This window comes from Trachurus trachurus (assembly GCF_905171665.1).
Source record: "Trachurus trachurus genome assembly, chromosome: 10".
Classification (NCBI taxonomy): domain Eukaryota; kingdom Metazoa; phylum Chordata; class Actinopteri; order Carangiformes; family Carangidae; genus Trachurus; species Trachurus trachurus.
The window spans coordinates 4,694,308-4,766,396 of record NC_139894.1 but is presented as its reverse complement, the minus strand read 5'-3'; the positions used below and the strand labels follow the sequence as shown (position 1 = coordinate 4,766,396).

Below are 72,089 nucleotides of genomic sequence, written 5' to 3'. Positions count from 1 at the left end.
CCATGTTGATGGAGCGGCGTAACTAAACGCTTTTTTCCCTAATTCAGTCCGCACTCGAGGAATGTTCAAACAATAAATATCACTGTGCTGACTGCGATCCATGACTGCAATGCATATGATATATATTACATGCTTAGTGACCATCGGTTGTAGGCAACACTACTTTTCACGCTGCACTGTGGGGAAACTATGAGTCCACTATATAGTGCAGTGGTTCTCAAAGTGAGGTCAGGGGACCCCCAGGGGTCCTTGAGAGTGTTCGAGAGGTCCCCAACTGATATCGAAATTTCTTTTTTCCAGAATTATTACTCTACATTTTTTTTCCCAGAAATTTCTCAAAATTTTCCAAAAATTCACACCATTGGCCCTAATTTGAATGCACATTGACTAAGAAAAGTAACGTTGTTCAAACGTGTTGTCCAGTTGGGGTCTGTGGTCTAATCTGTGTCAGTTCAGGGTCCTTGATGTAAAAGAGTTTGAGAACCACTGAATATAGGGAATATTAATACTCACTAAACTGTTCAGACAGCACTACAAAATGGCGTATAGTCACTATATAGCGAGTAGTGAGTGATTTTGGACGCAGCCGAAGTGAAGCTGCAACAGTCGACGCTGAGACGTCCCAGTGTCACTGAACTAAACAGTCCAGGATCTACACTGCAAAATCTCAACATCTTACCAAGAATATTTGTCTTATTTCTAGTCAAAACAAATCTCATTCTACTTAAAATAAGACTAATCACATTAAAAAGCTGCTTGTTTTTAGACACGTTTTACTTCTTTCAAGCAGATTTTCACTTGAAATAAGTAGAAAAATCTGATAGTGGAGCAAGTTTTTCTTTCTTATTACAAGCACAACAAACTTAGCCAGGCTAGCGCCGCCTACTGGTTCCGGCAAATTTCATTTGCCTCAAACATGTAGTCAGGACACTATCAATGCGTTTCGGTTTGCTCCGTCCGCTCTGGGACCAATCAGCGAACAGACGGGTAAGTGAAGGCGATGACGTTGAACTCAAGCGCTCAAGATTAACCTATGAGCTTAACCGGTGTATAGCACACGTGACCACCAAGCAGCAGCGATTAGTTGAAGCAAATGTAAGCAACCGCCTCCCGGAAGCAAACGAATCCCTATGGCTCGTGTTCAGACCGCTATATGAAATGTAATGAAGTAAGCGGCTGATGCATCAGGCTACAACAAACTTGCTTTCACTGGCAGATTTTTCTACTTGTCTCAGGTGAAAATTAGTTTGAAACAAATGAAAATGATCTAAAAACAAGTTCATTTTTAGATGATGAGTCTTATTTTAAGAGAAAAGAGATTAGTTTGACTAGAAATGAGACATTTTGACAAGAAATACGACAAATATTCTTGGAAAGTGGAAAGAGAGTTTTTTGCAGTGTGGTCTGAGATCAGGGGGAAGGATGTGATGCCACCGAGCTGTCGCCCCACTCCCACTACTTTTCTGCTCCATTTGCTTCTTTTACAGCCCCCCCCCCACCGCGACCACGACCCAGAAGCCCCGGGGTGAGCTGAGCGGAGTGGAGGTGGAAATGGATGGAAAGATGGAAACTCCTGGAAACTCGTCAAACCTGAGACTCGGTAGACGAATCACTGTAGCCAGGTTCAACTGTCAAAACCAGATTAAACCGGTTTAAGTCCTGCTGCAACAAACTGGTTTTAAAAGAAGAAAGAATGAATTCAAACCTCTTTAAAGGGACAGTTCAACATTCTGTCAAATTGGCCCATTTCCATAATCCCTATAGTCATAGCAGTAGGTTCGTTAGCTACCTTTAATTGTCGGTGCAAGCTAAAATGTTGAACTATCCCTTTAAACTCAGTTCATAACAAACGCATCTGAGACTCCACACCACACACCCTCACTTCTATTGATCATCAATCAGTTCCTTTATGATGAAGTGATTTATTATTGTTGTTAAACTTCAGAATAAATGTGCAAAGGTTCATTTCACTGACAAGCAGCCAATCAGAGAGCTGCAACGGTTGGTCACATGATCACAGGTGATGTTAAAGATCTGATTCTGGATCAGTTCAGACTCTTCAAAGTTTCAACTCTCCAGCTGCAGCCAATAAAAGGTTTCAGAGCAGTGAAAATCCTCTGCATGAGAAGATGCTCCCCAACCTGCAACCAAATAAAGATTTTATTGAAGTGGAGACGTTTATTTTGTTTTTAATTTTAAAACCATTTTTCATGTGTCGACAATAATAAAGTTTTAACCAAACTAATTGTTCGCTGAATAATTCATTACTGTTTGTCTAAAACAAAACAACAAAAAACCGACTCAGCTGCTGCAGAATAAAACACCACCAGCTTCTACTTCACTGCAAAAACTCAACATCTTTCCAAGAATGTTTGTCTTATTTCTTGTCAAAATGTCTCATTTCTAGTCAAAACTAATCTCTTTCCACTTAAAATAAGACTCATCACCTAAAAATCAACTTGTTTTTAGATAATTTTCACTTGTTTCAAACTAATTTTCACTTGAAATAAGACGAAAAATCTGCCAGTGAAAGCAAGTTTGTTGTGCTTGTAATAAGAAAGAAAAACTTGCTCCACCTTCAGATTTTTCTACTTATTTCAAGCGAAAATTTGCTTGAAAGAAGTAAAAAGTGTCTAAAAACAAGCTGCTTTTTAATGTGATGAGTCTTATTTTAAGTAGAATGAGATTAGTTTTGACTAGAAATAAGACAAATATTCTTGGTAAGAGTTTGAGTTTTTGCAGTGTTCCTGTAATTAAAATCCAAACTCCTCATTTCCTACGGTCCGGGTGCCACAGTGAACGCCTCGTGTCTTTCAACTCTTGTTGTTTGTCGACATTAAATCTGTCGTCGGCCGTTTGGCAGCAGCAGCAGCAGCAGCAGCAGCGTCTCTCCAGATGGATTTTTTGACTCTGTGATCCGTGGCGTCGCTCCGTCGTCGTGCCGCCGCCTGCTGTGTGGTCTGGTCGGTGGGTCCGGGGGGGAGGGGGGTTTGAGGGGGGGTCGGTCGCCTCCACAGGCCCTTTATGTTAATGGCATCATAATGTTATTTAGATCAATCGATGGAGACGCTCGGCGGGCGCTGCCAGGCTGAGGTCAGGAGCCGCGGGGGTGACCGCTTACATTTGCACAACACAGCGGCGTTGTGGCGTCCCGTCGGACCGCTGAGCCGCTGAGCCTCAGAGCAGAGTGGCCTTTCCCCCCCCCCCCCCCGCCCCAGCAGCACCGCCAGACTGACAGCGAGTCCCAGAGCTCGGACCGACCGACCGACCGACCGCCGTCAGACAGCAGCTCGTCTGCCGCCGCCGCCGCTGTCACACACTCATACACATCACTCACACTAATTCTCCCTCAGTCAGTCAGAGGAGGAAGCAGCATGAGACTCACTCCCCTCACGCCAAAGGTCAACCGCTCCGAGGCCTTCGGGGTTTTTCACTTTCCACAGATCAGATCAAACTCTGATCCCCAATTTCCACCGGATCTGACTCCGATACCTTTTTTAGCTCCGTTTGACGTATCGAACCTTCGTCCACTGGATCTGTCGCGTCTCCGTCTCCAGAGCCCAGAGGGACAACTACAAACTATGGTGATAAAGCCAGATTAAATGTAAACAACAGGGGCCTCATTTATCATAGTGGATACACGCTTTTTTACACGCTCTTTCCCCCGTTTTGTGCGTACGCACTTTTCTCCGCCTAATTTGGGATCTATCAAACCAAAACCTGTCGGGAGAAAGTGCAGAAATTTACGACCATTCTGACCATGGCGTACCGGCATTTACACGCTTTTTGAAGAACAGGAGGAATTGGCGACGCCGCTGCTGAGTCAGAAAACTGCAGTATGCGAGGGAGAGAGGAGCGCGGAGTAGCCTACACAGTGTTTGAAGTAGTGGTGGTGATGATGACCCCCCCCCCATATCTTTTGATATCATATTGATATTTTTCACTTGCATGTAGGCTACACCTCTTCCACAACCAGTCTGGAAAATAATTTCTGCGACGTGCGTGTGTGAAGTAGCCAGACTGGACACACACAAGCAAGCAGCAAGCACAATAATGTCGGCGCAAATAAAAGCAAATGAGAAAACATGATTGATATTTTTTGTGTGAATAATATTTATTGTATTTAACTAAAGGGGGTGCCGCCCAACATCATTTTAGGAAAAGTCACAGACTGGTGGACTTCAATGTTTTTATTTTATTTTATATATAGCTATGCACAAATGAAAATCAAAGTCGTCCAGTGAACGGCAGTTGGCGGTTAGTGGAAAGGGGTGCAAAGTAATAGTAACTGGCAGTGGAAACCCTGCTTTAAATTATTATGACATAATCTAAAACAAAGGGGCAGATTAAATATGATTATTCTTCTTCCTGCTCTGTTTCATTTAGATTTGGGAGTTTTTTGTTGTTATTGTAGCCTATTTCAATGCAAGATGATGTTCCTGACTGATATTGCCGTGTTACCGTGTATCTCGCTTTCAGAGAAATTCCGCTTCTTTCTCCACTCTCCGTCCGTCCGTTGTCTTCACCGTCTACCACTGACATCATTCCACACGTTTCCAGAGTGCACATGGCTACTTAATATGCATGTGCTGATTTGCATTGACCATATATGGTTGTGTGGGGCCGTTTAGCAGGCGGGATATGAGGCGTGTTCACATCCGCACTTTTCTTGGGTCCGGTGTGATTTATCAATGGAAATTGCGGGCAGTTGTGCGTACGCACAGTTTGATAGATCTGAAAAGGGTGTAAATATTTTGGGTGTACGCCATTTTTGGCTTTTCGTCGTACGTCAAAATTTAGTAGCACTTTTACACCCTGTTTGATAAATGAGGCCCCTGGTCACTTTGTCTTTCTGGGGTTGATTTTGAATGAATGAATAGGTACTGTATTGTCATTCAAGTACACAGTGTGCATAGAACGAAATTTCGTTTCACTGACTCTTGACACAAAACAAAAAAAAAAGTGTATATATCTATATCTATATAGAAATAAATTAAAAACAAGACAAGTGAGGTCGGTCAGTCAATAAAGTGCTCTGTGTGCATATGAAAGTGTCTCATGTGCATGTGTGCAAAAAAACCAAACTATTTTTATATTTAAGAAATCACAGTTAAAATGTTCAAAGTGTTTTCTGTCAGGCTACTTTATGGTAAAATATCGCAGTTTTATATATTAATATAAGCACAAAATATTGCAGTTTTCCACCTCCATCATTAATATTTTTTAGCTTGTTTTTAGCCTGTTTAGCTTCAGATTCCTCTGACTGATTGATGACTTGTTGCTTGTGCTGTGAAACTGGCACCGGCACTTTATAGAACTCATCCTGACATGCACTTTATGTATACGTATGAATGTTTATAGTATATGTTATATAACTCTTTGTGTGTTTTTTTATTTAGTCTTAACTCTACTGCTTATTCCTCTGTCTGTTTGTTTATTACCTGCCAAGGGACTGCGGATGTAAATTAGCAGCCTTGCTAACTCCGACACATTTACATTTGTAGGTTACATGCTGCTATTCCGACATGCCGCTATTTCGACATTGACTTCTAATTGTCGGAATAGCGGCATTAACATTATTTTTCAAGCGTCCCACTATTCCGACATTTTTTTTTTTCATTGTCGGAGTAGCGGCACTTTACTATTTTTCAAACATTCCGCTTTTCCGACATTGATTGATTACGTTATAGTCAGACGTGTCCTTCTGATTTTATTTTATTTTTTCATCTGAGACACTTTTTCTCATACACAATTATACAACAAGTAGTTCCGACCAAGCAATCTGATTGGTCAATAAGACATTTAGAACGTGCTCAAATCAGCATTACAGCACGGCTGACTCATCACTGAAAATATTACTTTGCCATGTCATGTTGTTTATACATCTCCATGGCAACATGGATTTTTCCCCCTTTTATTTTCAGAAACGTCATTTATTACTCGTGAAAATAAATCACAAACTACATTGACCTCCTGTAGGGTGTTCCTGTCAGCTGCCAAAGTCACATTTATAGAACAATTATTATTTTTTATTTTTTGTTAATATATTGTAAACCTCCCCGTTACAGCCGAGAGGATTGTCTCCCTCCCATCATGTGTGTAACGTTACAAAGTCGGAGAGACACGAGTTGTGATCGCGGTGAATATGTTTTTTTAAATATGGCCTGGAGCTGAATATTTCATTGGATAAAACGGAGGTGATTACCTGTATGTTTCTCTCTCTCCCTCTCTCTCGCTTGCGCCTTTTGGGCTTTTAAATAATCTGTAGTAATCGTTTGGCTTTCTCTATCAGCTGTGTCGGCGACACGGCGCTATAACTTCATTTACATGCAGAGTTTGCGGTTGTAGAAGCTACATCTGTGAAAGGAAAAAAACGGCATCTTTGTTATAACTTGGGCGATCATTTGTGCAGTGTTGATTTAGTTCGGGAAAGTCCGAGACCACGTTAAAACATGAACGTCAGCTCAGAGTTCACTCATCTGGGACTAGAAAATCATTTCTGTTGCTAGGTCGTTACTAAGGTTCGGACTATTTGCTGTAGAGGTGAACTAGGTTCCATTACACATAGGAGTCTACTGACGTGACTGATTGTGTTTCAGTTATTAGTCAGACCCCATTTATTTCCATGGAAACGGGAAGCACACTCGCAAAAAACTTTAAATTTTGAGAGCAAAACGTCCATCAACATGAATATTTATTTAATTATACGCTTTATTTTGTTGGTAATTGTTGTATAATCGCAATATTACCCTCGAGGGTGTGCTTAAACGGCACTTCGGTGATGCTTGCGGACATCGGCGCAAGCGCCTCAGTCCTGACCGCATCACCGTCGTGCTCAAATGACGTTAAAGCACACCCTCTCGTGTAATATTGCTTAAATACATAGGCCTATTAGAGAAGAAAAAACAAACCCTCCAAGTTTAAAAACACACAGGCAGCTGAGATTTGGGAGGTTTTTGTTTTTATTGTAGCTTATTAAAATGCAAGATCATTTTTCTGACTGATTTATTGCCCGATGCCATGTATCTCGCTTTCTTTCCCCCGCCCTCCGCCCGTTGTCTTCGTTGTCACTTTGTTGCCGCTCCACAGAGCGCACATGGCTAATTAATATGCACGTGCTGACCATATATGGTTGTGTCTAGGCATTCCGGGGCGGAGGTGTGTTCACGTGCGCAACTTTGCACCATTCTTGGATCCAGTTTGATTTATCAAAGAGAAATTGTGGAGAGTTGTGCACGCACAGTTTGATAGATCTGAAAAAGGTTTTTTAGGGTTTTTTTTAATTTAGTAGCAGCAGTTTTACACTGCTTAGCTACTTACAGTTTTGATAAATGAGGCCCCAGGCCCTAAGCCCAGAGCCCAGACGCTCACAGCTGAAGCTTCTCCGCGACTCATCCGCGGCGCTGTCCGTGGTGCTGAAGGTGACAGGTTAACTTGACAAACAAACTGCAGCATAGTTCTGTTTGTTTATCATGTGTCAGTTTTGTTTGCGACTTGATAGTTTAGTTGTTGAGATTAAGAACATCACTCCCTCATAAAACCAGTGATAGGCATGCTGAAAAGAAAAGAGAGAGAGAGAGACGCGCCTGGGTATCGCAGCTGTAAAAAAAAAAAAAAAAGACGACGTGTCGGAATTTGCGTTATCAAAAAGTGTCGGACTACCGGCATGTCTAGATAGAGGGATGTCGGAATAGCGGGCGGACCCCACATTTGTATACTCGTACTGATGTTCAAATTAATGTGTACTGTCCCTTTCAAATAAAACATTATAAACTCATGTCGACAATGTGATGATTTACGATTAGAAAGTTTGTCGTTGTGTTTTATTTTGAGATTTACCAGATGCTCGGTGCGTTTGACTTCCTGTGTGGGGCGATCTAATCCAGATGGATTGATGCAGGAGAAAATCTACTTTGTTCACGACCTGTCTCTGTCTCTACGACACACTCTCGCCAGATTTGGCCACAGATCTCCTAGGCAACGTCAAACAAACGGCCGCGAACTTCCGTGAAAATGATTTAAATTATTTTTGTCATGCTAAATATGACTGTTAGTAGTGTAGATATTTAATGTTATCATAAGAAAATATAAATATCTCACTTTCATCTACCTACAAATTGTATAAATCCACACACACGTTCACAGACGAGGTGGTGACGGTTGGTCACGCCCACTTAGAGAGACAGGAAGTGAAACCAGGTGATGGAGGAGCAGAGCCGAAGCAGGAAGTTCATTGATCCTCCTGTACGGTACGGTGGCCCCGAGGGCTCAACTCACCGCAGCTTCTCAAAACACACAAACACAAAGTTAGAGAACAAGTTGTGCAGACGACTTCTTCCTGTTTGTTCTTTTCTTTGGTCTGTGTCTGTTGTGAATTATATGTTTGTAGCTAAATCTAGTGCAACCGTTAACAGTGAAACACAATAATCAATAGTGTTAACTTTAGCTATTTAAAAAATACTTTGTATGAGTGTTTATTTTGCACAATTAACCTACTGTATGTTATAGACATATTTAATTTGAATGTTTAATTTTGGCCCGCGACCCTCCACCCCGATTCATTTTAGGCGCTTCACTGAGAAGAATTTGGGCACCCCTGCACTAGATAATAGACATTTACGTATTCTATTTTAGATAATATCATATATAATAGTATAAGATTATGAATTTATTCATATCAATATATGAATGTTAGTGTTATTTGTGTCTGTTCTTCATATTCTCTGTCACGTTGATTCATCTCTGTTTCATTCTGCTTTTCATATTTAAAACTGATTTTTAAAGAACTTAATGTAAAAACATTTGGCTCAAACGCAGCTCGACTTGTTTCTGTTTCAATAATTCAGAAGTTCCTGTAGTTTGCGTCCACGTGGAGACAGCGATGGACATTCAGCAGGTAGGACGGCTGGAGGACCTCAGGTGTCCAACCGGGGACTTTAACGGTCCGACTAAGACAATAATGTGTCCAGCGTCCAGCATCGTCTCACTGTGGCTTTAAATGGGTGGTCCAGAAACGTGACACACACACACACACACACACACACACACACACACACACACACACACACACACACACACACACACACACACACACACATACATTCACAGATTCCCTCCATATGTAGAAGGAAAAAAAAATGCACAAACATAAACAGCTTCCTCTCCATCACACACACTCTCTCTCCTCCCCCCTGCACATAAAGACAATACAAACCCCTCACACACACACACTCACTCACACACTCACTCACTCACTCCTCTCCTCTCCTCTCCTCTCACTTGTTTGGCCTCCCCCAGGACCCATAGGCGTTGTCGGGGCCCGGCGCTCTCTCCCCCGGCGCCGCGGTTCACCAGGTGTTGTCTGCAACAGGCAATTAGTAGAATAGGTGTAGCTGTCAATCAGCCGGCTGGAAGATTAGCTGCTTGGCCGTAATTAGCGGGTTAGAGGCTTCTTGGCCCAGAGGATAAAGGCTTTGCCAATAATGGGCCCTGGGGTATTAATTACTGAAGGTCGAAGCTGCCGAAAAGGCCAGGATCTTAGCAGCAGCGCACGTAAGATGATTGTTTAAATTTCAAAAATAATACTGGTCTGACAGTTGTTGGGGTCCCGCGGGGCGGCGGGTACAAGGTAGCCGAGGTAATTAGTTTGAAGAGGGAAAGGGCATGGTTACAGGCGTGTTTGTGAAGAGCGAGGGAAGGGGGGGAGGGAGGGAAAGAGGGGAGAGAGGGAGGAGAGGAAAAATATAAATGTGAGGATGGAGCAGAGAGAGAAGGGAGGAGGAGGAGGAGGAGGAGGAGAGGAAATATGGAGAAATGTGAAAAATAAAAACATAAGAGGAGTGACTGGGGAGGAGGGGAGTAGGGAGGGAGGGAGGGAGGGAGGGAGGGAAGGAGGGGAAGTGGAAAATATAAATGTGAAGAAAGGAGGGAGGGAGGGAAGGAAAGGTAGAAAAAAAAGAAGAATTAAAAGAGGAGGAGGAAAGGTGGAGGGAGGAATTAGAGAAATCTAAGGATGCAAATAACAGGAGTGAAAGGGAAGGGGAGGAAGGGGAGGAGGAAAGGAGGGAGGGAGGAAGGGAGCATGTTTAAAAATGTGAGGATGGAGAGAAAAGAGGGGAGGAGGAGGAGGGAAGAGGAAATGCAGAGAAATGTGAGGAAATAAAAACATAAGAGGAAGAAAAAAGGAGTGATTAGGAGGAGGGAAAGATGGAGAATGGAGGAGATGAGGATGAGGGAAGAGGAAAGAAGGGAGAGAGGGGAGGATGAGATGGAGGGAAAATATTATAAACAAGAGGGAGAAACAGGAAGAGGAAAGGAAGCGTGAGGAAAGATGGAGAGAAACAGGAAGAGAGTAGGAAAAAATAATAATGTGAAGAAGGAAGAGGAGGAGATTTATTATTACTAATATTTTTATCATTATCTCTATTAACATTATTATTATTATTATTATTATGAATGAAAACACACGTGTTCTGTTTGACCTTTGGAAACTTTATGAAAGCATTAAAATAAAGGGGGGAGGGAAGGAGGGGGGGAGGGAAAGAGGGGAAGTGGAAAATATAAATTTGAAGAAAGGATGGAGGGAAAGGTAGAAAAAATAAAAATGAAGAATGAAAAGAGGAGGAGGAAAGATGGAGGGAGGAATTAGAGAAATCTAAGGATGCAAATAACAGGAGTGAAAGGGAAGGGGAGGAAAGGAGGGAGGGAGGGAGGGAGGGAGGGAGGGGAGCATGTTTAAAAATGTGAGGATGGAGAGAAAAGAGGGGAGGAGGAGGGGGGAAGAGGAAATGCAGAGAAATGTGAGGAAATAAAAACATAAGAGCAGGGAAAAAGGAGGGAAAGATGGAGGATGGAGGATGAGGGAAGAAGGGAGAGAGAGAAAATATTATAAACAAGAGGGAGAAACAGGAAGAGTAAAGGAAGCGTGAGGAAAGATGGAGAGAAACAGGAAGAGAGTAGGAAAAGATAATAATGTGAAGAAGGAAGAGGAGGAGATTTATTATTACTAATGTTATTATCATTATCTCTAATATTATTATTATTATTATTATTATTATTATTATTAATATTATTATTCTGAATGAAAACACACATGTTCTGTTTGACTTTTGACCTTTGGAAACTTTATGCAGACATTACGTAAAATAAAGTTGTGTGAGTTTGAACGGACGACATGACAGTGGAGTGTGTGTGTGTGTGTGTGTGTGTGTGGCTCTGTGTGTGTGTGTGTGTGTGTGAGGAGGAGATAACTGTCTGAATAAAAATGATAAACTCTGCAGCTCCTCAGCTCGACGCTCCGCTCCCCTGCTGGTCATTACACACACACACACACACACACACACACGTTACACTGTAATGACCCCTGGCTCCTCCCAGCATGCACTGCTCCTGTGTTTTATGTTTATTTATGGTGGGAGGGGGGAGGGGAGAGGAGGGGGGAGGATGACATGTTTATCGTGGCCCTCGGTCGGTTCAGGAGCCGCCGGGGGCCACAGGTGCAGAGTTTTACATGAGGGGAGATTTACAGTCCGGTCACTGTCAGTCTGACTCTGCTGTTTCTGGTATTTTCTTTATTTTCTACTCGTCAACAAACACTAAAACACACACACACACACACACACACACACACACACACACACACACACACACACACACACACACACACACACACACACACACACACACACACACAGAGTTGACCCTCCTGTGTAAAACTTTACATTTTCACAGATTCAGTAGGAACCAATGCACTGCAAATACTCTTGTCAAAATGTCTCATTTCTAGTCAAAACTAATCTCTTTCCACTTAAAATAAGACTCATCACCTAAAAATTCACTTGTTTTTAGATCATTTTCACTTGTTTCAAACTAATTTCCACTTGAAATAAGTAGAAAAATCTGCCAGTGAAAGCAGGTTTTTTGTGCTTGTAATAAGAAAGAAAAACTTGCTCCACTGTCAGATTTTTCTACTTATTTAAAGTGGAAAATTTGCTTGGAAGAAGTAAAAAGTTTTTAAAAACAAGCTGCTTTTTAATTTGATGAGTCTTATTTTAGGTATAATTAGATTTATTTTGACTAGAAATGACATTTTGACTAGAAATAAGACAAATATTCTTGGTAAGATTTTGAGTTTTTGCAGTGTAATAGTTAGCTCATCATTAGTTCCTCAGTAACTACTACCACTGTTTGTTTTTCTGTGTCCATGTTTCTGTCCAGTTTGTTTTGAGCGACGGACTCGTCCTGGCTCTTCCTGCAGCAGCAGCAGCAGCAGCAGCAGCAGCGTCAGTTCACTGTGATGAAACACACCGAGGCTTTAACACACACACACACACACACACACACACACACACACACACACACACACACACACACACACACACACACACACACACACACACACACACACACACACACACACTCATCAGTTCATGTAATATGGAACAGCTACAGACGAGAAGAGAAGGTGCTCATTAACCTTTGACCTCTGAGCTCCACGACATTAAAAGTGAAACAGGCAGAAAAGGGAAAAGTGAATTAACTCGTCTGCTCATGGAAATTAAATTCAGTGATAGTGTTAGGAGTGTTTAATAATGTCTGATGATCCGCACTCACAGTTCACCCCTTCATCTTCATCCCCCCATCCACTCCTCTTCACCAACTGAGTCGGGTCAGCTGCTTCTATCTATCTATCTATCTATCTATCTATCTATCTATCTATCTATCTATCTATCTATCTATCTATCTATCTATCTATCTATCTATCTATCTATCTATCTATCTGTCCATCCCCCTCTCTCTGTCTTTCTTTCTTTCCTTCATTCTTTCTATCTACCTACCCCGTTTCTCTGTCTTTTTATTTCTTTGTTTGTTTGTTTCTTTCTTTCTTTCTACCTACCCTGTTTCTTTCTTTCTTTCTTTCTTTCTTTCTTTCTTTCTTTCTTTCTTTCTTTCTTTCTTTCTTTCTTTCTTTCTATCTATTTCTATCTGTCCATCCCCATCTCTCTGTCTCTTTCTTTCTTTCTTTCTTTCTTTCTTTCTTTCTTTCTTTCTTTCTTTCTTTCTTTCTACATATCCCAACGACTTTATATCTAATCTGTCATATTTACTTGTTTTTGCTCATTCAGGTGTATTTATTGTTATTGTGAAGTGTTGGTTGTGTTAATAATACACACTATGAAGCAGTAGTTAATTATTATTATAAAACGGAAAGGTGAAATCCGCCCATCTGATTGGTTGTTAGCCGTGGTATATTGAGCATATACCACGGCTACTATTCTAAAACCTTATCACAGCGTAGGCTATCACTCCGCGTCAGGCACGTATGACTGGTATGAATGGAAGTTGTTGTCATGTATCCATGACAACGGACTGTTGCCGTCCGTAGCAAAAGACAGCTGATGTTTTTACGATGTTAAAAAACGGACTAAAGTAGTTGAATTCACATGTTTAAGGTTGACTTTCACCTCCGGGGAGGGTTAACAATGGTAGAGGGGACTGAGCAGTGACTTTCACCTGAAAAAATGCGGAGGAAAAGACGAGCTGCAGAGCTAACTTGGAGCTAACGTCTGGAGAGCTGGGACTATTTTTTCACAGTGAGGCTATTTTATTGGATAATGTATTTCTGGTTGAATAAAACTACATGAAATTGATTGCATATCCCTCTTTTATATTGCCTTTATTCGTAACCGTTTTATAAAAGCAATATATCACTCCAGGCCGTGGTATATGCTCATTATACCACTCCAAGGGGGTTATCGTCCCTCCGCTTCGCGTCGGGCCGAACAACGCCCCTTAGCCGTGGTATAATGAGCATATACCACGGCCTGTCGTGATATATTGCTTAATTAAACACTTGTAATTCATTAACCATTCTTTCTACAATGACATGCATTAGTCTGTAATTTATAAACACAAGTATAAATGTTAAACTCTGGATTAATAAATTGACGTGTTTAATTGTATTTTCATACTTAATCAATAATGATTCATCATTGATAAATCAGTATTATATCAGTTATTGAGGAGACGTCAGTGGATCATCAGATCATCTGAGTCAGCACTGATGCATTCTGGGTAAAACAGGCGAAGCCAGAACATGTCATGTGAACTCGTTTAGACCAGAACCGAGCTGAGACTGATGATGTCATGTGTCAGACCTGTCACACTGCAAAAACTCAAATGTCTTACCAAGAATATTTGTCTTATTTCTAGTCAAAATGTAATTTCTAGTCAAAACAAATCTCATTATACCTAAAATAAGACTCATCACATTAAAAAGTAGCTTGTTTTTAAGACATTTTTTTTTACTTTTTTCAAACATATTTTCACTTGAAATAAGTAGAAAAATCGGATAGTGGAGCAAGTTTTTCTTTCTTATTACAAGCACAAAAAACTTCCTTTCACTGGCAGATTTTTCTACTTATTTCAAGTGGAAATTAGTTTGAAACAAGTGAAAATGATCTAAAAACAAGTGAATTTTTAGGTGATGAGTCTTATTTTAAGTGGAAAGAGATTAATTTTGACTAGAAATGAGACATTTGGACAAGAAATAAGACAAATATTCTTGGAAAGATTTTGAGTTTTTGCCGTGCAATCACTTCACCTGTCACTGAGGAGGTGGAGCCAGGTGTGTGTGTGTGTGTGTGTGACAGTGTGTGTGTTATGATGGGATGGCGGGGTGTGTGTGTGTGTTATGTTGGGGTGGGGGTAAACCTCCAGCTGGCGCGGCGCTCCCTGCAGACGGAGCCTCCGCAGACCTGCTCCTTGTTCAGTGGGAAACAAATGGCAAATGAAAAGACATTAAGTTGCACATGTTACACACAGGTGTCAGAGTAATAACGCGTATCAGAGAAAAAGAAGAAGAAAAAGATGAGACAGGAGGGGGGGGGGGGTGTTTACTGGTGGATAATACAGCTGGTTCTCAGGGGGGGAGGGAGGGAAGGGGGGGGTCTGTGAGCTGCTGTCAGTTCCCACTCGTCCTGAAGAGAAGGATGTTTGATTGGAGACGAAGAGTCAGCAGAGCTCTGAGTCACATCAGCTTCAAGTTTACGTCACATTTGACAAACATTTTAAGAAACAAGTAAAGAAACGAGTAAATAAAACTTTTGTTGTTGTTCTACCTGCGTCACGTCACGTCACATTTACGGTGTCTACGTCACATCTGCATCATGTCTACATCGTCTGCTTCACGTCTGCATTGTCTGCGTCATATCTATGTCACGTTACATCTACATCGTCTGTGTCTTGTCTGCGTCATATCTATGCAGTGATGGGCAAATTACTTTGAAAAAGTAACTAATTACAATTACAAATTACTTCTTAAAAAAGTAATTGAGTTAGTAACTCAATTACTCTATTATAAAAGTAACTAATTACTAGGAAAAGTAATTTTTGCGTTACTAAAACAAAGTAATATGTCAAAGAATTCGGCTTTTTAGAAGCATGTTTCACACGCCAGTTTCATAGAGTAGAACAGCATAGAGAGATAATTAACCTTAAACAAATATCCTTTGCCATGGGGGGGGGGGATATGAACTTCAATAATTCAATTTATTGCTCATCAACATAATATTTATTGAAACTGACACATCAGCAACTGGCATAACAATCCCTTTCAGACCTGATATCAAATGTAGCTACAGTAGAAATGTCTACTAAATCCTGACTGTTTTCTAAACACATACAGTATGGTTCTAAGTCAGTGGTGCTCAATCTTTTCACCTGGCTGTCAAGTTCTTCCCCTTTCTCTCAACGATGGTGAAGTAGTGTTTATATTTCCACTTGCTAAACGCCGACTTTCCCACTTTATCCTCCTCTTCTGTACTCGCCATTTCTTCTCTAGAACTCATGCTGGCTGCAGGCTTTTTTTTTTTTTTTACCATGATCGCGCTGGGGCCCCGATTTTAGTGACGGCAATACAAGTCATGTTAGTAACGGAAACGGCGTTAGTAACGCTGGATAAAGTAATTAATTAGATCACAAATTACAGAGGAATGTAACGGCGTTACGTAATCGCGTTTATTCTAACGGCGTTAGTCTCAACACTGTATCTATGTCACGTTACATCTACATCGTCTGCGTCACATCTGCGTCCCGTCGGCGGTCTTTGTCTTCTGTCTCAGACGAGCCTTTTTTGTGAAACCTTCAGGATTCAGGAGTAAATAGTTGAAAATCAAACTTGTGTTTTTCTCCTTTGGTTGAAAAGTGAAACTTTATTTATTGAGCAGCCTCTGAAAACTTTAGAAACCAGAGTTTAAAAACAAAGAGAAGAACGGAGGTGGAAACATCTTCACTTCTCCAAGTCAGTGTTTTTGAGCTTCGGGTCCAGTTCCATCTTTAGATTCTTTATTTGACTTCATTTCTTTTATCATTTCTTTCTGTACGTTTGTTTCATGTTATGTTTTTTTTCTTTTATGAAAGTCACAGATTTGATCGAATTTGAATCTGAGTTTCTTGGTGGTGTGTGTGTGTTTTTTGTTTTTTTTCATCTCCTCAGCTCGTATGGAGACACAGTCAGATAAACACTGAATAAATAATGGAGCTGATGTGTTGCTGCTAAAACACGTAGAAATGTAGATGGAGGTCTGAACGTGTCACTGAGGACGAAGCCGAGCCGGAGAAAAGAAACAAGTAGGAGCTTCCCCGAGGGCCGGACCGGCCTCAGGTCATACACACACACACAGCGCTGCCTGTGAGCCTCGATCCAGGGATAACACACCCACTCTTGTTCCCTCAGTGAAGAACAAACCTCCAACATCGTCTAAAACACACACACACGCACGCACACACACGCCTCCTCTGTGTGTGTGTTCTTATTCAGATCACTCCTCTTCTCTGGTGTTTTCTCTGCCTCTCTCTGACCTGGAACCAGCTCCGGGGCTCGGACTAATTGTTGGCCGAATAATAAGTTTAAAGGATTTCAAGATGCTCGTCGTCGTCGAACCACAGACTCATAATTGTGTCGTTGTTGTCGGTCGGTCCCTCGTGGCCCCGCCCACACTCATCACAGGAAACACACAGCTTTTATTTTCCTCTCAGTCCATCCATCACATCAGCCCAGAGAAAACCCCGTCATCCATCTCTCCCTCCCTCCCTCTCTCTCTCTCTCTCACTGCAAAAACTCAAAATCTTCCCAAGAATATTTGAATATTTGTCTTATCTATCTATCTATCTATCTATCTATCTATCTATCTATCTATCTATCTATCTATCTATCTATCTATCTATCGTTCTATCTATCGTTCTATCTATCGTTCTATCTATCGTTCTATCGTTCTATCCTTCTATCTATCTGTCGTTCTATCTATCTATCTATCTATCTATCTATCCAGTGACCAGATTTTAACCGCCAGTGGGCTGATTTTGATGGATTTCATCTGGTCACTTCCGGTTTAGACAGCCATTTTGAATTTTGAAAATGTCAGAAATGGATTCAGCATCATCAATAACCCCTAAAACCACTCCAATATTGCCCAGATCAGCCAAGTCAATTTTGTTGAAATATTGACCATATAGGCCATTATGCTAATTTATGCTAATTATGTCAATTATGCTAATTGCCCAATATATATAAGTTAGCATCCGGCAGTTTCTGAATACTGGGGACCCATACTATATATTTCTAACATAAAACTTTGGGGTACTCAACATTTCCGGGTACTCATTGTTGGCAAGTAGACTATTATTTCAAGTGAAAATATGCTTGAAAGAAGTAAAAAGTGTCTAAAAACAAGCTGCTTTTTAATGTGATGAGTCTTATTTTAAGTAGAATGAGATTTGTATTGAATGGAAATAAGACAAATATTCTTGGTAAGATTTTGAGTTTTTGCAGTGTACTTTCTCTGTGTTTCACCTTGAGGACTCGACCTCGGCCGGCGCTCCGGGAAGCTGACTGACACTCTCCTGAACTTCAACTCCCAGCATGCACCGCTGCTTCCTGCCATCTGCTGTCGTTTAACCAAACTCCTCCGTTTAACCCGAAACACAAACGTCCTCTCGACCTTTTTATTTAACGGCTGATTCCTGTTTGAGCTCATCATCATCATCATCATCATGACTCACACTGTTGCTCTGGGCGACGTCCTCCTCCTCCTCCTCCTCCTTCATCATCATCATCATCATCATCATCAGGAACACACTGTGGTCGACTTCATTCAGTCCCACACACAACATCCTGTTGCCTCACTGTCTCATTGTCACTGTGCGTGTGTGTATTTGTGTGTTTGTGCATACGTGTATATATGTGTTATATATTATACATTAATATATGTTATATATAAATGTATATATTACTATTTTATAACTTATTATAGTATATATTGAATTAACATAGGGAGAAGTGATGGAATTTAAAAAGCTTTGGCTCCTTTCGAACATAAATATGTGTATATAAGTAACATCTGTCGTCCTCATGGTGCCGTTTAGACAAACTAACTATAATTATTAGATTTTATTATTTTTCCTTCTAGGATCTGTCAGAAAGTAAAAAAAAAAAAAAGGCAAATAAATATACAAACTGCTGTTTTTTTTACTCTGCATTTTGTGTTTATTGTAAATATGTGACTGTACTCGTTGTTCAATTGTCTTTCATTTATGTTTTCCACTAATGTATGGTTGTCTATAATCAGTGTTACATTAATTAACAATAATAAAAGTGAATTCATCGTTTTAAAGATACATTCAAAAAAAAGTTTAAAGTCAACACTGAATCAGCTGAAAGCTCCAGAACGTCTGAGTAAGAGGACGCTGAGTTCAGACTGATCTGTTTGGAGCAGTGGCGGCTGGTGCTAAAATAAATTGGGGGGGCGTCAGATAAATAAGATAAATAAAGACAGCAGTCAGCAGCGGATCAGCTGATCTCTCCCTCTGTACAAACGCTCCGTTCTGATCCAGCTCCACTGGACTTTCAAAGTAAAGGTGACGCCAGCTGAAATTAGTTAGGCTAAATAGTGAAACAGCGGCGCCTTTGTAGCCGATTTCAGGATGAAACTCTGAACATAACCTGAAACAACTGATTTTTCTTTTGCTGCGGCCGCCATTGTCTCCTGTCTTGTTGTTGTGTGTCTGTCTGCTCCGTGTGCACGCGGGTGTGTCTGTAACTGTTTGAGTGACAGGCAGGTCGCCGCTGCCAGGGGAGTGACTTTGATTGACAGGTCAGGTATCATGAATCAATCCGATTGGATGAAAAAATGACCCAAACGCGCTGATTGGCCACGGGCGCAGAGAGCTGCGCCCGGAGGAGAATCTTGAAGTGACCGATTAGAGACCAGCATGAAGTCACATGGAAGCCAAAAGTTTAAGAGCCCACATACACACTCATTAGGCCGGCGCCCCTCGCTATTGAGATGTATGAAACAACCCAGAATAAACCAATATGGAATGGAAAAGCTTACAAATTTCAAAGTAAAACCCATTGTATGAGTGAACAACCTTTTTCCTGAAATTTTGATGGGGGCGGCGCCCTAGCGCCCCCTATTGACCGGCCGCCACTGGTTTGGAGAGGATGAAGAACACCATCAGTTTAAAGTCTGATACAGGGTTCCTACAGCTTAAGCCAAGTTAAATTTAAGACTTTTTAAGACTTTTTTAAAGCCACTTGAAATGAAATTTAAGACCGACTTCATAATAAACACAAATGCAGAAAAAAGAAGAAAAAAAACACCACATCAATTACATAGGGTTATAGGGACAATTTGACCCACTTTCCTATGTGATCCAAGGTAAAGTGACTGCTACATGAACATTGGATTGTGTCTCTTTCCAGCTGTCCTTTCAAAATAAATGCACAAAAAGTCTGAAAAACAAAAAAAAACACTGACTCTGGAGCTGGTGGCGGTGAGAAATTTAGCGTTGACGGCCGCCACTAACTTCTCTATGTCGGAATGTTACCAATTATTTTGAGATTTGAGACTAATTACAACCATAAAATACCACTTACCAAGTGTTAACATTTTTAAGACCTTTGAAAAATTGATTTAAGACATTTTAAAGCAGAAGTAAGTGATATATTTGTGTTAATATAAGTCTTAAATAGTTATATCTTCCGACAGCAATCACTTACATAGAGTGTTTGGTCTGAAACACGGGTCTGTCAGTCACTCTGCTCTGCTCTGAGCCGAGGAGAAAACATTTATCGTATCCTACAGTTTTTATCCAATGAGGAGAGAGAACGGCATGCAGGGCTGTGTGTGTAGCCAAGGGACGCCGTGAATGTGGTGACGTAGGGACGAGGACTGTTATGGTGCGTTCAAGGCAACTCGTAACTCGTGTTTTTCCGACCTGTGAAGTCGTACCAGTTCGATCTGGTACGAGTTCACGGGTCAGAAGTTACGAGTGGCCGTTATAGTGACTTTCACAGGTAAAACAGGTCGGAGAAACACGAGTGGGTTGCCTGGAACGCTAGAAAGTCGTAAGTCGTGACTTGAAGCTGTAATTTACGGTTTCAAAAGCCTGCCTGGAACGCAGCATTAGCCAAAACGACCGGATCGCTTACTTCTGCTTTAATGCCAATTAAGGCCTTGTTTTTAGACTTTTTAAGAATCCGTGAGAACCCTGTGATAGAAACCAAGTGAAATAAACATAAAGAAGAAGATGATCATGAGGTGAAGGAGGAGGAGGAGGAGGAGGAGGAGGAGGAGGAGGAGGAGGAGGAGGAGGAGGAGGAGGTGGAGGAGGAGGAGGTGGAGGTGAGCGGTTCCTCAGGCCGAGGAGCAGCTCGGGGAGTTTAGATGTTTGGAGTCGTCTACTCGTCAATAATGAAACATAGAAACTGTCAGAAACTAAATCTGCAGCACATGCAGGGCATCCCCCTCCTCCTCCCTCACCTCCTCCCCCTCCTCCTCCCTCACCTCCTCCTCCTCCTCCTCCGTCAGCGCCGAGCCTTGAAGCTGTAATGATTTCCACAAACGTACGAACGTTCCCTCTCCTGCTCTGATCTGACGGTGATCCGCTCACAGGGAGGTGTGTTTTCTCCCGTGGACCCTGAAGGCAGCATGAGACTGGGAGAGGTTTTATTTCTTTTTCTTTTTTTTTTATTAACAAACATCAACATGAGCACAAAGATTTATTTTTCATTTTGACTTTTACACTTTTTCTATAAAGTGGCTACAGTACAGTCAGCAACTTTAAAACTGAGTCCTACACTGCAAAAACTCAATATCTCACCAAGAATATTTCTCTTATTTCTAGTCAAAACAAATCTCATTCTACTTAAAATAAGACTCATCACATTAAAAGTAGCTTGTTTTTAGACACTTTTTACTTCTTTCAAGCAGATTTTCACTTTAAATAAGTAGAAAAATCTGACAGTGGAGCAAGTTTTTCTTTCTTATTACAAGCACAAAAAAACTTACTTTCACTGGCAGATTTTTCTACTTATTTCAAGTGAAAATCTGCTTGAAAAAAGTAAAAAGTGTCTAAAAACAAGTTAATTTTTAGGTGATGAGTCTCATTTTAAGTGGAAAGACATTAGTTTTGACTAGAAATGAGACATTTTGACAAGAAATAATACAAATATTCTTGGAAAGATGTTTAGTTTTTGCAGTGTGGTTCTGATTATTGATCATGAATTACAGATAATGTGCTTTTAAAGAAAAGTCTCGTATGGATATGCAGAGCTACAACTACAGCTGGGACTGTGTGTAATTTATTGTAATTTACAGTTTCACTTTCATTTCCCATTATCATGATCAGGCAGCGAGTGTGAGCCGCGATAAGTGTGAAAACGTGTCAGAATATGCGCGAGGAAATTATCTCCTATAGCGAACTGTAGGTTTCTGTCACACGTCGGAGACGAAGGTGAATCTTTAGACTCCGTTCTGGTCGTGTGTGAATTTAAAAACCAGTTCACACATTAACAGCCTGCTCACTTTTACTCACTTCCACTGCAGCTGAGTGTGTTTCTGAGATGTAACAGCACAGATTCAACATAACACGTCCATTAGTGTAAAACGTAGCATTAGCATGTAGCTAATGGGTTTACTAGTTTAATTTCACCAGGAGGTTCACCAGGCTAAACGCTTGTGTTTTAGTTAATGTTGAGTTAATTAATGTTAAAGGGATAGTAGCATTTTTTTTAAAGTGGGGTTGTATGATCTACAAATAGCCCCTAAGTACTTTAATTGCAGTAACAGACTCTCTGTACTCCTCCCGTTAGCAACGCCAGCCCATAATAGCCCTGCCCAGAGATTTACAACATACAGTGTTGTGAATGGACCCAAAGAAACGGCCTATTTTCACGGCCTAAAAGAGGTTTTACCTGAAAAAAAAATACATAGTTCCATTGTTCGCTATAATATAATTTTTTCCAGCCCTTCAAAGTGCAGGAAAAACACAGTTTTTATTTGGACCTAACCAACTCACATATCCCTCCGCCCAGGGTTAGCGCCCGCCGATCAGCAGTTGGTTGGTCAGTTCAGCAGCTGAAGCTGATAAAAGCCTGAAGCTGCTGTTGGAGGGTTTACAGTAGGGTTTGTTAGTCTGTGTTTTAGTTTCTGTTAAGTTAATTACCTAAAGCTGAAGTTTAGCACATGTGTAGCCTACAGTTTACATTATTATTCAGCATTAACTTCTCTATTAGACGTGTGTGTGGTCTGTTTAACATCTTCCTCTTGTTTCCTGCTGCGTCCGTTCGTGTGACGTCGCCGCTGATGTCACTGAATCTTTCAGCCTGTTTCAGGTCTTTCCCCCGTTCCTCCACCGTGGCTCCGGTCGGGTTTATGGAGCTTTCAGATCAGGAGGATTTAGTGAACATCAGCATAAATGTTTATTAGCAATAAAAAACACAGCTGAAGTGGAGCGGAGGTTTTTCTACCTGCAGCTCGTCTCTGCTGAAACATTTAGCAGAGACACAGGCGGCGAGCGGGGGGCCATAACTTAACACCAAATCACATTATCACAAAATGGATAATATCTGGTGAGCCATTAGAAAGCAGGCAGGTCTAACGCCGTGATGAACAGACTCTAAATTTGGGGTAAATGTTCTTCAGGTGGATGAGACTCCGCAGACAGATGGAGATGAAATCAGAGTTTTATGGTCGATGTGAGTCTGAGAGGAGCTCGTCCATCAGACCGCGATCAGCTGCTGCTGCTGCTGCTGCTGCAGACGATAGACCGAGCCCATCTCTCTCCTCCTCGCTGCAGAGCCAGAGCCACCGCTGTCTGACACCGAGGTGCGTTTAATAAAGATCATCCTCATGTTCCTCCGCCTGCACCTGCAGCACTCACACTGCAAAAACTAAAAATCTTTCCAAGAATATTTGTCCCTTTTCTTGTCAAAATGTCTCATTTCTAGTCAAAACTAATCTCTTTCCACTTTAAATAAGACTCGCCACCTGTTTTAGATCATTTTCACTTGTATCAAACAAATTTTCACTTGAAATAAGTAGAAAAATCAAAGCAAGTTTTTTGTGCTTGTAATAAGAAAGAAAAACTTGCTCCACTATCAGATTTTTCTACTTATTTCAAGTGAAAATCAGCTTGAAAGAAATAAAAACTGTCTAAAAACAAGGTACTTTTTATGTGATGTTTCTTATAATGAGATTTGTTTTGACTAGAAATGACATTTTGACTAGAAATAAGACAAATATTCTTGGTGAGATATTTGAGTTTTTGCAGTGCAGCTCAGCTCAGGCTTCTCTCTGCAGCATCAAGTTAATTCATAGTTTCAGATTCAGGGACAATAACACAGAGTTTTCACACTGCAAAAACTCAAAATCATTCCAAGAATATTTGTCTTATTTCTTGTCAAAATGTCTCATTTCTAGTCAAAACTAATCTCTTTCCACTTAAAATAAGACTCGTCACCTAAAAATTAACTCGTTTTTACATAATTTTTTACTTGTTTCAAACACATTTTCACTTGAAATAAGTTGAAAAATCTGCCAGTGAAAGCAAGTTTTTTGTGCTTGTAATAAGAAAGAAAAACTTGATCCACTGTCAGATTTTTCTACTTATTTCAAGTGAAAATATGCTTGAAAAAAGTAAAAAATGTACTTTTTAATGTGATGAGTCTTATTTTAGGTAGAATGAGATTGGTTTTGACTAGAAATGACATTTTGACTAGAAATAAGACAAATATTCTTGGTAAGATTTTGAGTTTTTGCAGTGTAAGATGTAATGGAGTCAATAACCTGTTAATAATGTAAATATTAAACAACTCTCTCAGTCTCTTCGGCCTCTGTGTCCCTGTAAGTTTCTTTTCTTCTTTGAATAACCATGAATCAGGAATTATTTAGCCGTGTGTTTTTTATATTTTTTTATTATTTACCCAGTTTAAACCTGAGCAATCACAAAAAACATGTTTTTCATTTTAAACTTTTAAACTCCACAGATTAACATAAAAACAAATGAAACAACCAACGGAGCGGAAACATGAATTAAAAAAATATGTAATATGTAAAGTTAATAATGTTTAATGATTTAAATAACATAAATATTACCCTTATATGGCATATTATGTTATTATATTATATATTATGTCAGTTTAACAATTTAACACAATAACACTTTGTAAAGAAAAACTGACTTGTTTAAACTTTAATTAATAATGATCATGTAAATATTATAATAAGGGATAAATCATTTATCCTCTTTTCTTTCTGAAGGTTTGAGTCTGATGTACTGATTGATTGATGTATTGATTGATTATCTATAATAACAAAGCCTTTTCTTCCTTCTCTGCTGAATAAAACATAAAACCATAGTTATATTTAAACGTGTGTTTTCAATAATTAAAGGAAAAGTCCGTGGATTTATCAGATCATTTAAACGCTCAATCTCGTTCTTCTGATTTTTCTTCTAACTTCGGTGCATTAATTCATCCAGAGTGTCAAAATAAAAGCGGTGGAGGTCGCCGCGTCGGGTCCCGCAGGCGGTCGGTCGGTCGGCAGGCGGCGTCCAGAGATCGCCTGTCAGAGCTGCATGAATAAGACACAGAGGTCGGCCTTGGACTGTCAGGCACCACAGAAGAGGAGCGCGGCACGGGTAAATGATGGATGGGCGGCGGGTCAATGACTGGTTACCTCGGTTACCTCGCCCCGTCTCACCTGCCGGCTACATGACACCGGACTAATCAGGAGGATTCCACCTCAAAGTCTCCGTCATTATTCAGCTTCATTTTGATTTTCAGTGGCGCTGCTGGGACTCAGCACCAAGGTTTGTTTGTGTGAGATAAAGCAGCTTTTAAATAAATAAGGGATGGGGGGGGGGGCATTGAAGTTTGTAAAGTGACGACACTTTAGATTCAAACTGAACATTTGAACAAACTGGTTTCTGCACTGCAAAAACTCAAAATCTTACCAAGAATATTCGTCTTATTTCTAGTCAAAAATTTCATTTCTAGTCAAAACAAATCTCATTCTACTTAAAATAAGACTCATCACATAAAAAGCAGCTTGTTTTTAGACACTTTTTCCTTCTTTCAAGCTGATTTTCACTTGAAATAAGTAGAAAAATCTGACAGTGGAGCAAGTTTTTCTTTCTTATTACGAGCACAAAAAACTTGCTTTCACTGGCGGATTTTTCTACTTATTTCAAATGAAAATGATCTAAAAACAAGTTCATTTTTAGGTGATGAGTCTTATTTTAAGTGGAAAGAGATTAGTTTTGACCAGAAATTGGACATTTTGACAAGAAAAGGGACAAATATTCTTGGAAAGTTTTGGAGTTGGAATTCTTGGAAGTTTTTGCAGTGTGTAAAGACCGGATTGCTTACTTCTGCTTTAAAGCAGAAGTAAGCGATCCGGTCGTTTTGGCTAATGCTGCGTTCCAGGCAGGCTTTTGAAACCGTAAATTACAGCTTCAAGTCACGACTTACGACTTTCTAGCGTTCCAGGCAACCCACTCGTGTTTCTCCGACCTGTTTTACCTGTGAAAGTCACTATAACGGCCACTCGTAACTTCTGACCCGTGAACTCGCACCAGATCGAACTGGTACGACTTCACAGGTCGGAAAAACACGAGTTACGAGTTTCCTTGAACGCACCATAACAGTCCTCGTCCCTACGTCACCACATTCAGGGCGTCCCATGGCTGCACACACAGAGAGGACCGCCCCTTTATGCCGTTCTCTCTCCTCATTGGATAAAAACTGTAGGATACGAGAAATGTTTTCTCCTCGGCTCAGAGCAGAGCAGAGTGACTGACAGACCCGTGTTTCAGACCAAACACTCTATGTAAGTGATTGCTGTCGGAAGATATAACTATTTAAGACTTATATTAACACAAAAATATCACTTACTTCTGCTTTAAGTGAATGCAAACGAGCAATTGAGTGTTTAATCGCCTGTTGCTCGAGATGAGAAATGCACGGAGCGTTTTTTTCGGAGCGATACGAGCGACAGCGACAAAAATAAAAAGGTCCAGTGTGAACACAGCTTTAGGAGAAATTTGTTTTGGACATATAATAAGAGAATGTCACATGTTCACATAATATAGCAGATCACAAAACACTCACAAGGGGACAGAGAAGAGGAAGTCTGTTTACATAAAGTGGAGTATAAATTAGACCACGGACCCCCATTGGACAAAATCTCGAAACAAACGCCAGAAATACACAAATATTTGTTCTGAGACTGAATAACGTTACTTGTTTTTAGTCAACGTTCAAATTATGGCCGACAATGTTGTGAATTTTTGGAAAAATTTCAGGAAAAAAAATGAATATTTCTGTAAAAAAATGGTAAAATTTCAAGAAAAAGTTGGGGACCCCCTTGAACCCTCTCAAGGACCCCTGAGGGTCCCCGGACCACACTTTGAGACCCACTGCCATAAAACAACTAAACAGTCGTGATTGTCTACATCTGTTAAACTTTTGTCTTGTGTCAGCTATCTGCTATTAGTGTCGGTTCTGACCTGAGTTTTAAATCAGCTGTAAAACACTAAAAACATTATTTATCATCCCATTTGTTTCTCATCTCTTGGTCACGTTGTTTGGCTCCTGATCCATTAAAATGTTGGTTTAGCACATATGATTTCAGTGTTCTTATCCTCATAACCAGGTCAAAAACCGATCCTAAGAACACAAAAAAAGGGTTAACCCTAACCCTTTTTTCATTTTCTTTAAATAGAGGTAATTTGTGTGGTACTTTTATACAGTAAAAACCTCAAAAGGTTAATTATGTAATTTTTTTAAATTTGTATGTTTCATTTGTAAGTCTGTTTTAATTTGTGTAATCTGCTGGATAAATAAAGTCTTATTTGTTTGAACGTGTTTTGTAAAGTTTTTGATTTTTTTTATATCTAATGTCAGAACATTTCAGTAATGTGTGTGTGTGTGTGTGTGTGTGTCCCTCTCTCTGTCAGGTGGGGGTGGGGCCGTCGTGGCGTTGGTGTGCTGTGTGAACATCGAGGCGTGCCGACCAACCGGTGAGGCCGTCTGTTGTCATGGCGAGCAGCTGATGAGTGAGTGTGTGTGTGTGTGTGTGTGTGTGTGTGACATTAGGAGGGTTAATCCACATAAATGTTGACAGCCATATTGCTGACACAGGGAGTTAATAAGACTAACAGATTATTAGCTTTATAACATTCCTCCGTCATCACGCCGCTGCCTGTCAATCACCGGCACAATTAAATTGTTTAATGAATAAATTTGCATTGATAATGGGGGGGGAGCGGGGGGGAACATCTGGCGGCGGAGGTTTAATGGCGAGCGTTGCATCAGACGCCCATATGGAGGCCGAGTGGCGGGGCTGTTTGATGCTAACTAAATGAAAAGTATCACTCAAATTAATTTGGCTCGTTTGACAGTCAGGAAATCACTTAGTAAGACTGATTCCGTCCAATTACAACCTCCGCCGCTAATTAGTATAGGAGGAGCCGCCGCCGCCGCTACGCTCGATACACGCTCACCTTCGCTCCGTCAGCACCCGACAAAACACACACACACTGCAAAATCCTACCAAGAATATTTGTCTTATTTCTAGTCAAAACTAATCTTAAATATTCTACTTAAAATTAGACTCATCACATTAAAAAGCAGCTTGTTTTTAGACATTTTTTACTTCTTTCAAACACATTTTCACTTGAAATAAGTAGAAAAATCTGCCAGTGAAAACAAGTTTTTTGTGCTTGTAATAAGAAAGAAAAACTTGCTCCACTATCAGAATTTTCTACTTATTTCAAGTGAAAATCTGCTTGAAAGAAGTAAAAAGTGTCTAAAAACAAGCTGCTTTTTAATGTGATGAGTCTTATTTTAAGTAGAATGAGATTTGTTTTGACTAGAAACGACATTTTGACTAGAAATAAGACAAATATTCTTGGTAAGATATTTGAGTTTTTGCAGTGTAGGCTACTACAACAACCTTCAATTTCAAAATAAAAGTCTGATGTTATTTCTAAGGGTTCTTTCTTCTTCCTGATCCCTGTTAGTCCACTTGGTCCTGAGTCCTGGTCCCTGCACTGCAAAAACTCAAAATCTTACCAAGAATATTTGTCTTATTTCTAGTCAAAATGTCATTTCTAGTCAAAACAAATCTCATTCTACTTAAAATAAGACTCATCACATTAAAAAATTAGCTTGTTTTTAGACACAAAAATCTGACAGTGGATCAAGTTTTTCTTTCTTATTACAAGCACAAAAAACTTGCTTTCACTGGCTGATTTTTCTACTTATTTCAAGTGAAAATTTGTTTGAAACAAGTGAAAATGATCTAAAAACAAGTTCATTTTTAGGCGATGAGTCTTATTTTAAGTGGAAAGAGATTAGTTTTGACTAGAAATGAGACATTTTGACAAGAAATAAGACAAATATTCTTGGAAAGATGTAGAGTTTTTGCAGTGCAAGTCAACACAAACAGCGAGCGCTAACAGCTTCCTGCTCGGCGGCGAGGTGGAGGAATCTGTCGACGGCGTTAAAATGAAATGCAAATTGCCCCTCGCTCCCTCGCTCGCCGCCGCCGCCGCCATCACATCTGGCCCAGATTCAGTCTGAGCGGCTTCATGTGCGTTTCCTCACAATTAAAAACACCACAACCAAACGCCAGCGCCAGGACACAGATATACATTTCAAAATAAGACGCAATTATCCTGCAGGAGGAAAAACCGAGACATCAGTGTCGTTATGTGAGAGAGCACGAGACACACACACACACACACACACAGAGAGACACACACAAAAAAGAACAATCAACAATTGGCGTTGAAGTGAATCATTTCCGGGAGGAAACGTGAATATTCATGAGGACGTGAAGCAGGTTCTGCAGTTTGTTTGTTGAGAAGTTAGAGAAGTTGTGCAGTGTGTGTCTGTCTGTGTGTGTGGGTGTGTGTGTGTGTGTGTGTAAAGTTGTGAGTTCAGACCTGCAGCCTCCATCCATCCACCATGTAACCGTCTCATATAGAGGACACACTCGGACGCTGAGGACAGTTGGACAACGTGAAAACATTTTATTATTTCAACAGGAAACAGAAACCTTCAGCCTGTTGTATTTACAAAATAAAAGCATAGAGTTTGTTCTCTTACAAAATAAAAGCGTAAAGTTTGTTCTCTTAACTTCAGGACAGTTAGAGCTGTTGGAAAGAAGCTGGTTCATAAATTGTAATTGTAACAACAACAGCTGCACTTTATTTGTCAAATTTGCTTGCACGTTATATTTCAGTGCACTGCAGCACTGTAGCACTTTATAACTTCTAGGTGATCTTTTGGTCCCCTTACCCACTCTTTTAACCGTCTATGGTCAGTTAACTGGTGGTTTATGTATGTCGTTCATATGTTTTGTGTAAGATGTCAAGGTGTTTTATTGTCCTCGTCCTGCCTCTTGGACTTTTTATGTCATTGTTTTTTTATGTCTAACATCAACCTGCCAATGGGACTGGGGATGGAAATTAGCCACTTGGCTACAATCCCACATGTTTACATGTCAATGTCCATCAATATGTACTGTATAAATAAATCAATCTGAAAATCTGAATGTTGTTTTGTTATTGTTGTCTACCTGTCTTGTTCTTTATGATGTGTGCTGTTGCCTTCTTGGCCAGGTCACTCCTGTGAATGGGTCTTCTATCTGGTTAAATGAAGGTTAAATAAAAAAAATACCTGGAGGAGTGAAACAGCCTCTAGATGGAAATAAAATCACAGACATAAACATTTTACAGATTGATGGAGAGAAGAAAAGATAAAAACTGACGTTCAGAAAAAACTTCAAGAGAGGAACAAATATGAAAATGAGATGTGTGTATAAGTATAGTTTAGTTTATTTTGTTTGATACGGGACAGTGTACAATACCATTGATCAGTTGTCTAGAGCAACAAAAAGATGGTCGCACCAGATTTAGCTTCAGCAGCTCATTTCCATCTTTAGCCCCGGCATAAAATTCACAAATACAGATCACAATAAAATACAGGAGGAGCTTGGAACACAGGATGACATAAGTGAACATTTCACTAACAAGGACCACGCCACAACAATGTGCCATTAGACGATTTAATGGGATGAAATGATGAACATGAATGAATGATATTGTACGAGAGTGGTAAAGGTGCGGGGAGGTTGATGTCGCGTCTCGTCTGGGAAGATAAACCGGAGACCGGCGGAGGGAGACTCAGAGTGGGGGTTCCGTCTCGGCGTTGTTCCGCCCGAGCTGGATTCGTGCCCCCCAGACGATGCTGTGGAGGAGATCTGAAAGGGAATGCGTTGGTTAAGAAGAAAGGGATGGAGGAAGGAAGGGAAGGATGGAGGGATGAGAGTGAGGATGATCCGGGAGGAGGCTGGAGCCGGGAGGCGCCTAGACAAGGGGAAGAAGGGAGGGTGGGTCGAGAAATCGAGGCAACTGAGGAAGGAAGGGGTTGACCCGGGTATTTGTAGGCTTGACCGGTGATTAGAGGTGTGGTTGAGGCGTGGCCCTGCTCCTGAACTTAAGTTAACTCCGTGAACTTTCATATATATATGTGGGTATATGTGTATGTGTGCAGTGTATGTGTATGTGTAAAACAGGTGGATTCCTCCGTCTGTATCTCTTTGTGAGGATCAGACATGAAGCAGAGAAAACTGACTTTAGGGCTCTGACTCTTTTACACACGACAACTGAATGAGTTGTGTAGATGAAGCAGCAGCTCTGACACATGTTCCAGTCAGTATCTGCTCACAACAGCATTTTCTCCTATTCAACACATCTACTCAACACATTAAATAATACATAGTAGTTTTCTCTAAACACAAAAACAAGACGGAGAAAACAGAAGAACATCCCCTCCAGAATAATACACCAAACTAAATGATCAGAAAAAGATAAGCAGCTCAATCAACCACATGGACATCCACCTGGGTTACATATACGTATATAAATACACTATTTATGGGTAATGTATATAACTGCATTGTATAAAGGTATCTAGCTGTGTAAATAGTCAGTAGGTAAAAAGTAAAAAGTTCACAAATGATATCCAAAAAAAAAACGTTGCATGGCGACTTGTTTCAGACCGAGGGATGAAGAGTCAATGTCTGGTCTGCAGTCGATACTTCAACTTGTTTTATGCTACTTTTGTTGTTGTTCTTCTCTTTCTTCTCTGATGGATACAGACTATATGATCTATTTTGTGAAAGGATTTCTTGAAAACAGGTTCAGACAACATCATTTTGCTTCTTTCTGCCTCATTTCATTCAGGAGCTGCATTGTTATTAATTTCTGAGTCGTTCGTTTAGTTTTTTCGATGAATGAAACAAAGAAATAAATAAATAAACTGAACAATGAGAGAGGAAGACGATTCTGTAGAAGAGACGACAAAACTTTGTCAGATGAAACTTAAACTAAGAGACTAAAACATCAGGACCTTTTGTCACATGATGCGTCCACGGCTCCAAACCGCCGTCCTGAAGGACTCGCTGGTCCCTGATTGGCCGATGTGGGTCTGCAGGCAGAGATTAGGCTCCACTCAGAGGAACAGCTTTACTTCACTGCAAAAACTCAAAATCTTACCAAGAATATTTGTCTTATTTCTAGTCAAAACAAATCTCATTCTACTTAAAATAAGACTCATCACATTAAAAAGTAGTTTATTTTTAGACACTTTTTACTTCTTTCAAGCAGATTTTCACTTGAAATAAGTAGAAAAATCTGATAGTGGAGCAAGTTTTTCTTTCTTATTACAAGCACAAAAAACTTGCTTTCACTGGCAGATTTTTCTACTTATTTCAAGTGAAAATTAGTTTGAAACAAGTGAAAATGATCTGAAAACAAGTTAATTTTTAGGTGAAGAGTCTTATTTAAAGTGGAAAGAGATTAGTTTTGACTAGAAATGAGACATTTTGACAAGAAATTAGACAAATATTCTTGGAGAGATTTTGAGTTTTTGCAGTGTTTACCATGTTCCTGTGAGTGTGTGTGTGTGTGTGTGTGTGTGTGTGTGTGTGTGTGTGTGTGTGTGTGTGTCCATAGTGAGTCTTTTGTCTTTGTGTTTTCTCTACATCTGAATGGAGCCGTGTTGGGACGAGCGCTGCTGATCTCTACCAGACTTGGGGAGCGGCCGGACTCTCCGCTCCCTCCTGCTCATCAGGGACATCATGGAGGAATATTCTGGGATGGTTCTGGCCCGGGGCCACACGGGCCCACTCGGCTCCAACACACTGCGGCGTATTGTCCCGCCGCCCCGGGTCCGGGCGCGGCGCTGCGACGTGGGTGTCGAGGAAACGCTCGGCCCCGGGTCCCTCGCCGCGGAGCTGGACGGTCTGAGTCCGGTCCAGATAGAACTCCAGAGGTCAGAGGTCCAGTTCATCGGCCGGGAAGAGGGAGGAAGGACAACTGCAGATTTAACTAAACTGTTTTAACAGTGTAGAGACTCTGTGTTAAAGGGATAGTTCAACATTTTGTCAAATTGGCCCCATTTCCATAATCCCTATAATCATCACAGTAGGTTCGTTACCTTTAATTGTCGGTGCAAGCTATTTTTAGAACGGCGGAGCAGAGCCGTGAGCTGCTCAGAGCTACGCTACGGAGGAGACTCATTATGGGATTTCTTGGTTTGGCAGAGTTGTTTTAGAGGTAAATTCGTGGAAAACCGCTGATGCACGTTGGCTTCAGGGACAGTTTTTCATCAAGCAGTCTCTGTATTTCCCTCTAAAAAAACTCTGTCTGGTAAAGTTGTGTTATTATCTCATAGCAGGTCACAACTTGTCCACCAGAGCGTTGTGGAGTTGTTGGATTGTGTATTTGATGAGTTTGATGAGGGAAACCAAGAAATCCCATAGCGTAGCTCTGAGCAGCTCACGGCTCTGCTCCGCCGTTCTAAAAATAGCTTGCACCGACAATTAAAGGTAACAAACCTACTGCTATGACAGGGCCAATTTGACAAAATGTTGAACTATCCCTTTAACTCCACTCGATGCCGTCAGAGGTTAGAGGTTGGTTTAAAACATGATTGAATTTAATATTGAAGGAATGAACTGATGATGAAAAGTAAAACCGACTGAAGGTTAGATGTTGTATCCATGTGTGTGAGCAGAGCTGGAGTTCATCTTCATTAAACTGTGACTGTGATTTAAAAAATATATATATAAAAGAGGCAAACAAGAACAGAGAAGGACAAATATTAAACCTAAGAGCTGCAGAAAAACCTCAGAATAAATATCTGTGTGTGTGATGGAGGAGGAGGAGGAAGACGAAGGTCTGTGTGTGTGTGGGTCTGTTTGCACGTTTGCAGCGTTAACAACGTGTTGACAAGTCGCTGACATCACACAGATGTCAGACACATCTGCCTCCTGCAGCCGAGCGCACGCACGCACGCACACACACACACACACACACACACACACACACACACACACACACACACACACACACACACACACACACACAAAACTGAAACCTGTCATTGATCTGATTAATGACTGATCATCACACTCATCTTCTTTTTCTTGTGACCTTGTGTTTATTGTAAATATCAAACTACATGTTGTTATTGTCTTACACATTTGTTTATTCTCTCCACTTTATGTTCATTATCTCATCTTATCTTATCTTATCATATCTTTTCTTTTCTTATCATATCATATCTTTTCTTTTCTTATCTTTTCTTGTCTTATCTGATCTTATCTTATCATATATTTTCTTATCTCATTTTATCTTATCATATATTTTCTTATCTTATCTTTTCTTTTCTTTTCTTTTCTTATCATATCTTTTCTTTTCTTTTCTTATCATATCTTATCTTATCTTTTCTTTTCTTATCTCATCTTATCATATCCTTTCTTTTCTTTTCTTATCTCATTTTATCTTATCATATTTTATCTTATCTTATCTTATCTTATCATATCTTATCTTATCTTATCATATCTTATCTTATCTTATTTTATCTTTTCTTTTCTTATCTCATCTTATCTTATCATATATTTTCTTTTCTTATCTTACTGCATCTTATATTATCTTCTTGTTTGACTGACAGAGAGTGTGTTATACAACTAAAACAGTGTGTTTATCAGGATCCCAAAAAACAAATGATGATCTTTAACAGACAAAACAGACGAAAGAGCTTCATATCTTCATATAAAAGTACAATAGTTGTTCTTATATTATAATGAAAGTGCTGAGTCAGCGTTCCTGCTCTTGTGACACAGCGAGATCAAACTGGTTCAGACAAACACACGTCGACAGGAGGAGGGACTACTTTCAGCGGCGGACTGATCCACATTCAGCAGCACTAACAGTAACAGGTGGCGTTAGACTGGAACTACTTCTTCAGGGTTCATGTTTCCACTGAGACCAAAACAAAACACCTGAGTGGATGGATACGCTGCTGTTTGTCAGGAAATAGTTCTCTAGCTATTACCTGTAGTTTCACGCCTGTGTCTGTGTGTGTGTGTGTGTCAGTGAGGTGTGTGTGTGTCGTTGACCTCTGAGCTGATCACACTTGATCTCAGCTTAATGAAACTCAGTCTGCAGCTTGAAGGGCGAGTCGTCTCCGCTGCACTAATTACTGTGTGATAAGGAAGCGTCTGGATGTGGGAACGAGGCCGGAGGTAATCTCCCTGTTTAATGTCGGCGTCGGCTCGCCGCTAATGAACCCGCCGCTCCGACTGGTTCCCATCCCGACGACCCCGCCCACGTTTAGCATTCACAGCACAGAGACCAGAGTCCTGAACACGGCTCTGCTCCGAATTCAGATTCACACACACACACACACACACACACACACACACACACACACACACACACACACACACACACACACACACACACACTGCAGCACACTGTGTGTGTGTGTGTGTGTGTGTGTGTGTGTGTGTGTGTGTGTGTGTGTGTGTGTGTGTCTGTGTGTCTGTGTCTGTCTGTGTGTTCATTGAGCAGCAGTGATGAAGACACACTGGATCCTACATTTCCCATGATGCACCTGAACAGCATCTTTCATTAGAGCAGCTGTGTCACATGCTGCCTTCATGTGCTCTGGTACAGATGGTATTTTCCACTTGTGACCTGGTATTTACCAGTGCGTTGTGTTCAAGTGCTTTTGTTGTTGTACAGAGAAAATAAATATGGTGGACACACAGATTCAGACTTGTTACTTGGGTAAAACCATAGATATATGACACGTGCGGCATCTATGTCTATGGGGTAAAACAATCTTGGATTGCCTAGTTCATCTCTTACAGCAAGAAGATGAATTATCAAAACTCAAACGGTAAATATTAACATTCATGAGGATTTAGCACTGGCTATTTGGCTAGCTTTTTAAAAGCGTTTTTTTTTTTTACTGTTCATGCACGCATGTAAAGTGAAGAGCTGCTAACTGTTTTCTAAAGGCTTGCCTTGCTTACCATTAACGAATCTTGCGTTGCTCGCCGCCATGTTGAAAAGGTCAAAGGTTATTCTCATCTCGGCAACTCGGGCATCAAAAAATTCTACGAGTTGCCCAGTGGAAAACATCACATGAGAGGGTGTTCATGTGCACTTTTCACGTCGTCTTTTGGTATTTACCATAATTACCATAGCACATGAAGGCACCAACAGTTAGAGCACTGGAAAAGAGAGTAACGACACCACCTTTTGAATAGACCTTTTTTTGCCTAACATAAAATGTACTTATCCTTTGTCCTCTCCTGCCTCTCATGACACTATGTAACTGAACCTGTTGACATTATTCCATTTTTATTTGTAACCCCCTCATCCCTCATTTCACAATGTACATCCCAACTAATAATTCTTCAATAAAAATAAATAAATAAATAAAAAAAAATAAAAAAAAGTAATGACACCACCATTGACTCCTGTGGTAAGCATACCGGTAAACCAATAAGGCGAGGGACCGTTCTGGGGACCTGATAAAGCGAGGGACCGTTCTGGGGACCTGATAAAGCGAGGGACCGTTCTGGGGACACGATAAAGCGAGGGACCGTTCTGGGGACACGGTAAAGCGAGGGACCAGTCTGGGGAACCGAGGGACGGGTCAGGGGACACATTAAAGCGAGGGACCGGTCTGGGGACCCGATAAAGCGAGGGACCGTTCTGGGGACACGATAAAGCCCGGGACCGTTGTGGGGACCGGATAAAGCGAGGGACCGTTCTGGGGACACGATAAAGCGAGGGACCGTTCTGGGGACCCGGTAAAGCGAGGGACCGTTCTGGGGACCGGATAAAGCGAGGGACCGTTCTGGGGACACGATAAAGCGAGGGACCGTTCTGGGGACCGGATAAAGCGAGGGACCGTTGAGGGGACACGATAAAGCGAGGGACCGTTCTGGGGACACGATAAAGCGAGGGACCGTTCTGGGGACACGATAAAGCGAGGGACCATTGAGGGGACACGATAAAGCGAGGGACCGTTCTGGGGACACAATAAAGCGAGGGACCATTCTGGGGACACATTAAAGTGAGAGACTGTTTTGGGGACCTGATAAAGTGAGGGACCGGTTGGGGACACAATAAAGCGAGGGACCAGTCTGGGGACACAATAAAGCGAGGGACCGTTGTGGGGACACGATAAAGCGAGGGACCGTTGTGGGGACACGATAAAGCGAGGGACCGGTCTGGGGACACATTTAAGCGAGGGACCGTTCTGGGGACACGATAAAGCGAGGGACCATTCTGGGGACCTGATAAAGCGAGGGACCGTTCTGGGGACACATTAAAGTGAGGGACCGTTCTGGGGACATATTAAAGCGAGGGACCGTTGAGGGGACACGATAAAGCAAGGGACCGTTCTGGGGACACGATAAAGCGAGGGACCGTTCTGGGGACACGATAAATCGAGGGACCGTTCTGGGGACACGATAAAGCGAGGGACCGTTCTGGGGACCTGATAAAGCGAGGGACCGTTCTGGGGACACGATAAAGCGAGGGACCGTTCTGGGGACACGATAAAGCGAGGGACCGTTCTGGGGACACGATAAAGCGAGGGACCATTGAGGGGACACGATAAAGCGAGGGACCGTTCTGGGGACACAATAAAGCGAGGGACCGGTCTGGGGACACATTAAAGCGAGGGACCGTTCTGGGGACACGATTAAGCGAGGGACCATTCTGGGGACCTGATAAAGCGAGGGACCGTTCTGGGGACACATTCAAGTGAGGGACCGTTCTGGGGACCTGATAAAGCGAGGGACCGCTTTGGGGACACGATAAAGCGAGGGACCGTTCTGGGGACACATTAAAGTGAGGGACCGTTCTGGGGACACGATAAAGCGAGGGACCGTTCTGGGGACACGATAAAGTGAGGGACCGTTCTGGGGACATATTAAAGCGAGGGACCGTTCTGGGAACACATTAAAGCGAGGGACTGTTATGGGGACACGATAAAGCGAGGGACCGGTCTGGGGACACGATAAAGCGAGTGGGCCAGAGTTAGCCAACAAGGCTAGTTTTCGTCCGTTGTCCCTGGCCAGATGTTAAAGGCAACCTAAAAGCCAAAAAAAAGGGGTAACAATTAAGTACTTTCAAAACACAATTTACATAACAATCTACCTAATAAAAGTTCATGATAACAAGTGGAACAGGTAAGAAGTCTGACATACAGCATGACAAAAGCTCATGGCATGCAGACAGGGAGAAGAAGAGCGAGAGAAAGCAAAATAAAGAGGAGTAAGATGGACCACACACCCTCTGATGTGGAGCAGAATAATCTTCATAATTAATAAACAAATTGATTGATTATTATGATCAGATGAGTTGTGCTTCACAGTTTGACTTGTCTTGTTTTTTTGTCACTGCTGACATCATCATTAAAATCAGCTGACGTCTCTCTGAAGGTCCAACGTGTCTCTGACACTGACGTTTGAATCAGGTGAGAAAATCACACCACACACACACACACACACACACACACACACACACACACACACACACACACACACACACACACACACACACACACACACTGCAGCAGATATGTTAATAAACATATTTATTGAGATGAAAACAGAGTTGAACAATTTATTCTAATAAAACCAGGACTCGGCTGTTGAGGGACTTTTGGTGCTGATCATTCATCTATAACAAACTATATTCCTAATTTTCACATGAACACACATTTTTTACAATGATCCTCAAATATGGTTCAAACACTTGAGACAAATGTTCATAAACCAGGTCACTTGCTCTCATACAGAAACAGCTATTGATTATCTATTAGAATCTGACGGATCAATAAACAGTGACTATCACTAATTTATCATCTCTAGAAACAATTAGTTTGATTTTCATTAAACACAAGATGGAATTAAAAAAGTCATTTAATTGGTCTACTCAGTTTGATTGACAGGACAAATGATCAGAGGGGCAGAGTTTTTACCTCCGTAACTAGCACTGGGACAGAAGAATGGGTGTAGTTTGTCAGTGAAGCAGCAGCCAGTGAAGGAGTAGATGAGAGCTGCAGCATCTACGTCATAAAAGGAGACCAGACCCTCCTCATAATCCACAAACACCCCCACCTTCTCAAGACCAGACCTTAGAGTGAGATGGACTGGGGGGTCAACATCAGCTTTGTACTCATTTCCATTGCTCAACCTTATCCTCCAGTAACCATTCTGAGGATTCAGTCCGATTTGTCCCTTCCTGCAGATCGACTCTCTGGCCACTCCCACAAACCATTCAGTTTTTCCTTTGACCTGAACCTCAAAGTAAAATCTGCCTGAAGAGAAACTCTGTTTTCCTAAGACAAAAATATAAAGTGTAAATCTCTCTGGGTTGTCTGGGAGTTTCTTATTCACATCACCATGATGAACTTGTTTTCCATCATCAGACAGGATGAGTTGAGGATGTGCTGTAGCAGGATCCAGAGTCACATCCACTGCAAACTGCTGGATCCTCTTCACCTCAGCCTCCATCTCCTCCATCATCTTCTTCATCTGTCCACGGAGCGTCTCCTCCAGCTGAGACACAGCTCTCACCACAGTCCCCTCATATGATGGAGGACGGACTCTGACCTGTGTCCAGTCCTTGGTGGGTGCAGCAGCTTTCAGGGAGGGGAAGCTTTGGAGGAGGTGGAGGTGGTCTTCAGAGAGTGAGAGCTGCTCCACCTCAGTGCTTCTCTTCTCCAGCTCAGAGATTTCCTGTTCCAGCTCTGTGATGAAGTCTTCAGCCTGTTTCTCTGAGCTTTTCTGTTTTGCTTCGATCTCCTTGATGAGCTGCTTCAGGCCTCTGTCAACAGACTCCTTCAGAGCAGTGAAGACCTCAATACCTTCTGCTTTCTCTCTGTCTGCAGCAGCTTCACTGATCTTCACTGACTGTTTCATCTCCTCAATCTTCAGTCGTCTCTTCTGGATCATCTGCTGAGTTTCAGCCTCTGTCTTCTGCAGCTCTGCCTTCTTTGCTTCATATTCTTCTCTCAGAGGAACCAACTCATGAGTCTTGTGGTCTAAAACAGAGCAGAGCATGCAGACACATGTCTGGTCGGTCTGACAGAACAGCTCCAGAGGTTTATCGTGCTTCCTACACATCCTGTCCTCCAGGTTCTCCACAGGCTCCATCAGCTGATGTCTCCTCAGACGTGACACTGTCAGATGAGGCATCAGGTGAGTCTCACAGTAGGAGGCCAGACACACCAGGCAGGACTTCAGGGCCTTCAGTCTGGTTCCAGTGCAGACGTCACAGGGAACTTCTCCTGGTTTGGAAACTTGTTGGTCTGAGCTGCTGCTGCTGGTTTTCTGTTGAGCTTCACGTCTGAACTGAGCCACCATCTCAGAGATGAAGCTGTTGATCTTCAGCTCAGGTCTCACATTGAAAACCTCTTTACACATTGGACACTGACACCTGTCACTAACGTCCCAGTGCTGAGTGATGCAGCTCTGACAGAAGTTGTGTCCACATGATGTGGCGACTGGATCAGTGAAGACATCCAGACAGATGGAGCACAGGAACTGATCTTCAGACCTCAGGTGACCAGCAGCAGACATGTCGACACACTGAGGGAGACAAAACAAACACATTCATGTAAAATAATGTTCTGTCTCTTTAAGATTATTTTTCTCCAACTGGGGGGCGGGGGTGTTGTATGAACATTTATCCTTCACACCGAGTCTGATGTTCCAAATTTGAAGTGTAAACAGCCAATCAGAGAAGAGGAAGGAAAGACCACAGTAACCAATCACTGATCCCTTGAGATGTACATGAAGAAGAGCAGCAGACTAAAGCTGCTCCATTATTATGTTTTGTTCAATATTGAAATTACACTTAAAACAAAAACAGTTCTGTCTGTGTATGTGTTCCTGTTATATATGATGTCATTTAAAGATGATGAGGAGGATCAACTTTTATGTTGCACACACATGCTCATATTTAATAATCATATTGTTTACTATTATTTCATTTTTCATACATTTAGTTTCCATTCATATATTCTGTTTACTGAAGTGTGTGTGTGTGTGTGTGTGTGTGTGTGTGTGTGTGTGTGTGTGTGTGTGTGTGTGTGTGTGTGTGTGTATTTGCTTTATGTACATTATAAATAATCACACTTGGACATCTTTATTTTTTATATATATCATGTATAACAGGACGAAATCTGCAGAGCGAACTGTTTTTGTTTTTAAACAAACAACAAGGACACTGTATTTCCTCTGGCTGCTTCACAATAAAATAATGTGGCTTTTATTGTGAAAGAGCAGCAGGAAGTAGAGAGTAATGCAGCTGTAGCAGGTGATAACTTGACGGCTCTAAAACCAGGAAATGAGGTGAAGTGTAGAGAGAAGCTGAGAGTTATAAAAGTCCTGAGCAGAGACACAGAGACAGTTTAAAGTGGACTATAGTGTCTCTGTGGACAAACAGCCTCAGGTCTGTTGTGAGCCAGTTCACTAGAGTCAGTGTGACATGAAGAGAGTGAAGCTTCAGCTGAGTAGAGATGAAGCTCAGTGTTAAAGCTGTTGCTCACACAGTCGCTGTGTCTCAATTCGAATACTTCCCTGAGTACACTGTAATGTAGTACATACTTCTGCAGTGCGCAAATTTCGACGGTTAGTGTTGATTCAAATCGAATGCTGTTGTTGTGCACTCACCAGAACTAATGATCTCAACGGTTGCCAGTGTTGTTTGTGTGTTTTTTTTGGGACCACTATTATTGCCTCTCAACTCATCTACGGCTTGTTTTTTTGTTATTTCAACTAGCTATAATGCTATAACGCCTTACTCGTCACTTTTTTCTTTTCTTTTTTTTTTTTTTTTGTGTGCGCCACCTGTTTAATATGAGGTTGAGATTACGCCACTACCGCCACATCATCTGGCTCCTTTTACTGGTGGAAAACATTGGCCTGCCAGTATGTTGAAATACATAATTTTTACTCCACTACATAGCCACGAAAGTGATCATTGAGGGTGTGACGTTTGCCATCTGTGTATACAGTAGACTGCATTTTGACATACTTGTGAATTGAGACGCACTTACGTACTCAAAATATTTAGTTTAAGTATGGAAGTATTCAAATTAAGACACAGCAAGTGAATATGATGAGCTGTACTCACCAGTGTTTGGTAGAGACTCTGCTGTGTTGCTGACAAACTCCTGATGGACTCACTTTGACTTTCCGTCTTTTCTCAGTCCTCGATCTCTCACTCTTTAGTCTTAACTTCTGGATGATGACGCTGTGTGTCTGTGATTTTATTGTGAGGTCATCAAGTGAACATGGAACAAAGGTGATGTGTCACCTGACAGTGGGAAGAGTCACATGTATGACTGACAGCTGCTGGTAGTGAGGTCCACCATGAAGAACCTGGACCAATGCCCACGGCCTCACCTTTGATACCATCATCCTCCATAAACCGGGTTATAATCTATAAACCTCTCTCTGCACATGGACGTTGGACTTCTTCACCAACAGACCAGAGTATCAGGACCAGGAAATTACATCATCAACCACAATACTGGACTCTGGTGAACCACAGGACTCAGTCTGGACCCCCTTTAGGTCTTTGTCTCCATCCAGTCCTTTAACACCAGATGACACCATTGTGGTGGGACTCATCAGTGACAACAAATAGACCTTCTACAGACTGGAGGTCCAACATGGTCTGACTCCTTTTTCATTGTTGGACTCTGGGCTGTCTGTATTCTGCTCTCTGCCTTACCCAGTAAAGGCTCAAAAACAAATGTCATGTGTCTGTCTGGTAATATGACAATCGGTCAGTCTTACCTGGAGTGCCCACACAGGCCTTAAGCTCCACCATTGACACCATCATCCTCCAAAACAAAGGAGAACATTGTGGACCCAGGTGGACCACACAGCCCCCACTCTCCATCAGTGGGGAGGAGGTGGAGAAGGTGGCTCCATCAGCTTCCTGAGAAGAAACCAACAGAGCCTTTTCTTATTCTGGGATCTAAAGCAGGTTGGCCTCTCCTTACAGGTGCTTCGTCTGGAGGAACTGAGGAGCAGCTTCCTTCAGAGACAGTTGAGACAGGACCAAGATGGAGAATCATCAGAACCAGAACCAGAACCAGAACCAGGACCTGCAGCTTTGTCTCTACTCAGTGTTTAAAATGATGATTAGATTAAAAATCTCATTTGTGGAGAAATTATTTCTCAGCTACATGTCTGCTTGATCCCGTCCCGATAAGACTACTTAAGGATGTCTTCCCCTTAGTTAACACTTGTATACTGAACCAAATCAATCTTTACCTAGTCACAGGCTACGTGCCACAGGCCTTTAAGGTGGCTGTCATTAACCCTTTACTTAAAAAACCTTTAACTAGGCCCAACTATGGGCCTGTATCCGGGCGGCTGAGGTTTAGGAGGTAGAGCGGGTCGTCCACTAACCGGAATGTCGTTGGTTCGGTTCCACACTCCTCCAGTCAACATGTTGAAGTGTCCTTGGGCAAGACACTGAACCCACACTTGCCCCCCGATGTGTCCATTAGGTGTATGAATGTGTGTGAATGGTTAGTTCTTGCGCTGTGCCATAGTGCTGTATGAGTGTGTGAAAGGGTGAATGTGACCCACAGTGTAAAGCGCTTTGAGTGGTCTGAGAGACTAGAAAAGCACTATAAAAGTGCAAGTCCATTTACCATTTTATCCAACCTTCCTTACATCTCCAAGATCCTCGAGAAGGTTGTCCTGGAGCAGCTACATGAACATCTGCACAGCAACGAGCTCTTTGAAGCTTTCCAATCTGGATTCAGAGAACACCATAGCACTGAAACAGCACTTGTCAAAGTCTTTAATGATCTTCTTATAGCTTCAGACAGAGGTCTCGTCTCTGTACTTGTACTTTTGGACCTCAGTGCTGCATTCGACACCATCGACCACAGCATCCTGCTGCAGAGACTGGATCATGAAATTGTGATTAAAGGACCTGGTGTTGTTGGGTTGGATCACCAGGTAGCTACGGAGGGAGTAGCCACTGTCCCCAAGAAATAAGTTACTCTGCCTGCCTTCTGCCCCACAGCCGAGTTGGCCCACATGAAGCTGTCAATTGTGCCTCCTGGACACCTGGTGATGAGGCCACCGCGGTCCACCACCACCTGAGTAGGATATTGAGAGCAGCAAAGTGTGTTCTTCCGATCCAGCACTGGTCCACCTGGAAGAGATTGAGGATAGGAATTGTGCCATCCACTACACCGATCACCTGTGGGATCTCAGCCATGGTCTGGAATCCTTGGTGGACCTGGTGGACTTCCTCTCTTGTGATGGGGATCCTGATGTGCACCCTGGCATGGCGCAGGAGGATCGATGTCACGGCTGCCACACTCCATCACACCAACGCCTTGTTTGAATATGCTCTATAGCAGCCACAGCATCTCACATGTGTGATTTGGCAACAGCTTTATATAGATCAGTAGGTGAAGCCCCCTTCATGAGGGTCCAGTCGAGCTCACTTACACCTGATATTTCACAGGTTTGGAGGGTGGATGTGGTTTTTTTGGTAACACTTTACGTGAATAGGTATTCATAAGATTGACATGAAACTGTCATAACCATGACATAACAGCTGTCATAAACATCAATGAATACTTATGACAGCTGTCGTTAAGTGTCATTCGGTAAGTTATGTCACTTTTGATGCAAAGTTGACATTGTCTGAGCTGTCCTTGTTATGAGAACTTGACATCATTTTTAAAGTTTGGCAATTAGGTCTGCTATGACAGTTTAAATTGTCTTTATGTCAAGTTGTCAGAACTACAACATCTCAAACAATGTCAACTTTGCATTAAAAGTGTCATAACGAGTGACACTTAACGACAGCTGTCATAAGTATTCATTGATGTTTATGACAGCTGTTATGTCATGGTTATGACAGTGTTATGTCAATCTTATGAATACCTATTCAAGTAAAGTGTTACCGGGTTTTTTTATGTGCTCCAAAGCATTATGTGTGCATGCAGATGTGGGATGTGTGTGGAAAAAAATTGACAAATGATAGTCTTGATTCATTTTATTGCAGTGTCTGAGGATGATCAAATAAGTTGTGCTGTAACAGTTTTTAACTTGTTTTTTCTTTTGACACTGATGACATCATCATGAAAGTCAGCTGACGTCTCTCTGAAGGTCCATCGTGTGTCAGTTGAGAAAATCACACCACACACATACTGCAGCAGATATGTTAATAAACATATTTATTAAGATGAAATCAGAGATTAACAATTTATTGTAATAAAACCAGGACTCGACTGTTGAGGGACTTTTGGCACTGATCATTCATTAATAACAAACTATATTCCTCATTTTCACATAAACACACATTTTTTTTACAATGATCCTCAAATATCTGGTTCAGAAACCCGGTCACCTGCTCTCATACAGAATCAGCTATTGATTATCTATTACAATCTGATGGGTCACTAAACAGTGACCGGATTAAAAAAAGTAATTTCATTGGTCTACTCAGTGTGATTGACAGGACAGATGATCAGAGGGGCAGAGTTTTTGCCTCCATCATTACCACAGGGACTGAAAAGTGGGTGTAGTTTGTCAGTGAAACAGCAGCCAGTGAAGGAGTAGATGAGAGCTGCAGCATCTACGTCATAAAAGGAGACCAGACCTTCCTCATAATCCACAAACACCCCAACCTTCTCAGGACCGGACCTCAGACTCAGACAGACTGGGGGGTCAACACCAGCAAAGTACTCATTTCCATCACCTAACCTTATCCTCCAGTAACCATTCTGAGGACTCCGTGTGATGATCTTCTTCCTGATGATCGACTCTCTGGCCACTCCCACAACCCACTCAGTTTTTCCTTTGACCTGAACCTCAAAGTAAAATCTGCCTGAAGAGAAACTCTGTTTTCCTAAGACACTGCAACCTACAGAAAATCTCTTTAGGTTGTCTGGAAGATTCTTCCTCACACCACCATCCTGAACTCGTTTTCCATCGTCAGACAGGATGAGCCAGGGACTTGCTGTATCAGGATCCAGAGTCACATCCACTGCAAACTGCTGGACCATCTTCATCTTCATCTTCTCCATGTGTCCACGGACCGTCTCCTCCAGCTGAGACACAGCTCTCACCACAGTCCCCTCATATGATGGACGGACTCTGACCTGTGTCCAGTCCTTGGTGGGTGCAGCAGCTTTCAGGGATGGGAAGCTTTGGAGGAGGTGGAGGTGGTCTTCAGAGAGTGAGAGCTGCTCCACCTCAGTGCTTCTCTTCTCCAGCTCAGAGATTTCCTGTTCCAGCTCTGTGATGAAGTCTTCAGCCTGTTTCTCTGAGCTTTTCTGTTTCTCTTCGATCTCCTTGATGAGCTGCTTCAGGCCTCTGTCAACAGACTCCTTCAGAGCAGTGAAGACCTCAACACCTTCTGCTTTCTCTCTGTCTGCAGCAGCTTCACTGATCTTCACTGACTGTTTCATCTCCTCAATCTTCAGTCGTCTCTTCTGGATCATCTGCTGAGTTTCAGCCTCTGTCTTCTGCAGCTCTGCCTTCTTTCCTTCATATTCTTCTCTCAGAGGAACAAACTCATGAGTCTTGTGGTCTAAAACAGAGCAGAGCATGCAGACACATGTCTGGTCGGTCTGACAGAACAGCTCCAGAGGTTTATCGTGCTTCCTACACATCCTGTCCTCCAGGTTCTCCACAGGCTCCATCAGCTGATGTCTCCTCAGACGTGACACTGTCAGATGAGGCTCCAGGTGAGTCTCACAGTAGGAGGCCAGACACACCAGACAGGACTTCAGGGCCTTCAGTCTGGTTCCAGTGCAGACGTCACAGGGAACTTCTCCTGGTTTGGAAACTTGTTGCTCTGAGCTGCTGCTGCTGGTTTTCTGTTGAGCTTCACGTCTGAACTGAGCCACCATCTCAGAGATGAACCTGTTGATCTCAAGCTGAGGCCTTGTTTCAAAAACCCTCTTACAAATGGGACACTGACACCTGTCAACGTCCCAGTGCTGAGTGATGCAGCTCTGACAGAAGTTGTGTCCACATGATGTGGTGACTGGATCAGTGAAGACATCCAGACAGATGGAGCACAGGAACTGGTCTTCAGACCTCAGGTTGCTGGCAGCAGACATGTCTACACACTGAGGGAGACAAAACAAACACATTCATTTAAAACAATGTTCTGTCTCTTTAAGACTCTGGTTCTCTAACTGAGCAACAGAGCTGCCGTGTAAATGTCAGAGTCTGATGTATGTGCTCTCCTAAATTTAGATTATTTAACACCCGGTGACGTTTTGTAGCTGAACACCACCCTGTGCTTTTCTAAACTAATACGTTTGAAGTGTAAACAGCCAAGAAAAGTAATGAAATACTACACTAATCAATCACTGATCTTCTAAGCTGTTAATGAAGAAGAGCAGTAGACTTGCGACAAGCGTTGGCGAAGGCCCTATTGTAATTGCTATGTTTATCATTCTTCCGTTTATTTATCTTCCGCCGAAATTATTACATCTTTGGGGCCTCGAACATGCTCGCTGGATGATTCTTGGCATGTACGTAGGGATTGGCAAAAAAAATTGTATTTTAAAGTTGTCGCATATGGGCGTGGCCAAATTGCAAAACGGAGCCCCCTAGAATTTTCAAAACATCAGCCCCGCCTGTGCATTTCATCTAGATGCATGAAACTTGGTGGGCTTATAGAACATGCCAATGTAACGGAGGGACTGGGCGCACTCACTCACCCATAAAGGACGTGAAAACCAGACTGCCAAGCAGTCATTGATATCTTGGCAAAACGGTTTGCCGGGGCGTTAGACCAGGGTTCGAACCCCACCTGAGGCAGTCTGAGTCGAAACACAACGCAGAGGGCCAGATAACATCGACTACTCTGTGTTTCCACATATCTACCGGAGCTCCATCTCTCTGCACCAACCGCCACCTGCATTGCCCCCTTTCCCCTGTTGTTAAACCAGCCTGCCCTCCCTTCCCATGAACCAGTCTGCCACCCAGTCCTCCCATTAAGCTGGTCTGCCCTCCCTTCCCATGAACCAGTCTGCCATCCAGTCCTCCCATTAAGCTGGTCGGCCATTTTGAATTGAATCGTATTTAAGCAAATTTGTGCTAGGGATTTTGCCTGATCAACTTCAAATTTTTTACGGCTCATCAAGACCCCATGGTGATCTTATCTTGTGCTCTGCAGGTGTATAGGTCATAGCTGCTACAGATCAATGAACTTTGGCAACTGTTTCGGAGCTCACCATCCAACTGCGAACATCTCTCCTCTCTGAGCGCCGTGTGGCTCATTCTGATAATAATGATGGTGATTAACTGAGCCCAGTCAGGCCTCCAGGTCTTTAGAAGCTGTTATGGTTCTTGTGTGGCCATCTTGGGCAGGTTTTCACCACTGTTCCAAGCTTTCTGCATTTGTTCACAAAGACTCTCAGTGTGGTTCGCTGGAGTCTTAAGCCAGGGACACACCGAGCCGAATCTGGCGATTTTCCAACCCCTCTTGGTGACTTTTTTTGTCAAAAGCGACTAGCGACAAATCTAGCGACTTTTTCCCGTGATATTACAAACGTTTCTGGACCTGAAATCACGTTATCACAGCTGTTTTCAACGAGCAGCGGCGCTGCCGCGGGCACTCACAGGTATTCAGCCTACACACAGTAGTGTCACGGAGCTGCCTCCGCTGCATTCAGAGACGCACTGCTCCACGCCACAGACATAAAGAGCACCGCTGGCCGCTGGCCGCCGGCACCCCCCCCCCCCCCCCCCCCCCCCGCTGAGATAATGACGTCATTTAGCGACTTTTAGCGACTTTTACGACAGCCAATAGCGACTTTGCTTACTGAGGAGTTGGCAACACTGGTCCTAGCCTGTGCTACAGTAAAAATGGTATACAAAATAAAAAGAGGAGTAAAGCAATATATTAAGCGGCAATATATATATATTTAAACATCAAAGATGTTCAATCCCACATAGTTTGAAACAACGTTCAAAACACACACAGCTCACAACTAAGCATATAAAGCCCGTTAGCTTAATGCTAATGTGTAATGTAAAACACCATAGACGGGCTAACATAAATTAGCATCGGCTATCGCCAATTCGCGGCAACCGAGCCACAGCAGTAAGCTGCTAAAAACTGTTTTAATTTCGGCTTTAGTGCTGTTAAAACGTGGCTGGTTAATTTGTTTGGGGGAGATAAATGTTGGTCTCATTGATGAAATTAAAGCAGAAGTGAGTGATATATTTGTGTTAATATAAGTCTTAAATAGTTATATCTTCCGACAGCAATCACTTACATAGAGTGTTTGGACTGAAACACGGGTCTCTCAGTCCCTCTGCTCTGCTCTGAGCCGAAGAGAAAACATTTATCGTATCCTACAGTTTTTATCCAATGAGGAGAGAGAACGGCAACGCCGTGAATGTGGTGACGTAGCGACGAGGACTGTTATGGTGCGTTCAAGGAAACTCGTATTTTTCCGACCGTGAAGTGGTACCAGTTCGATCTGGTACGAGTTCACCGGTCGGAAGTTACGAGTGGCCGTTATAGTGACTTTCACCGGTAAAACAGGTCAGAAAAACACGAGTGGGTTGCCTGGAACGCTACAAAGTCGTAAGTTGTGACTTGAAGCTGTAATTTACGATTTCAAAAGCCTGCCTGGAACGCAGCATTAGCGAAAACGACCGGATCACTCACTTCTGCTTCAACTGTGGCAGTGGCATTAGTTTGTTTGAATGAACAGTGAGCAGGGCTGCCCCTGGTCTGTATTGGTCTGTATTTCTATGGGGGAGTCCTCGCCACTCAGTCGCTCTGGTCGGCAGTCGGGGCAGTGTGTTTCACTTTTTCCTTTCTCCCGACGAGAGGCGACAGACTCGTCGGCCAAAGCCGTCGGCGTCGGGACGCGTCGGGAAGCGTCGTGGCGGTGTGTCAGGGGCTTTAAAGCTTAAGAAATGGCTTGGTAACACTGTAACACTCTCTCAGCCTCCTTCACTTCACTCAAACAGGTTCTGTTGAAGTGATTTCTTGATTCATCAGGTCTGGCAGTGATCAGGCCAGGGTGTGGACAGTGAAATTGATGTCAGCTTTAAAAAAAAATAGGTTTATCACATTAGTTCATGATTTAACCAAGGGGGCATTTACTTTTTCACATAGGGCCAGGTGGGTTTGGATAGTTTTTTCCCCTTAAAAAATTTAATCATCATTTAATCATCATTTTATGTTTACTTGGGTTATCTTTGTTTCATATCCAAATAAGTTTGTTTTGTTTTTTTTGTTTTTTCTCTTTTTAATTTTTCTCTATTTGAAAATGTATTTACTACAATATACTTAAGTACTGGTAACCTTATTGGTTCCCTTTTTTTCTGTTTTTTTCTCTGGTTTAGTTTAGTTTAGTTTAGTTTAGTTTAGTTTAGTTTAGTTTAGTTTGTTTGTTTGTTTGTTTATTAGTTGTTGTAGTTTTGTTTTGTTTTTTCTTATTGCCAAGTTTGTTTGTTTTTTATATTGTAAGTATTCTGGGTAGCTTAATTTGGTATGTAGGACAGGCATTAATATAAGCATTATGCTTCTGCCTGTGCTTTTTTAGTCACTATTTTGTCGATAATGTTTGTAGCTATTGTGTGATGTGACTGAATAAAGAATTTCACATCAAATCAAATGATTGTAAATGTTTAAATGTGACAGATATTCAAATAAATCAGGAAGGGGGCAAATACTTTTTCACGAAACTGTACATTATAAAAAAAAATCACACTTTCATTTATTTATATTAAAGCAGAAGTAAGTGATATATTTGTGTTAATATAAGTCTTAAATAGTTATATCTTCCGACAGCAATCACTTACTTATACCCCTTTCCCACTGGCCAAAAAACCCGTTTAAACCCGCTAACAATCGGCTTTTGGTGGCAGTGGGAAAGGCGCACCAAGCCGCGTCGACCCGCGTCGACGCGGGTCAAACGACTCGGCAAGCGACGCGGGTTAAAATCGCCTTTAATCGGCTCGGCTCCGAACGGCTTGCAGTGGGAACGCCAGACCCGCGTCAACCCGCTAATTTACGTGATGACACTGAACGTTACGTGACGCTACGTCATCGCACCGGTCGCGTCTCATATCACGTACCAAAACAAAGCTCTGCTCCGCTCTGCTCTCATCCGAGACTGGGATCAAAAGATCAGAGAACACTGACCAACAACGATAGAAAAAAAGAAAAGAAAAGAAGCGACAGTCTGTTTAACTGACGTGTTGTGCCGCGGACGTCCGTCATCCGGCCGCAGCAGACTCTCTGTCCTCCGCGGTCCTGGTGCTCCAGGTCAGCCAGCCAGAGAGTCTGCCTCGGCGGACGGACACTCCGCGGCGGGCGGCTGTGGCATGACTGTGTGTGTCTCTTGCACCGCGGATGAGAGCGGGGCGACTGGTTTATGCTCTGTCTGATCCCTCAGCGGGGGGTCAGACTCGGCTCATTTTGGTCAATGGGAAAGGGGCCAAATGCCAATTGTTAGCGGGTCGACCCGCGTTTAAAAAACCCGCGTCGACCCGCTAATTTTAGTGGGAAAACGGCTATAGAGTGTTTGGACTGAAACACGGGTCTGTCAGTCACTCTGCTCTGCTCTGAGCCGAGGAGAAAACATGTATCGTATCCTACAGTTTTTATCCAATGAGGAGAGAGAACGGCATGCAGGGCTGTGTGTGCAGCCAAGGGACGCCGTGAATGTGGCGACGTAGGGACGAGGACTGTTATGGTGCGTTCAAGGAAACTCGTATTTTTCGGACCGTGAAGTCGTACCAGTTCGATCTGGTACAAGTTCACCGGTCGGAAGTTACGAGTGGCCATTATAGTGACTTTCACCGGTAAAACAGGTCGGAAAAACACAAGTGGGTTGCCTGGAACGCTACAAAGTCGTAAGTTGTGACTTGAAGCTGTAATTTACGATTTCAAAAGCCTGCCTGGAACGCAGCATTAGCGAAAACGACCGGACCACTTACTTCTGCTTTAAGTATAACAAGAACAACTCTGCAGACAGAACTGTTTTTTTGTTTTTAAACACCCGGTATGTCTGTTAAACAATAATCTGGTATTTCCTGTTTTCAAACCTACACTTAGTGACAAGGGCACTATATTTCCTCTGGCTCCTTCACAATAAAAGGTTGTAGCTTTTATTGTGAAAGAGCAGCAGGAAGTAGAGAGCTGTAGCAGGTGATAACTTGACAGCTCTAAAACCAGGAAATGAGGTGAAGCGTAGAGAGAAGCTTAGAGTTATAAAAGTCCTGAGCAGAGACAGTTTAAAGTGGACTATAGTGTCTCTGTGGACAAACAGCCTCAGGTCTGTTGTGAGCCAGTTCACTAGAGTCAGTGTGACATGAAGAGAGTGAAGCTTCAGCTGAGTAGAGATGGAGCTCAGTGTTAAAGCTGCTGCTCACACAGTGAATATGATGAGCTGTACTCACCAGAGTTTGGTAGAGACTCTGCTGTGTTGCTGACAAACTCCTGATGGACTCACTTTGACTTTCTGTCTCCTCTCAGTCCTCGATCTCTCACTCTTTAGTCTTAACTTTTGGATGGTGACGCTGTGTGTCTGTGATTTTATTGTGAGCGTTATTAGTCCTCGGTCTCTCATATTTTAGGTTTCACTTCTGCACTGTGACGTTGAGCCTCTCCCTGTTTCCTGTGTTGCTCCTCCTCCCTCTGCAGCTCTGTGCGTCTGTTCTTTTATTGTGAAACAGCAGCGTTTCTCCGGTGAACATGGAGCAAAGGTGAAGCTGCACTGTTTCTTGTTTCTTGTGATGTTGAGGATGATGTAGATATGGAGGATACACTTGCACTTTTCCGGTCATTTATGGGCTTTTTTAGTCATGCCACTGTTGGACACTGTATTTTACCCCCCCCCCCTTTTTAATTGTGTGTCTTGTATCTGTGTTCTTTACTTGCTGCAACAATAATTGCCCAACGGGAACACAAATAAAAACCTTGAACCTTGAACCTTGAACCATGAACCTGACAGGTGGGAGGAGTCAACTGTGTGAGTGACAGCTTGTTGTTGAAGTTGTTTATTATAGTAGGATAAGCCCCTTGAGCTGTAACAACTCGTTTACGAGGGGGTTCTACACAAAAAACATCAAGACATAACACAACTCAGCACAATACAATGAAAGGAAACAAGACAATACAATACAATACAGACAATAAAACAAAACAAAAAACAAACAAGCAAACAAACAAACAGAGACAGACATATACAAAAAACACTTACACAAAATTGCAACCAGAGTTTGAACAAATATTAGATGAGAAAATTTTTTTTTTTTTAAATATGGTGACAGAGTTGATGAAAGCAAGAGCAGGGTGTTTCAAAGTAGGTGGATAGGACTTGATTAAAACAGAGTAATGATTGCGGTGATCTGATAACTACAGGTAGATGTTTCCAGTCGTTTGGACCTTTGAACATGAATGCTTTTGTACCTATTGATTTCATATTGTGACAGCTGCTGTTTACCTCCTGATGTTCCAGCAGCAGAGACAGACTGGGAACCACTCAGGAGAAATTAACATCAGTCCAGTAAGAAATTAAAATCTGGACCTGTGCCCACAGCTGGAACAGTTGTTTACAGCTGCCTCAGAGCCACTGCTGTTGTCCCGGGGCCCAAAAGATCCAAAAGGTCCAAAAGGTCAAAAGGTCAAAAAAATCCAAATGGTCAAATAGTCCAAATAGTCCAAAAGGTCCAAAAGGTCCAAAAAGTCAAAAGATCCAAAAGATCCAAAAGTTCCAAAAGATCCAAAAGGCCCAAAAGATCCAAATGGTCCAAAAGGTCCAAAAGATCCAAAAAGGTCCAAAAGGTCCAAAAGGTCCAAAAGGTCAAAAGGTCCAAAAGGTCCACTGTCACAGCCTCAATGACCTCGACCCCTCGATTCAAACAAACTACTAGGCAGGCATAACAACCAAGAGACTAAAGCACTCAACCAGAGGTGAACAATGTCTTCGGTGGTGGCTAATAGGCTACTTTTGATAATTATTTATAGATAGTGTAACTCATATCACAATCTCTGGGTTCACACACATTACCAGACTCTGGATCAGCTGTTAGCGGCTCTGACATCACTTCCTGTCACCGCGGCGGCGGCGGTGTCCCGCTGAGGCGTCCGTGTCGAGTTCAGGCACCGGAGGAAAAAGTCGTCTCTCACTCTGCTCTGATGAGCTCTAATGTGTCGGGGTTAATGTGGTAATCAGGGTTAATTAGCTCTCCACAGCGTCTCCACGGCGTCTCCACGGCGACCGGAGTGTTAGCAGAGCAGTGTCAGCGGCGGCGTGGAGGGGTGACATCACACACACACACACACCTCCTTAACACGTCGGTCGCAGGTGAGAACGAAGGGTTAAATATTTACAGACAGACGAGACGAGGTTCAGCTGAGGACGACGGTCCAAACACAGAGGGACGGATAAGACAGTGTCCTCATGGTGTCTCCATAGTGTGTGTCCATATAACATGTCCAGTGTCTCAATGTCCACAGAGTCCAGCAGTTTCTCCATAGTGTCCATATAATGTCTACGCAGTCCAACAGTGTCTCCAATGTGTCCAAAATGTCCTCCCAGTGTCTACACAATGTCAATACTGTGTCTCCATATTGTCCACAGAGGCCCAGTGTCCTCACAGTGTCTCAATAGTGTCCATAGTGAGTCCATATAATGTCTTCAATGTCCAACAATGTCCACACTGTGTCTCCATAATGTCCACTCAGGTCCAGTGTCCTCACAGTGTCTCACAGGGTCCCTATAATGTCCGCATTGTGTCCATATTGTCCAAATGGTCCCAATAGTGTCTCAATAGTGTGTGTCCATATGACATCCACACAGTCCAACAGTGTCTAGTGTCTCCATAGTGTCCATAATGTCCTCACAGTGTCCTCATAATGTCCACACATTGTCTCTATAATGTCCACAGAGGCCCAGTGTCCTCACAGTGTCTCAATAGTGTCCATAGTGTGTCCATATAATATCATCACAGTACAACAGTGTCCAAAATGTCCTCATAATGTCCACACATTGTCTCCATAATGTCCACAGAGGCCCAGTGTCCTCACAGTGTCTCACTAGTGTGTACCCAGTACCACAATGTCCACAGAGACAGCAGTGTCTCCATAGCGTCCCAATAGTGTCCATAGTGTGTCCATATGATGTTTACACAGTCCAACAGTGTCTCCGTGGTGTCCAAAATGTCCTCATAGTGTCCCTATAATGTCCACACTGTGTCCCCATAATGTCTACACAGTCCAACAGTGTCCAGTGTCTCCATAGTGTCTAAAATGTCCTCACCGTGTCCAGCCAATGTCAATACTGTGTCCCCATAATGTCTTCATAGTCCAACAGTGTCCAGTGTCTCCATTGCCTCTAAAATGTCCTCACAGTGTCCAAAATGTCCTCATAGTGTCCCATATTGTCCACACCGTGTCTTCATATTGTCTACACAGGTCCATAGTGTCTCATCAGCGTCCACGGTGTCCAAAATGTCCTCATAATGTCCACACTGTGTCTCAACAGAGTCCAACAGGATCTCCATAATGTCCTCACAGTGTCTCAATGGTGTCCATAGTGTGTCCATATGAGATCGTCACAGTACAACAGTGTCCACATAGTGTCTCCATAGTGTCCAAAATGTCCTCACAGTGTCCCTATAATGTCCACACTGTGTCTCCATATTGTCCACAACGTGTTTTCATATCACTTTCTTGGTTTGTTCACATTGTTTGTTTGTGTCGCTCATTATCAAAGCTTCAGTGTGTATTATATATGTGTGTATGTGTGTGTGTGTGTGTGTGTGTGTGTGTGTGTGTGTGTGTGTGTGTCCATGCATCCCGCCCCCCGGTGGCCAGATGTTGCCATGACAGTCACCACAGCAGCTCCACATGTGGAGCCAGAAACAATAAGACAATGTAGTCTATTGGTGTATTATGAATCAGTTACTGATCAGTTATTGATTAAAAAAAAAACCTCCTCACTCTGCACGTTGTCTCATTTAGTTTAGTTTTTTTGTTTTTCTGTCCCTTTGTCATTTGAATGAAAGAATAAAAGTCTGACGTGCAGTAAATTATTTTGCTCCTGTGGAACAGTGATGATGAATATTGATCAGTGTTCAGTCTGATCTCTTTCAGCCTTCATTTCCAGCCTTGTGTATTTTATTGTATTTGTTTTTTTTTTTTTTTTTTTTGTGAAGCGTCTGTTTCCCCTCAAGCTCTTTACACACCAATAACAGGGGCGAGCGAGGCTCCGTTACCATCAGAGAGAGAGCAGCGAGCGTGTGATGTGTGAGCAGAGTAGTTTTAATTTGAAAAGCCTCCAGGTCGAGTTCACAGACAAAGAAAAGTAAAGAAAAACACGCTTTTCATTATTCATCTGTCATACATGTCAGGATGACTTATTTATTTTATACACATCATTTATGGATGAGACACGAGCGGCTGGAGGAAGAGGAGGAGGAGTGTGTGTGTGTGTGTGTGTGTGTGTGTGTGTGTGTGTGTGTGTGTGTGTGTGTGTGTGTGTGTGTGTGTGTGTGTGAGTGTGTGTGTGTGTGTCACATTGAGACAGGCTGTATGTAGATCTGTACATGTGACATGTTCACATCATGTGACTTCATCAGAGTTCAATGGAGTTTAACCTGCAGTGGATTTATAATGGGGTTCAAACCTGCGTTCACTGTGCAATAAATGATAACCATAATAATAATAATAATAATAATAATAATAATAATAATATTAATTGTAATATTATGGGTCAGGGTTAGTGTTATAATAATAATGTTAAATAATACATCTCCCTTTGTCACCGTGGTAACCACTGCGTGACATCGGTCATGTCTTGGTTTGGTTCAGGGGAAGAAGGTGGTTTCTTCCGCATCATTGGACTAGAGCTGCAACAATTCATCAATTAATCGCACAATTATCGATTATTAAGAAAATAAGGTAAGATAAGATTACACTTTATTGTCAGATCACTCTGAAATTTGTCTTGCGTCCCATGACGTCCAAAGTTTCACACAATAATAACAAAATACCAAAAGCACAACATTTACAGAAAGCATAAGCACGTCCAAAAGTCCAGATTCTCTGATTCCAGCTTCTTCAATGTGAATATTTCTGGTTTCTTTGTTCCTTTGTGACAATAAACTGAGTCTCTCTTTGGTTTGTGGACAAAACAAGACATTTGAGGACGTCGTGGTGGTTTGGGAAACACTGATTGATGCAATTAGAATGCTCAACAGCAGATCATGTTGAACTGACCTGTATGCCTGTATGTATTCTATGTTTGTTTGTTTTTTGTCTTTTTAAAAACGCTTGTTTATCTGTTTGTAATTATTTATCCCTATTTTTTTTTTTTTTTTTTTTTTATCTATCAGTCATTTGCTGTGCAATGACCACATGAATTTCCTCTTTGAGGATAATAAGGTTAAACTTGAACTTGAACTTGAACTTGCTTTATACATTTGATTGACCAAACAACTAATCGATTAGGTGGGAATCGGACTCTGCTTTGTGTCTTTATACTGTTGTAAACACTGCAACCACTAAGTGTCGCCTAGCAACTGTCATCATGTGACCCAGGTAAGTGTCTCTTTCTCACTTCCTGTCCCTCCGTCTGTGGCTCCGCCCCCCCCTCATCCCGCTCCAAAGTGGAGTGGAGGAGGACGTTGGAGTGTGAACATGTGTTCTCAGCTGAACATCACACCTGGCCGTCCCGCTGCGGTGTGTGCGTTGTCGACACGGACTGCAGCTACGGGAAGCTGAAGAGGACAAAAACACATCTGGAGCAGCAGGTGGAGACACCTGTCCACCCCCCACTCCCCACCCCCCCCTCCGTCTTTAGGTAAGGTGACCTTTCCTCCGGCTCGCCGACAACCGGGGAGCAGCACCACCAAGCTGCCACCATGCCGCCCTTCAGCCCCCCCCAACACACACTACACTGCAAAAACTCTAAATATGTCATTTCTAGTCAAAACAAATCTCATTATACTTAAAATACACTCAATATCAAACATATTTTCACTTGAAATAAGTAGAAAAATCTGACAGTGGAGCAAGTTTTTCTTTCTTATTAAAAGCACAAAAAACCTGCTTTCACTGGCAGATTTTTCTACTTATTTCAAGTGAAAATTTGTTTGAAACAAGTGAAAATGATCTAGAAACAAGTTAATTTTTAGGTGATGAGTCTTATTTTAAGTGGAAAGAGATTAGTTTTGACTAGAAATGAGACATTTTGACAAGAAATAAGACAAATATTGTTGGAAAGATTTTGAGTTTTTGCCATGTAGGTGTACAGATGTTTTCTATCAACTAACTAATCCAAATATGGTCAGAGAGGATGTGATGGTTGTAGGAAACATAACCCCGCCCACCTGTCAGTCAAAGAGGCCATGCCCTCACTTAAAATGTAAACACGGCACAAACTTAAAGGGATAGTTCAACATTTTGTCAAATTGGCCCATTGCCATAATCCCTATAGTCATAGCCAGCGCAGGAATTTCACGAGGGCCACGAGGGTCCGATTTGGCCTTGTGCCCTTGAAAAAAATATCTGCCCTAAGGCCACAGTGGCCTTGATGCCCCACCCGCATTGCCCCGGTTGATTTTGCAGTTTTTTCCTTTTCCTCTTTCCTGTCAACACGGCTTTGACACCTGCGTCTTTGAAGAAAAAACAATGCATATTTTGATGACATTCTGGCAGCATCATCACCAGGGGTGGGTTTGATTCGAGCCTGGCATAAACCGCTCGGCGCAGGCTATAACAACAGTTTGATGACCAATCTATCACCGGCCAACCAGGTGACTTCATCAAACACCCCCCACCCGCCGAACCAATCATGTGGCTGGAAAAGTCAAGCGTTACCCGACAGAGTTGTTTTAGAGGGAAATACAGACATACTGCTTGATGAAAAACTGTCCCTGAAGGCAACGTGCATCAGCGGTTTTGCATGAATTTCCCTCTAAAACAACTCTGTGTGGTAACGTTGTGTTATTATCTCATAGCGTGGTGAATGTGCAGCTCACAACTTGTCCACCAGAGCGTTGTGGAGTTGTTGGATTGTGTATTTGATGAGTTTGATGATGAGGGAAACCAAGAAATCCCATAATGAGCCTCTGTAGTGTAGCTCTGAGCAGCTCACGGCTCTGCTCCACCGTTCTAAAAACAGCTTGCACCGACAATTAAAGGTAACAAACCTACTGCTATGACTATAGGGATTATGGCAATGGGCCAATTTGACTAAATGTTTAACTATCCCTTTAATTAAGTTCTATATGTTGTATCTTAAACCTAATCTTTCCTAACTTTCATTTTATTAAACCATATTCATATACTTTTAGGCCAAAAAAGGGGTCAACGTTAAACAAATTGCAACAGAAGCAAACTCAACTGATTTTGTATCCTCAGCATGTCCTGAGTGAGGGAAAAAAAGCCCCGAAGAATCCCATTAGGGGAAAGTTTCGAAAAACACCCAAACATATCCCATTTATACGCATATAAAACATTTTTTTCACGTGAATAGGGTAAAATTTTTGACCTTTAAGACAGCCACATCCTTAGTAGAGCAGGTATGACATGAGCCAACAGTGCATAATCCAATTACGTATGGCTAATTTGCATACGTACAGCACCTGATCTAAACATTGAGTAGAGCAGGTGAAAATGTCTTGTTCAATCCTGTTAACATATTACAGTTAAAAATCTTAAGGAATGGAACCAATTTAGGCTACCCATGAGCATTAATAGAGACCTTTTACCTGCTCTACTAAGGATATGGCTGTCTTGAAAAATTGCAGTCACCTTGAAATTTAAAGTGGTTTCTTGTCGGTTGACCGATGTAGTCAACTCATTCCAATTTTCATGCCGGTACCACCACAGCAACTTCATATATACATGTGCCGTCAAAACGGTGGAATTTATGCAAATTTATAAAAATGTATGCAAATATGCTCATGTTAACAAAGAATTTCAAAAAACTTGTAATACATTTTTTGTTTGTCTTAATGTAAGTAATCAACTCAGTAATTTCTATGGAGATATCTACAGGTTAAAAATTTTACCCTATTCACGGGATATGTTTGGGTGTTTTTCTAAACTTTCCCCTAATGGGATTCTTCTGGGCTTTTTTCCCTCATTCAGGACATGTTGAGGATACAAAATCAGTTGAGTTTCCTTCTGTTGCAATTTGTTCAACCTTTTCTCATAAAATGACTGGACTATTTACCTCATCTAATCTGACCTCACACTACCTCTCTTTATTTTCCTCTTGTTTTACCTTCATCTACTTTACTTCGTCTCAGTCCTATAGTCTCATCTCTCGGTACTCTGCTGTATCTAATGTTCTCTCCTGTTGCAGTGTTTCCTCCCGAGGCAGCGGAGATCTGACAGCACATGTGAGTGTGTGGGACCTTTAATGACACCGAGTGTATATTTAACGACACGTTAGCGTCATGTGTCAGTCCGATGTTGGTCTGATCGTCACGTCAACCGCTCGCTGGGATTTCATCTGATGATAATTCATCATCCGCTCCTTTATTATTCAGCTCGTCTCTGGCTTTTATCCCGGTCGGCGTCACTCATCCCGGTCTCCTCGGGTCACGTGACCGCGATGTTCCGTGATGATGAGAGCGGCTCGTCGGAGCTTCGTGCTGATGTTTGATGACACGCAGGGCCGGCCCTAGGATGTTGGTGGCCCCCTAAACAAGGTTTTTGAGTGAAGGGAGGAGGAAGAGGAGGAGGAAGAGGAGGAAGAGGAGGAGGAGGAGATTTATAGATGTTAATTGTGGTGTTTTAAAAAATTCACAATGGGGAAGAGGAGGAGAAGAGGAGGAGGAGGAGGAGGAAGAAGAGGAAGAGGAGGAGGAGGAAGAAGAGGAAGAGGAGGAGGAGGAGGAGGAGGAGATTTATAGATGTTAATTGTGGTGTTTTAAAAAATTCACAATGGGGAAGAGGAGGAGAAGAGGAGGAGGAGGAGGAAGAAGAGGAAGAGGAGGAGGAGGAGTGGGAGGAAGAGGAGGAGGAGGAGGAGGAAGAAGAGGAGGAGGAGGAGGATGAGGAGGAGGAGGAGGAGCAGGTCCGGCCCTAGGATGTTGGTGGCCCCCTAAACAAGGTTTTTGTTTGTGGCCCTGCACTCTAAGCGCAAACACCAAATCACTGGTTAAAACTGAATACAGACGTGTTTATCCCTCTGAGGTTTGAGGCCATTTTCTCAACTTTTACTTATTTTCTTAAATTTATCTTTTTAAGATACTTGCAGATGTAACAATACTCAAGTGTTTTATGTCTAAATATTAGAACCTCCGCTGTAAGCACACTGAGGCCAGTTTGTCCTAGAAAACTGTATAAAGAAATCATTTAGGCCAAATGCTGGAAATTTGAGGTCTGCTTTTTGAAAAAAATGTCAAATCCCTTGTGAAAACACTCCTTCAGTCATGAGAATGAACTGTTTTGGTGCTTGAAATAGGATATGAATACAGTAATATATAAGTGTAGAAAACAAGTCTAAAATGAAATTTTGTAAGATTACTTTTTGAGCACAAATGTTGTCATTCTGCCGTTCTATTTTCACCAAATGTCTCAAATGTGAGATAAAAGAAGCTGAATATTGACTTCACATTACATATAAAGCTCATAGCGTGCTGCAGACCTCAGGATGTTTAAATGACTTGATGAACCCCGGTACCTTTCTGATCATGTGGCCCCCCACCTAACGGCTGTGGCCCTAAACGACCGCATAGAGGGTTTATGCCAGCGGCCGGCCCTGATGACACGTCAGAGGAAACGAGTCCGAGATCGAAGTGAAAAGAGGCAGAAAAGTTTGATAGATAGTGCGGATCAGAGTGAAAATGAAGCTCCGCTCACTTTATTACAACAGATTTACACGTCTAAATGTTTTTACAGATGAACTACAATTAATTCATTCACTGTAAATTACACGAATCAACGTGAACGGGAGCTTCGCCACTTCACACACGACTCATCATGAGGTTAAAACTCGTCTGACGACACGTCGAGCTCTGGTGTTGATTAAAGTTAAAGGGATAGTTCACCCAAAATTGAAATTTCACTCATTATCTCCCCCCCCTCATGTGGACTAAGGGCTGGGAGAAGTCCATGAAAATAGGCCGTTTCTTTGGGTCCATTCACAACAATGTATGTTGTAAATCTCTGGGCAGGGCTATTATGGGCTGGCGTTGCTAACGGGAGGAGTGCAGAGAGTCTTCTACTGCAATTAAAGTAGGGGAGACTGGGGACAGTTGCAACACTTTTTACATTTTTCTCAGTTACTCGGAGACTATTTGGACTAGGCTCACCAAACTTTTATAGATTAAACATACATTTGTCAGCTAATTAGTCATACCATTTAAAGATGATTACATATGACACATCAATCACAATATTCATTTGAATGGAAGAATCCAGACGTTGCAACTGACCCCAAACGTGGGGACAGTTGCAACACGGATCAGGGACGGTTGCAACATATTAAACATACATTAAATTTCACTAATTAACTTTTGATTTTTGTCTCAATAAGCAAAGTATTCCTAAAATATGCATTGTCCTAAATAATACTATAGTATTATTTAGTTATTTAGTAATATTTATCAGAGAACAGTTGGAGTTTTGTTTTTGTTGTGGAACATAGGCCTTGAGTCAATGTGCAGAGGTTAACAGTGGTAATAAAACTCAAAAGCTCAGTGTGAGACAAGAAGATGGAACTATTTGCAATACAAGAAACTTTTATAAACATGTACTCACTTTTGGATGATTTATTCACTGTATGACATCAAATAAATGTACATATCTCTAATTTTCAAAGGAAAATATATGTGGCTACGTCTGTCCCATAGAATAAGATACAACAAAAATTGCATATTTCATTATAGGAAGTTATCTGGAGAATTATTTTGAAATCTTAGTCTCTCATGGTTTAATATAATTGGCTGTTCTGTTCATCATGAGGGAAAAAATAGATATATTGTGCCTATTTTAAGCTAAAAATGTTTCATTTTGTACATTTGCATTTGCATAGTGCTTCCATATTCAAATGGCAGTTGTTGCAACCGTCCCCACCCTGTCAGCCATGACAAAACATCATGTACTAGCTAGACACAATGACACTGACACATGCTAACCATGTCATTTGATAGTCAACAAAACAGTGATTCAAACCAGGTATGTTTGGATTAATTCATACAAAAGGTCAGGACAGTATGACAAAAATACAGCTCATGAAAAAACCTACTTTCATACCCTTAAAACAACTTTGTCTCAGTACAAGCAGGAGCAGATGCTGAATATGTCTTCTCTATTATTGGTGGTAGAGGGTCTAACTGTGAATGTGCAGTGTGAGTGTCATCACTCTAGCATGTTTCTGATTGGAGAAATAAGGCTTGTTGCAACCGTCCCTTGTTGCAACTGTCCCCAGTCTCCCCTACTTATAGGGGCTATTTGTAGATCATACAACCCCACTTTAAAAAAATGCTACTATCCCTTTAAGCTGCAGCTGACTTCCTCTTCCTCTTTGGGAGCCAAACACGTCCACACTGCAAAAACTCAAAATCTTACCAAGAATATTTGTCTTATTTCTTGTCAAAATGTCTAATTTCTAGTCAAAACTAATCTCTTTCCACTTAAAATAAGACTCATCACCTAAAAATTAACTTGTTTTGAGATAATTTTCATTTGTTTCAAACTAATTTTCACTTGAAATAAGTAGAAAAATATGCCAGTGAAAGCAGGTTTTTTGTGCTTGTAATAAGAAAGAAAAACTTGCTCCATTGTCAGATTTTTCTACTTATTTCAAGTGAAAATCTGCTTGAAAAAAGTAAAATGTGTCTAAAAACAAGCTACTTTTTTAATGTGATTAATCTTATTTTAAGTATAATAAGATTTGTTTTGACTAGAAATTACATTTTGACTAGAAATAAGACAAATATTCTTGGTAAGATTTAGAGTTTTTGCAGTGTACGCATGCAGGTCGTTTCACGCAACCAAAGCAGGTGTAAATGCAGATATAGCAGAGATATGGGTCACTTCAATAGAACATGGAAACGCTTCTTATGTTAAATATTCAAATTATATTTTAATTTTTAATGTTTTTCTTTTATTTAGCTGATCATATCCACCTATACCAACTTAATATTACGACCCACGTCCACTAAAGGTCATTCCAACCAAATCTGTTATGTAACCTTTGCAACACACTTAAGTTTTACCAACTCAATATAAAACTTCAAGAAGGGAAGTCTAAATATTATAAGTAGTGGTGCAACAGATCCCAGTTGATCCGTGATAATTTGAAATAGCGTAGTTCGTTCTGACAGCCCTAAAACAGACGGATGAAAAAACTGAATTAAATGGGAACTGGACATGAAGGCCTGTGGAGTAAAGACAGACGAAAAGACGGGAAGAAGCTCGTTCAGACTCCTCGTCTCTTTGTTTCTGTTTCTTCAACCTGTTTTTACAACGAGGTCAGAGGTCAGGGGTCAAACTGAGCGAGACTTCGTTTGTCTTTAGTGACTGAACCAAAGTAAATAAATGTCCAGACGAGAGTGTGTTGACACAGACAGAGAGACACAGTAAACAACTGAGTGAACGTCGTGTCGGTTCACAGCTGCTGTTTCTGGTTTCACGGACAGAAGACGAGTGCTGCGCCACCGCTCCCGCTGTAGAGACAGGGCCGTTGTATAGGGGAGAAAGGTGATGATAACTCTAGGGGCCCAGTGCCCAGTGGGGCCCATAAAAAACCCCAGTAGTCTAATCTTTGTATGACTGATTTATTCTGCGTAAGACCCTGACTAATACTCATTGTACACTGTAAAAACTCAACATCCTTCTAAGAAAATTTGTCTTATTTCTTGTCCAAATGTCTCATTTCTAATCAAAACTAATCTCTTTTCCACTTAAAATAAGACTCATTACCTTAAAAATTAACTTGTTTTTAGATAATTTTCACTTAAATTCACAATAAATAGAAAAATCTGCCAGTGAAAGTAAGTTTTTTGTGCTTGTAATAAGAAAAACTTGCTCCACTATCAGATTTTTTCTACTTATTCCAAGTGGAAATATGCTTGAAAGAAGTAAAAAGTGTCTAAAAACAAGCTACTTTTAATATGATGAGTCTTATTTTAAGTATAATGACATTTGTTTTGACTAGAAATGACATTTTGACTAGAAATAAGACAAATATTCTTGCTAAGATACTTTAGTTTTTGCAGTGTAATGCTGCATTAGCATCAAAACAAAGAAGGCTAAATAAAAAACGATAATACATACGTAGTGTAAGGGGAAAAAAGGAAAAGTTAGGGGGAGGGGCCCACTTTAGTATTCTTTAAGGGGGCCCAGAATTCCTAGCAACGGCCCTGTGTAGAGAGAGCACGCCGCTTTTTTATTTTCATTTCATTTCATTTAAATTTTTTAATTGATTTTCAAGGCCTTTGAGACCTCTCTTCCATGGTTTTTATTTTTCCCGTGTAACCTCTTCCTCTTTCCAGGTAAGATTTCTGACCAATAGGGGAACAGTTGGTTAGTGCAATGGTTCTCAACATGTGGTTCGGGGACCCACAGGGGTCCTTGAGAGGGTTAAAGGGGGTCCCTAATTTTTTTCTTGAAATATTACCACTTTTTTGAGAGATTTTTTGAGAATTGTTTTTGTTTAAACTTGGAGAAATGTGTTTTAAACTTTTTTTTTTGGAAATTATTATACATTTTCTTTTCTCTTTTCTTTTTTTTCCAGAATTATTTTAAAACTTTTATTTTTGAGAGTTTTTTTTTTTTTTTTACTTTTTACCAGAATTGTTGATATGTTACCACTTTTTTCTAGAAACTTTTTTTTTTTCAAAATATTTTCTTATTGTTTTTGTTTTTTTTTGTTTTTTCAAAATGTTAACATTTTTTCTAGAATTTTTTTTTAACTTTGTATTTTGAACAATTTTTTCACTTTTTTTTAGAATTGTTTTTGAGAAATTGCAGCAGTTTTTACTAGAAAATGTTTAACTTTTTTTTTTTTCTCAAGAAATCTTTTTCCAGAAATTTCTCTACAACATTTCCAAAAATTCACGCCATTGGCCAGTTGGTCCAGGTTGATGCCCTGAAGAAGGTTAAACAACTGAAATGTTGGCCTTTTAACAATAAAAAATATTGCAAGTAAGTCGCCAAATCCACGTTGTTGTTCTCCTCCTCCAACGCACCTTTCTGTCAACCGGTGTGCAAAAGTGTTTCCACTGCAGACTGTTGCACATTTTAAAAATTAATTCAGAAAAAAAAAGTAAAATATTGAATAAAATTATGAAATTACATCGTCAGTTTAAGTTGTTTCATATTCTGTTGCTGTGGTAACATCAGCAGTGGACACTGACCGGTGCAGTAGCAGGAAGTGAAGCTGCTTGTCGGAGACTCACTCTAGTGGTCAGGAGAGGAACTGCAGCTTCAGGCCAGTGTGTGTGTGGTTGTGTGAGTGTTGAGTGTCAGTCGGTGGACACTCAACGGTATTATTTATTTTTATACATAGTGCATATTACACACACACACGCATCATACCTCCTTCTCTCATCTTTTATCTCTTTTATTATTATTGCTGCTCATTGTTGCTGCTGTGTTGTATTAGTGTTGCATTTAATTGTCCATTTTTTATCTAGTTTTTTTATTATAATTGCTTCATGGCTTTCTGTGACGAGGACAGCAAAGTAAGAATTTCATTGTCAGGGGAAACTCACCTTTCCACTGTGCAAATGACAATAAACACTTTGAACTTGGACTAAAGTTTAAAGATTAAAAAAAGTGACAAATGTTTTAAAATGATGTTTGAGAAGATGCTGTCGGAAAGAAAAGAAGAGAAACTGTGCTGTGTGTGTGAGATAATTAGAAAAGAGACGTGTTAATGAGCAGGAGGGAATAGGGGGGCGGGAGTGAGTGTGTATGTGTGTGTGTGTGTGTGTGTGTGTGTGTGTGTGTGTGTGTGTGTGTGTGTGTGTGTGTGTGTGTGTGTGTGTGTGTGTGTGTGTGTGTGTGTGTGTGTGTGTGTTCTGGTGTATAAACGCTGCCCCCTCTTCACTCCTCACATTAGACCCACGTTTGACATTGAAGGCCTCCTGTGAGGACGTGAACCTGCAGGGACGACGTCTCCACATCACGTCCTGCCCTCTATTTATCTCAGCCTCACCCCCTCCTCACCTCCTCCCCCCCACTCTCCACCCTGCGGTCCGGACGGTTTGGGAAATCACTGGAGGAGAGGACGAGGCAGGGCGGAAGTGTCCTTTAAATGACTGTATCAATATGTTATGAGGGAGAAACGACCTGTGAAATCGTCTGATTGCTGCTGTGATTCATTAGCGCCGCGGCGACGGAGGAGGAGGAGTTCCCCGGTGGCCGACGGTCAGTGAAGTACACACAGCAGCAGCAGCAGCGGTGGCAGCGGGAGGAGAAAAGGCCGGGGCTCCGATTAAAGGGACACGCTGTCAATTCTCCACAGCACACACACCAGTTTATTGATGTGACCTGTTTATCGGGTGGAGGAGAGGGGGGGGGGGGGCTGGTTTGACACTACCCAGGTGCATTGTGGGAGATGTAGGATCACAGGTTTAACTCTCTCTACTTTCATCCAGAGACTCTAAACCAGGCCTATTAAACAATGAGCCTTCAGAAATTCATACAGTAGGCCTATAGACCGAATCTCCTTGCTGTTTACAACTACTTCCGGGTAGAAAACCAGGAATGAGATCAATAGTAATGAACAAGAGTTTAGCTAGGCTATATATCATATTTTTCACACCCTATCACCGTTTAGACAAATCTGAAATGATTGAAGAAACATTAGGCTACTATTTTTGTGTGTGTGTTTTGTGTTGCTATGTGTTGTTTGGGGGAATCACAGTGAAAGCATCAGCGGCTGCAGCTGACAGGGACAGCTAACGGTAGCTAAGCTAACGGCAGTAGCTAAGCTAACACCAGGACGTCAGCTGTTAAAACCCTCCCGTTGTGGGACACGACATGAAACTACTCCAGTTAGCTCAGTCATGTTGGAACTCAGATATCCGCTGGAGAAAATATTTTTTCATGGACCGTTTATTGAGTCACTGAGTTATTAAAGTTAAACAGGTAGCTAACCGTTAGCCTGGCTAATCTATGATAACCATGACTAATTACAAAAACGTGCACACAGAAATAGTAATGTTTGTCCAATCATTGGTTTTATAGACTTTACAAACATCAGATTAGTCTAAACGGTGATATAGTGACATGAAAAATTAAATAGCAAAACTCTCGTCCGTCACTATTGTTCTCATGCTGGTTTTCTAACCGGAAGTAGTTGTAAACAACAGGGTGATTCGTTCTATAGCCTTTACTGTGAAAACTGTCTTTCTTCTTTATTCACTTTGAGGTGTGCAACGGACCTAGATGTTTATTTTAATTTGTTAAGGAAGCAAGTTATTGCTAATACTGGGCACTTTTTTAGTTTTTTTCATGCACTCTGATTTGTGCGTTTAGATATGATCAAGATGTTTATCTTTAATTTCAAAAGTGGAGTAAAGTGTCGCCACCACCTCAGTTTCTGTTCAGTTAAAGCTTTTTTCATTGTTTTTATGCAATTTTTGATGTGCCTATGTGTAAAATATAACCAAATATTTAAAGCGAAACAATGATTAAACATTACTTGTTTTTGTTTTTCGATATAGGATATATATTTTGTGTTAGTTTAAAACCACCCGATACATTTCTTGGTTTGAGAATCTGTCCCAACTGAATGGGTCAAAGGTCACGGTGATGTTTCCATTACTGATTCAGCATAAAACAGATCAAAGGAAAGTATAAAGAGATGTTTTAATAAGATACAGGGATGAAACACAAGGTGATATACAGTAGGGTGCTGCTGCTGTTATTATTGACGTCTCATTTTTTTGTTCTTTTATGTCTCATTGTCACTATATGTGTGTATGTATATTATGTGTGCATGTGCATACTGTATATATGTGTTACATATATATATATTGTTTTTCTTTTATTCTGTGTTCAAACAAACTTTTATTCATTCATTCAATAATCTTGACACAGTTTATTTAAAGGTCCGTGAGGATAAAATACAGTGATGACTACCACAGACTAGCAGCCATGTTTTCTCCTGGTCAGCTGGGCAGCTGTCGACTGATTGTTACCGTGGTAACTAACCTGAGTGAATCTGGACAGCGGTCGTCCTGAGATGAAGAGCCGGAGGTTCAGACGGACGGAGACGAGTCGTCTTCACTGAGCTCTGAAGGTCGGCAGCTCCTCAGCTGTGTCTCTTTATGACTTCCTTTTATTACAGATTAACTCTAACTGTCTCCTCCACGTGAAATGACCTGACCAGTTCAGTTAAAGATGGACGACACATCGAGCGGCGTGAAGGAGGAGGACTCGGCCTCAGATCCAGGCTCCAGGAGTCCTTGAAAATCTGCTGCAGGTTCATGAAGATGTTCAGGAGGAGGAGGAGGAGGAGGAGGAGGAGGATCATTCAGGGTCACAACCACACTGCAAAAACTCAAAGTCTTTCCAAGAATATTTGTCTTATTTCTTGTCAAAATGTCTCATTTCTAGTCAAAACTAATCTCTTTTCATTTAAAATGAGACTCGTCACCTAAAAATTTACTTGTTTTTTGATCATTTTCACTTGTTTCAAACAAATTTTCACTTGACATAAGTAGAAAAATCTGCCACTGAAAGCAGGTTTTCTTTCTCTTCTTATTTTAAGTAGAATGAGATTGTTTTGACTAGAAATAAGACTCCTCCCCCCATTTTCATTTATTATTTTCCATTGTTGTATTTCATCAATTGGTTTGTTGCATTTCTGACTGTTTATCACAACTTTAATGTTTTGCTGTGGATGTGGGTACACTGCAAAAATTCAAAATCTTACAGAGAATATTTGTCTTATTTGTAGTCAAACAAATCTCATTCTACTTAAAATAAGACTCATCACATTAAAAAGTAGCTTGTTTTTAGACACTTTTTATGTCTTTCAAGCATATTTTCACTTAAAATAATCTGACAGTGGAGCAAGTTTTTCTTTCTTATTACAAGCACAAAAAAAACTTGCTTTCACTGGCAGATTTTTCTACTTATTTCAAGTGAAAATTTGTTTGAAACAAGTGAAAATGATCTAAAAACAAGTTAATTTTTTGGTGATGAGTCTTATTTTAAGTGGAAAGAGATTAGTTTTGACTAGAAATGAGACATTTTGACAAGAAATAAGACAATTATTCTTGGAAAGATTTTGAGTTTTTGCAGTGTAACGCGTGTCAGCCTCAGGTGAAGGCCAAGGGGTGTTGGTAAACAGAAAACCTGCAGCGACCGACCAAGTGACTGTCTGTGTTTCTGAATCATCAGGTGAGCAAAAGTGATAAAAACACAATACAATACAATACAATAAATCTGATACTGTAAAAAGAGACACATTTAATTAGAAACACAGATAAAAACACAGTTAGAGAGTTAAGGACACAGTTAAAAACACATTTAAACAAATTAAATATAACAAAACACAATGGAAAGCATTAGTGTTATGGGCTGTTGATGACACAACATGATACTTATGTTGCTGTTTGTAGGTTCATTAAGGTTCGTTACAGCAGCTTCACCTCTGATCAGCAGACTGCTGAGAGAAGAGCAGTGACCAGCTGAAATATGAGTTGTGTGAACGGCAGAATGTGATGATAAATATGAGTTTATATGATTATCGAGTGTGTGTGTGTGTGTGTGTGTGTGTGTGTGTGTGTGTGTGTGTGTGTGTGTGTGTGTGTGTGTGTGTGTGTGTGTGTGTGTGTGTGTGTGTGTGTGTGTGTGTGTGTGTGTGTGTGTGTGAGAGAGAGAGAGAGAGAGAGAGAGAGAGAAAACTGAGCCAGACCAGGACTGACGAAGATCAGGATTTATCTTTCTGCCAACAGATTAAATAAATGAATGAATGAATGAATGAATGAATGAATGAAGGCTTTATTTCAAACATGTTAGTGATGTAACACATTTAAAGCACTTTGGTTGATACAAAGTTTTGCATGTTTGAAAAAGCATCAGCTAATTAAGTTACACAAACATACGAACAACAACATATTCACATTCAACATATTTCTGTCAAAATAAGTAAAATAAATATCAAGTAAAAGCAAAATGTGAGAACCCCAGTGGTCCTCTTCCCTGTAGTGAAGTCATGGTTGGACACTTTCACTCCACTGAGACACTAAAGCTTTTTAAAACCCTCTTGTTGCCCTTCTGGGTCAAATTGACCCAATCTGTTCCTTTCCTCCATCCTTCCTTCTTCCCTTCCTTCCTTTCTCCCTTCCTTCTTTCCACAATCCTTTTTCCCTTCCTTCCTTCCTCCCTTCTTTCCCTTCTTCCTTCCTTCTTCTTACTTCCTTAAATGAATCTGTTCCCTCCATCCATCTTTCTTTCCTTCCTTTCTCCCTTCCTTCCTTCCTTGAACAAATCTGTTTCCTTCCTTCCTTCCTTCCTTCCTTCCTTCCTTCCTTCCTTCCTTCCTTCCTTCCTTCCTTCCTTCCTTCCTTCCTTCCCTTTGTCCTTACTTCTTCCTTCCTTTTTGACCCAATCTATTCCTTCCCTCCCTCCATCTATATCTTTCATTCCTTTTTCCCTTCCTTCTGTCCTCCCACCCCATCCTTCCTTCCTTCCTTCCTTCCTTCCTTGACCCAGGAGGACAACAAGAGGGTTAAAGTTGTGCTTTTATTCTGAAAATACTGCAGCTTTGTTTTCCTGACACAAACAGGAACACGCCGCCACCAGAGCCCATGCAGCTGCAGCTGTCAATCACCGCCGTCTGCGCCTAGCAACAGCTGGAGGGGGCGGGGTCAGGAGGCCTCTTCACCTTCAGGAAGGGGGCGGAGCCACATCAGTCATCATCAGCTCCACCTGTTAGAAGCTGCAGTGATGGTGAAGCTGCTGCTCCGATCGTATCAATTAATACCAATAAAGACCTGAAGTGACGACACAGAGATACAAAAAGGTTTTTAAAACCCTCCTGTCGTCCTTCTGGGTTCCCTTCCTCCATCCTTCCTTCTTTCCTTCCTTCCTTTCTCCCTTCCTTCTTTCCACAATCCTTTTTCCCTTCCTTCCTTCCTTCCTTCCTTCCTTCCTTCCTTCCTTCCTTCCTTCCTTCCTTCCTTCCTTCCTTCCTTCCTTCCTTCCTTCTTTTCCTTCTTCCTTCCTTGAATGAATCTGTTCCCTCCCTCCATCTTTCTTTCCTTCCTTTCTCCCTTCCTTCTTTCCACAATCCTTTTTCCCTCCCTCCTTCCTTCCTTGAACAAATCTGTTTCCTTCCCTTCCTTCCTTCCTTCCTTCCTTCCTTCCTTCCTTCCTTCCTTCCTTCCTTCCTTCCT

General features: G+C 41.7%; 1 protein-coding gene across 1 annotated transcript; it reads right to left on the bottom strand.

Moving 5' to 3' along the window:
- Nucleotides 1-38,657: 38,657 nt before the first annotated feature.
- On the bottom strand, nucleotides 38,658-48,084 carry LOC310992855 (uncharacterized protein; the record flags this gene model as incomplete). Its single annotated transcript, XM_083981082.1, has 8 exons — nucleotides 47,972-48,084; nucleotides 45,222-46,855; nucleotides 43,966-44,047; nucleotides 43,763-43,861; nucleotides 42,537-42,681; nucleotides 42,252-42,331; nucleotides 41,869-41,934; nucleotides 38,658-40,319 (listed from the first exon to the last, which is right to left on the bottom strand). The coding sequence occupies exons 1-8, from the start codon at nucleotides 47,972-47,974 to the stop codon at nucleotides 38,658-38,660; spliced, it is 3,771 nt and encodes a 1,256-aa protein (XP_083837208.1). The 5' UTR covers nucleotides 47,975-48,084.
- Nucleotides 48,085-72,089: the final 24,005 nt, after the last annotated feature.